The sequence below is a fragment of the Vanellus vanellus genome, assembly GCF_965231255.1.
Source record: "Vanellus vanellus genome assembly, chromosome: 6".
Taxonomy (NCBI): domain Eukaryota; kingdom Metazoa; phylum Chordata; class Aves; order Charadriiformes; family Charadriidae; genus Vanellus; species Vanellus vanellus.
Genome location: NC_138911.1, coordinates 18,960,126 through 19,032,214, shown reverse-complemented (window position 1 = coordinate 19,032,214; position 72,089 = coordinate 18,960,126). Strand labels below are relative to the sequence as shown.

The following is a 72,089-nucleotide window of genomic DNA, read 5'->3' as shown; positions in this document are numbered from 1 at the left end:
TGGTGCAACCATCACCTTTAGTGGGCTGATTTTCTCCGTGAAACTCCCATACAGCAAATTTGGCAACAACACCGAAGGACAGTGTGGTAAGACAGACGCACTAATTGGAGGTGGGACTCTTTCCCCACCCTACCATGGTTATTCTCACCCACTCTTGCTATGCAGTCTCATGATTGAGAGTAATTTTTAAACAGCAGTGAAATGGAAATGAAAACAGTACTTCTCTTCAACTTCTGCAGGATCAATATTCCTTCAGGATCTGCTCAATATTTCAGCAACCTGTCTTTTTTTTTTTCCTTTGGGGCTGGGGTTTTAGGTTTGTGTGATTTTCCCTAACCTAAATTAAATTTCATGTAACTGTAAAGAAAGCACTCCCTATGAAGCAAGGCATCTTATATATTTCATGAGCACATCATATTTAAATGTGATATCAGCACAATCATGTACTGTGCATCTCTGATGGGGTTTATGAGACTTACACAGCTTGTCTCTTCCAGGAACATGTACCAATAACGTATTAGATGAATGCCGCTTACCAAGTGGTAAGATCATTTCTTCATGTCCCCAAATGGCTCATCACTGGATTGTTGATAACAATGAGTCATGCCATGGAGTACCAGTAAAACCAGTTGTAACAACACCTCCACCAAAGCCTCACTGTGAAACGCCTCAACTCTGCAAGCTTATCTGGAGCGAGTAAGAAAAAAGCCTGAATGAATTAACTCTTTCTAGATAAAACTGTCTTAGTATCTTACAAGAAGAGTAAAAACTACAACCCTAGTGTGTGATAATAGCTAAAAATGTCAGCTTAATGGCAGAATACATACAGTAAAAGGCCTTTGCAAAAGAAATCGGTCTTATTTAATGACTTGCATGCCAAAGATAACTGAGCAAGGAGATGTTAAGTCAGAAAATCAGGGACACAACAAGCACTAAAATCCATACTCGCTGGGTTGCAACCACACAGATTTATGTTATATTTCTCCCTCCTTACCTTCCAGAGTATTCTCACCTACTTTTAATTACACTATTAAGTAAAGACTGAACTCTAAATTCGAAGCGGGCCTTCGGTACATACCATAAGAACCTTCATTCTTTGTACATTTTGTGTAAAACATGGAGCTCCAAAAGCACAAAGGCTTGTTTTCTGCAGTAATTCCTATACTTATGTGAGCTCTGACAAAATCTTTTTTCAGCTGGGTCACTTACAAAGGCCCTCTTACACGTGCTTGCTGTAGTGTCTAATAAGTTATTAGCTATTGCATGTGCAGTTTTTCTATGTCTCAGCTACTTTTATCATCCCTTTTTCCTCAATCTGATGCAGTTGCCTTTTTCATGAAATTTCTGGTGTCAGACTGATGAAAAGTTGTGTACACGTACAGAAACAACTCTTCAGAGGGAAAAAAAAAAGGAGCTTCAAATTTCCCAACCGTTTCTTTCCTGAATCTATCTACCAGATTATTATTATCTTAGGGTTTTGTTTCTCATAATACATTCCTTTCTGAAGCAGAGTCACGTGCCATTAACTGGGAAGTGCTGTATTTTATATAATGACTTGTTAACACAAAAGGGCTTTGTTTTTTTTCTGTCTGCAGGATTTTTGCAGAATGCCATGCCGTGATACCACCAGAACCATTTTTCAAAGGCTGTGTTTTTGATGGATGTCGCATAGCTGATGAATCCATGCAGTGCTCCAGTTTGGAGATATATGCTACAGAGTGTGCTTCTAGAGGTGTCTGCATTGACTGGAGAGGAAACACCAACAATACATGCTGTAAGTACTGCAGAACTCAACAAATGTGTGTGAGAAATTGCAGTAATTAGTGCTTTATCCCGTAAACACATCTTACATCTAACACTCGACTACTGTCTAAAAAAACACAGCAACATTACAGAAGCTGCAGATGAAGAAGGCAAAGCTGTAGTCACTTTTGCTGCAAAAATGCATCTGCTGTCATTTTTTGATCTTTTTTCTTCTTTTTCCCTACAGCATACAACTGTGCAGCAAACATGGTATACAAGCCATGTGGGCCCATTAATCCTGCTACCTGTGACCCAAGGTATGGAAAGATAAAAAACCCCACCCCAAAACAACTGTTTATAGGTTTCTTTTTTTTCTATTTTTACCTGTCTACTTTCCTTAGAAAACGGAGTAACTTTGTAATGGAGTATCTTGAGAATTTGAATAATTTATTCAAGATTTATAAATATCAATCAGCTCTATGAATACGCATTTCCTGTTGCACTTCAGAAAACAGAAATTCTTTTGTCTCCCTTGTACCTGACATGACAACCTTCTACATATGCTGCTCTTTCTCCTGCTTCACTGCAAAAACGTTATACTCAAATACATACATTCTTCCCGCTCTAGCTTTGTTGAGCTTCCTGGCTACGGAGTAACTGAAGGATGTTTCTGTCCTGAAGGAAAGACGCTCATGCGTGAAGACAGCAACATCTGTGTCTCTGAATGCTGTAAGTAACCTGTAGCTAGTTTGGGGAGTAAATAGGTATCAGGATTGAGAGTCATAGAATCATAGAATGGTTTAGGTTGCAAAGGACCTTGAAGATCATTGAGTTCCAACCCCCCTGCCATAGGCAGGGACACCTCCCACTAGACCATGTTGCCCAAGGCCACGTCCAGCCTGGCCTTGAACACCTCCAGGGATGGGGCCTCAGCAACTTCTCTGGGCAACCTGTTCCAGTGCCTTACCACCCTTAAAGTGAAAAACTTCTTCCTAATGTTTAATCTGAACCTGCCCTCTTCCATATTAAAGCCATTCCCCCTCGTCCTATCACTACATGCCCTAGTAAAAAGTCCTTCCCCAGCTCTCCTGGAGGCCCCCTTTAGGTACTGGAAAGCCACAATAAGGTGTCCCTGGAGCCTTCTCTTCTCCAGGCTGAACAGCCCCAACTCTCTCAGCCTGTTCTCATAGGAGAGGTGCTCTAGCCCTCGGATCATCCTCATGGCCCTCCTCTGGACATGCTCCAGCAGGTCCACGTCCTTCTTATGTTGGGGGCTCCAGAGCTGGATGCAGTACTCTGGGTGGGGTCTCACGAGAGTGGAGTAGAGGGGCAGAATCACCTCTCTTGACCTGCTGGCCACACTTCTGATGCAGCCAAGGATATGGCTGGCCTTCTGGGCTGTGATCGCACATATCTTATCTTTGTTTCAAGCCAGGTTAACTCTCTCAGCCTCTCCTTATAGGAGAGGAGCTCCAGCCCTCAGATCATCCTCGTGGCTGTAAGGGGGCCAGGGGGCACATGTCAGTCACGGGGGCCCCCCTGACGTGCCAGTCAGGGGGCACGTGTTCTGCTGCCATCTTCTGCACAGTCACGTCACAGGCAAATCAGCCTCTTTAAGTTCCCCATCTAAAAATCAAATAATAATCAGTATTACCTTTTTTCCATCTTCCTTATATGAGACTTACCAAGATGGCAGAATTCTACATTTCTGAAGAACTGGACTGCATATTCATTTTCTTGGTAGTTTTATCTTCACCGTATTTCTATTTGAAACTGAACAAATTTGCTCCTTTATGTCAATTTTCAGCCGTGTAAATCCTAAATCTCCATTCTGCTTTTTTTTTTTTTCCTTTCCAGCTTGTAGGGAACCAAATGGAGTACCCAGATTGGTGAGTATCACAATGTGGTTTATTAAGCACAGACAAGTGAAGCTAGAGGATATTTAGTGTTTCATAAAAGCAAAGTTTTGCTGAGATTGAAGGAGACTTGTTTTTTTCAAATGTTCATTCCCCTTTAGTTTTAAAAATAATTATGAGTGCCAGAGCAGAAACCACATCACTCCCAAGAAATTTAACAGTAAATAGTGGGATATTCTTTCAATAGTCATCACCTCACATACTGGGGGGGGGGGAGAAAAAAAAAAGAGACAAAGAGAAAAAAAGAGATAAAAAGAGATAGATGTAGTAGTGGAACTTTGAGTGGAACTTTAGCATATGTTCTTAATTTCCACAAATTTGGCTTGCTAAAGTTATTAGAGATGGGTAACAGAATTTACCTATTGCTGATAAAGTTGATAGTCTGCATTCTTAGTTCCTCAGCTGCATACAAATTATAGAAATTTCTCTCTGTAACCCAATGTGCAAATGAGTATGGTATATTTCCTATTCAAAAATGCATGCAATGCTCAATCACTTCTCCTTTAGACCTCTTGTATCCCTCATACTAACATTACTAATAAATAGAAATTGATAGCTGTGTGAACATGCTCAGACCCTTCGGTGGCCTCCAGTATCTTCCCCTAATTAGCTTCAGTTCGAGAGTTTCTTATAAAATCTAGAAATACTAGAAATAGAAAAAGACTAATGTAATCAGGTATCACTGTATCCATGTCAGCTAGAATGATTTTGGTTTGAGTAGAGAGAATAATTTTAGTTTGAATTTATATATAATTTTTTCTTACTTTATTTTCTTTTTCTTTTTTATATAGCCAGGAGAAAAATGGACAAGAGATTGCCAGGAATGTGTCTGTGACAAAAATACTCTTAAAGTGCACTGTAAAAAACACGAATGTTCTCTGACACAGCAAGTATTTTGTGATGAACCAGGTTACATGCCTGTTCAGATACAGATACCAGAAGATCCATGCTGTACCAGGACTGAGTGCTGTAAGTACTGCCTTGGTTCTTTATCATGGGTAATAGACAGTATTTTTTAGGGGAACTACAGGAATAATTACACATTTTTTAATACTTTGCATTGATTTCATAATGCTTTTCTCCCTCATCCCACTTCTTTAGACCTTCTTGCAGAGCATTTACTAGATACCTGAAGAGGAAAAAGTTAGATTAAAATATTTTACATAGTCAGACACAGAAAAGTAAATGGAAGTCTCCTATAATTTAACATTGAAAAATTTTAATGCTTCCAACACCTGAAACAATATTTAAAAACTATTCAAAGCATTTTCTGTTTCAAAGACCAGTATAAAAAATTAACTTAAAAAATAAAAAAGTCTTGAACATTTAAAAATTGCTCAAGAAAGTTCCTGAACCTCTGGAGTCATCAGATTTCCCAGTTGGTACAAATTTCTCTTTGGAAGTATCTCTTTCCATCACTCACCACTCTATTCTTCTCAGACAATGCTTTGTTTTACAAAGGTTATGGAAAAGCCCATGCACTTTAAACACAGTTGGGCAAATATACTGAATTAGTCATTAAACTAGCTTGTGTAAACAGCACCATATTTGCCCCACGGGAAAACTTCTGAAGTTCACACAAAACAAAATTACTTTCATTTAAAAATTCTGAGTTCATTATTTTCTGCATTCTCTTACATTAAACAGACTGCAATACTAGCCTCTGCCCTAAGGTCACACCCCAGTGCTTAGAAGGACAGGAAGTAGTCACAATAATACAGCCTGGAAAATGCTGTCCTACCTTTGAATGCAGTAAGTACTATGCACCTTCTTCATATGTTATTCACAGCTATATTTTTCTAAGTTTATGAATAGAAAAACCTTAAAAGAGAAAGATGCAAATTATCTGTGTTATCATATTGCGCCAACAAAGCAGCAGTTTTTTCACATACTTCTGCTTCTTAAAACTTACACCTCTACGATGTAATTTTTCTTCCTTCTTTATAGGACATGGCTGTGTAGTCAATGAAACCTACTATGCAGTAAGTACACAGAGTAACTCACTATAAAAATAGACCTTCACATAAGTTCACAATGCAATGTTTTTGAGACTCCTATCATGGACCATATTTAGCAGAAAGGCCTGAGATAAAACATTATTGATTATTTAATTGAGGTCAGCATATCAACACCTTCCCTCCAAGCAAAAGCATTTTCTGCTCTTCTTTCTGCGTTAGTAGAATTTAATTCCAAAATGGATATTACCAGCAACAGAAACTCTGCTTAAATAAGACAACCAAAATTGTATTTAATAGTTTAGCCCATACATAGTTGGGCTTTGTATTGTCTGTGATGTACATACACAAAGTAACTTGGTTTTACTGACTAATAACTACTTTTCTCCTGACTTCCCCCAGCCTGGCGCTGTCATTCCATCAGGCCCTTGTGAAGAATGCACCTGCTCTGAATCCTCTTACTCAAGCCCTCGCCACGCTACTGTCAAGTGCAAGCCTGTTATCTGTGACACATATTGCCCAGTGGTGAGTGCTATTTTGCTGTCAGTAATTCCTACCCCACTCAGCTCAAATATCCACCAGTTAAGGTCAGTGTTCTGACTCAACATCATTTCCTCTTTTTTTCTTTCAAAACAGGGTTACAAGTATACAAAGAAACCTGGACAGTGCTGCGGCACATGCAAGGCAGTGGCTTGTATCATGACTATGGGAGACAACATTACACACCCGCTCCAAGTAACTATGCCTGGTTTAGTTCATTTTTGGTGAACTCTGCTAGTCTTTTCGCTCTTTCCTCTCCTTGTCTTTGTCACATTTATTTGCTGCGCCTTTTCTCATATTAGACAAATGCTTATTTAGACAGGGAATGGACTGTCTCACACAGCTTGAACAGTACCTTGAGCCATGAAACTCCAGTTCTAACTAAGACTTCTGGAAGCAACTGTGATACTGAACAATGGCTTTCAGAATTCAACATAGAAAAATACATAGGTGAAACCAGTGGGCCCTTATTTGCCTTCAGCTCTGAAAACATAGCGCCCATTTTGCTCGAAGGACAATTTTATCTGTGGAGGCAGTTTTCTGCTCCAAACAGCCCATCTCAAGTTAGCTGAGAGCTTCAGGACAAGATGAGCCAGTGAAGCTAGCAGAAATTCTGCCATGTATGTGAATGGACCCACCCATAAATTCTGATGACAAAACCATTGAAACACACATTAGTCTTTCCAAATGAGTCCACATACTTATCCTATTCACACAAAAAGCATATCCATATCCAGATAAGAATACAGCCTCTTCACTTGGTTAATGAAAAAGACTTAGAGCAGTATGATAATACGACAAGTAACTATCAGCCGAAATTCAAGGAAATTGTTCGGAGTAATCAAACTGCAGTAGGCATTAATGATAGGACACTGGGGGGTGGAGTTTCTTTTTTATGTAAGAAGATTTTTACTTACTTTAATTTTAACTGCTTTCAGGTTGGAGAATTCTGGAACCCGCCTGGTGATAACTGCACAACTTACACATGTGAAAAACATGATGACCAGTTCATTCAAGTCATCTTACAGAAAAGCTGTCCTCCCTTTAATCCTGATGACTGTGAGCCAGTAAGTAGTCTCCTATCAGTTCTCATGTTTGAAAGGGTTGCAGAGGCTAACACCACTAACAGAAGGATCATGGTGTCCAAGGAAAATACCTAGCAGGAGCATCACAGAGGGCGTAGCTCTCATTTCACCCTCTCTGAATCTGGTCTACATCAAATTTCATTTCAGAAAAGCAATTCAAAGTTAAAATGGGTGATATATCAATCCTCACTGAGAACTGGGCACTAGAGAAAAGGGGACAGCATAATGTTTTGTACTCTTAAAAGTGTCAGGTGACCTAGAAGCAAGAATCTTATTGAAAAATAATAAGATTTTTATTCCTAAATTATTTAAGATTATAAATTCTTTTTTAGAATTCACTTATTGAGAGCAAAGCTGAAGGAAAATAAGCTATTTCAGTTCACAACATCATTCAACTTAATACAGCTCAGGGTAGATTAGAACCCGCCCCACACATCCGGGAAGTTATTTATTTCATTAATTGTGTAACCCTGTCTGACATAATCCTTCACCACTACTGACTTTGGTCACTTAAAATATCCCACGTGTGCTACAAGCTTTACTTCTGAAATTTTACTGCTGAACTCTGATGACAGTAAGGCAGTTCCAGTCCCCCTCAATGTCAGCTTTCAAAGAACTCTTATTAGTATTGAAATGAAGTAGTTATGTGCCCTTGCTTGAAACTAAATTCAATACAAAGAACTTTCTGGTGCCAGAGAAACTTAGGAAGCAGGGACACTCTTTGCTTTAGTATGCAGATATGAAACCTGAGTTATCTTTTTCTGTTTTCCCACACAAGGGTGACATCAAGCTGTCTGATGATGGCTGCTGTAAAGAGTGCCAAAGAAAGAGTAAGTAATGATAATTTTGTTAAGAGAAAGTAATGATAATATGTGCCTTATTAGGTATATTAGTTCATCTTGCACTGTAGATGCATAGACAGAAGAGGTGAACAAATGAAGTTTGGGACCACTACCTCACATTGGGGTGAGAAAGGAAACAGGTGGAAAAAGAAAGCAACAGAACATTTACAGCATGCACTTTAGGGCCTTGGAAAACATGGATATGGTGAACCTTCCCATCCCCTACTGTTAAATGTTATCTTTTTTGTGGGAGGGAGAGGACTATGACTATTCTCCAACTTCCATAGATACATTCCTCTTTAAGGAAGAAAGTGAAGCTAACCCTGGGAGGTGGGTGTGCACTGAGCCACAGTACTGCTCTTTATTTCTGCATCCTGCACCAAAGTTGCATAAGCAAAAGGGAATTTTTCATTTATTGATAACACAAGCAGCAAGAGTCAGCATTTGGCCTTTAACAATTAAAAGAGAAATGTACTGCGACCTAATTTCCTGAAATCAACTCCGTCCGTCTCAGTTTTCCACTACAAGCTGTCTATGACACACAAATATCTATTTATATGCATGTGTATTTTAACCTATTTTCCCTTGGTTTGTGACAACCTCAGGAATGTGCATGAAGCACAATACTACTGCTGTCATCAAATATCATGGATGTGTATCTCCTGCACCTGTTGAGATGACATACTGTGAAGGCAGCTGTGATGCATACTCACGGTAAGTGGTACAAAAGAAAATTTATGTAACACTAGTTACATAAAGCAAATCACAAGTGATTTTCTAACACGTCCAACACCTACCCAGTCATCACCTGTTTCCATTCTGACAACCGGAATTTTTAACAGACATGGTGTTGTACTAGCTTAATTACAAGACTTATAATGTTTTAACAGCCTGTTCAGTGTCATAGTGAATAGACTCAAGTTTTAACTTCGCCCATGTAAAAGTGAGGTTATTTGTTTCTCACTATTCTCCCATTTTGGACTGGCTGTGATATGTGATCTGGATTAATTAATTAACTACTTCTTCTGTGCCTTAAAGAAGAGCTAGATCCATCCATTTTTACAATGAGGAGCAACTTAAATTCCACCACAATACTGTAAGAATGGTAATATGGAGCAATAGTCCTACATACAATCACACAGCTTCTGGTTGTATTTAGTAATGGGTGGGAGGGGCAGTGGTATTTCTCACATAATTTCTTCATCTTTCTCTTCTGTTTGTTTTGCAATCAGATATTCTCCAGAGGCAAACACGATGGAACATAAATGCTCATGTTGTCAGGAAATCAAGACCAGCCAAAGAAAGGTGACTCTGACGTGCAGTGATGGAACCTACCTTGATCACTCATACACCTACGTGGAGAAATGCAGCTGTGTGACAGCTGAGTGCATTCCCCAAGTTAGCACTCAACAGGCAACAAAAACCTCTCAGGAACAAGCGAATGTCAAAAATTAGAACTAGAGAGAAGTTGTCAAACAAGGGTTGAACATAAGACTAAAAAAAAAAACTTTGAAAAAATACAGAAGTGTCAAAAGCAGCTAAAATTTTTGATAAACAGATGATATTTTCTGCAAACAAACTCAATATGTCTGTCTACATTATTTCAATCTTCATTACCAATATATCTCCCATTGTTTTTCATGTCTTTTCTTTTACACCTTGAGAGGTACAGCATAAGGTCATTTTGACATCCCTGTTTGTTTGTCTTCTCAGAAGTATTCTACCATAAGACTGAGAGCTGGATTTACACTTGCACAAAATCTATTATGAGAACAACATTCTTTTCTGGTTTGAAGATTGCCTGTAGCGGCATAATATAGACGCTTGGCAATATCTAATATTTCCATTGATGTAGACTGACCTTTTTTATAACATTTTTATTCCAATTCATTGAGAGTAATCAAAAGCTAAAGTCCAGAAAACAAACAAGCAAAACCCAAGGGAAACTGTACCTCTCTGTTTCTTTATATTTCTTTTTGCATTAAGGAAAACTTAGACTCCAGAAAGCCATACCTTCTCAAAACTATAAACTTCAATATTTTGAACAATTTATGATGGGCATATTTCCCTATATATTCTTGTGTAAAGAAACCCTATCATGAGAAGCTGCTGCACACTACTCTTTGTTTACATAACACCATCAGCATAGTAACTGTATGAATATATGGATTTTTTGTTGTTTGTGGTTAACTGTTTACAGAAGAAGTATATATATATATATATATATTTTGCCAATAGGGGCATATGAAGGATTTTTGTAAACAAAATATAATAATAATAATAATAAATAATAATAATATATGTAAATTCTTTCCTAGAAAGCTTTTAAAAGTTGAACCATTGCTATTTATTTTGTTTTTGGAAAACTGATTTATTGGGTCATTTCTTTCAGAATTAATGTTATCCCATTTCTCAGTCTTAGTCATGTTATCTGGGTGTGGTATATTTCCTCCTTCTATTTTGTTTTGGAATATTGTTTTATTTTTGTTCCTTATGAAAAGAAGTAATGATGATTAATAAATCTTAAGCATTTTACAGAGTGTCTCCTTTGACTTTTCACTGAATCCCTCACATGAGAGTTGCTGGCCCTGTAAAATATTTGCTTCTCATCCTACTACAATAATTTTTCAATAGCTCCAGGTCAAATGTCAATCTAGACTGTGGTACCTAACCCCCTATAGAGCTTTGATACTGCTTTGAATGAAAGGCACTCACAAGCAAATACTGAAATTGTTCCAAGCACATCACTTCAGACCTTCCAGTAAGCAAGCACTTCTTTGACTCTACATTTTATAGCTCTGAAAGTTCTTTACCTGACAGACAGAAACTACCCAAAGTATTCCAGACCAGTTTAACACATATTTTAGAGCCCACTGCAACGTACATAAATATCAAACCTGAAATTGCACTGTTGCAAATCTACAAGTTTTGACAGGTTACTATGCAGTTTTAGTTTACGCTATACTTTGAACCAGCCACCACAGATCTGACTGTAGAATGTATAACACCAAGCAACGTGTTTTACACAATTTACAAATGACCGCTCTAGGATCAGTAGGGGAACAGTAAAAAATTAAAGGTGATGACCTTTCTCCTAGCCTACAGTTTGGACAGCTCAGCAGAGGGAATAACAGGGTGTCATGGTCTGAGGTAAAACAGAACTGATTTTCTGTTCAGTAATGTTACTTTTCAGCTAAGCTTCTTCTAACTAATTGAACTCTCTGAAATTAACAGCATATTTTTAAGACTGTAGTCCACTCCCAGAGTGATAAAACCTGATTGTTTATAATCTATGCAAAGGAATGGTATGCAGAGAGGCTCTTGCTTATATTTATTGCTGTAACAACCAAGGTCAGCTAATTCTGTTATTTGCCCTGTTGGAGGGTTGGAAGCAGAAAAGTATAGAGGGTTTGCACCTGCAGAGAGGAACAGACAGGACAGGTGACCCAAAACTGACCAACAGAGTATTCCACCCCATCTGCATCACGCTCAGTGTAGAAGCTGAGGGATCAAAGGGTCAGCTCTTTTTCTTCAATGGCCAGCATCCAAGGAGGACTCTGTTCGTCTGCCTTTGATCCCAATCCATGCATTCCGGAATCCAGACCTCGAATCCAGTTCCCATCCATCACTGAGTCCAGTCTAGGACTTTCCCCATGCCTGCCGGTGATGTGACCGTCATCCTGGGAGTTCAATGCAGTTTTGTATTTATTGTATATATTTCAATATTTTTTTTATTATTTTATTTATATTTTCATTAAATTAGTTTAGTTTCTTTTTTAAACTCATAAGTCTCTTTCTCTCTCTCCCTCCTCTCCTTGGAGACAGAGGTGGGGGAGAGCATCTGTCGTTCGTTTCAGTGGCCAGTCCAGCACAAACCACTCTGAAACAACATAAGCTTTCTGCAGGTGCTCTGCAGCAGCTTAGGCTGCTTTCTCACCCAGTCTTTAGGCTCTTCTTCTTCTCCATGAGACCCCAGGTGGCATACTGCTCTGTTCCCTCCTTTCCACCTAACCCACTAGGCTTCCCAGTGCAGAACTACTACTGAATGCATGACCAGTCCAGTGAGTGACAGATTCTCCGGCCTTCCCAGGCAAGCTAGGAAATTATTATTCTCCCACTCATTCTGCAGAAGGGAAAAGAGATTGTCTACAATATAAAATCAATTATTATGCACTCCTTTGGTCCGCAACAGCTCGTCTTCCACAGTTAACCCACTGAAATAACAGATTCCCTGCATGTTGCTTCAAGATGATTAGCTGTTTTTCCATGCAAAGCCTGTATCTCACCATCCCAGCAGCTACCCTCTTCCCTGGAAAACTCTGTGTGTATTAAGTCTATGCCACCAGCCACTTCATACAACTCACCGAAAGAGGAAAAACTAATATGATGAGGAATACGGGAAAGAGAGACACGTACTATGTGGCACATGGGAAGACTGAGAGGTGATAATGACAGGGACAGCAGAGACCAAAACAAACCTAGAGTTTGGTGGCATAAGAAGAAAAAAAAAAACAAGAAAGAGAAACAAAGGAATGGACAGACTTTGGTCCTGGCATGGGGAGACAAGGAGGCAAGGAAACAAGGAAGGGAAACATAAGCCAAGGCAAACCATGGAGGTGTACAGAACCTGTGGCTGAGGATGTACCTTAGAGAAGTAAGGTTCCGTATCACAGATACAGTCCTAGTGCTGGGAAAGAGCAAATGGAAACTCTCAGTTCAAGAGAAGAACAGGGGACAACATACTTCGGGCATGAAAGAGCAAGTGGAAGGACTTTCAGGGACTCCCTGACATGTGACAGGGTAAGTAAAAAACAGAGAGCTGCAGTGGATGTAGTAGACCAGCCTTACACGCTTCCTAAATTTTCCTTTACATAGGACTATCTTTGCTCTGATTTATTGCTGACACAGACTGGGCAATAGCTCCACAGTAAACCTTTCTGAAAACTGGGATGAATGAGATCAGTTATACCTCTCAAAAATAAATGCCCAATTTTTTAAACCATAGATTGTCCTGGTTCCAGCAGGGATAGGGTTAATTTTCCCAAGGATCTGGCCTGGGACACAGGTCTTCCATACCACGGGAGCCATGCCCAGTCTATAGAGGGGAGCTGGCCGGGGGAGGGAGCAGGAAGTCATGGCTTGGAGCAGGCTGGGTCTTCCCTGGTCTGGTCGGTCAGTGGTGGTACTGGAATCGCATTTGTACATTCTTTTACCGGTGTTATTGTTGTTGGTTTTGGCTTTCCTTTGCTGTTCTGTTAAACTGTCTTTATCTCAACCCATGAGTTTTGCCTTTTTCCTTTCTCCTGCACTGCTGGGGGGGGTTGAGCGAGCGGCCATGTGGTTCTTTGTTGCCGGCTGAGGCCAAAACCACGACATAGATAAATAATAAAGTCAATAAACAATCAGGTGGAAGAAGGCGATTGGCTTGGTAGCTCTTTATTGACACAGGTCAGAATACTGTGCAGGTCACTGAACTATACTAGCCTAGGTAATTAATGTCTATTATACCAGCGCTAACGCTAGAGGGCTCTAGGGTCACAGTTTACAAGCCCGTATGAAAAAGTTTTCTGTCAAAAGAGTGTCTTTTCGAGGCGCTGCGAAGTGAGCCACATAACTGTTGCCTTACATTTAAATCATTAAGATGAAGTTTGCTCTTAACTTACTCTTGAATCTACAGGCATTCCATTCCACATAACATAGCAGGACTTGTTTATACATCACAATTTTTTTCCCTCTTTCTTACCGGACCATCTTCGGAACACAAGTAAATTGCAGCAGAGAAATCATTCACTTAGGACAGAACCTACTCCAGCTGTACAAAAAACATTCAAAGGTTTGAGGTCTAATTTCAATATTGCCTGTCAGCAGTTCTTCCTTGGGCATTCATACGCTTGCTCCCCACTCAGGACTCCTGTTACATAGCCTAACTACTGCATTACCAGCTTATTTTTTCTCCCTTTCCACACAGCATTTTAAAACTCTGCAGTGTCAATAACAAATCACTAATAATAAGTTTTCAACTATGTTTTGTAATTATCAATAAAATATAAAATAGAACCTGAAATTATATGCCTATTCAGAATTACTGCCTAGGAGTCCACTTCAAGTATTTAGTTTGATTGTTAAATCACGACAGCCAGCTTTTAAGCCACATCTTGTTCTGAAAACAGCTATGGGAAGACAGGATTTTTTATGGCACAACCCAGGAGCAGTGCTGATAAAAGACAACTCAATAATGGAAACCACACTTGATAATAGCAAACCCCAACTCAAAGAAGGGAACTTTCTTCCTCTTCAATAGGTTTTGTTCTATCATTGTAAAAAAGCAGCTCTGTTACAACCAGCCAAATTAAAGCAGAGTTTCATAACAGAACAGGAGACTAGTTCTATTTGAGCATTATTAATGTAATAATAAAACAATTAAAAATGCACAGAAAGTACATTTTTGCAAATGATGCAGTGCTCATGACTGTCACATTTTCTTTTGGTCCTTACTGTTTCAAAAATTGTCTCCCTTCTTGAGTCTCACATTTCTTTCAGAATTCATTATAACGCTTATTTATAACTACAATTTGGTTATAAGGAACCAGCAAATGTTTGCACTGTTACAATAATTGTTCTTACTAACAATTATTCATGTAGCTAAAATCTTTTAAATAGACAGAAACTTACTCTGTCTGCTAACTACTCTCCTGCTGTTACAGCCACACATGCAAACAAAATCCCACTTTGCCTCCCTCTGTTTTAAGGAAACAAAGGCTGTCCAGGCAGTCAAAAATAAGTTAGATATGAGCAATTATAGACATCTTACGCACTGAGTCTCACAAAATGCTGTAGAGAACTGCATGAGTCTAGAAGCCAATCCTGAATCTAAATCATTGCTTCTGCACTTGCACCAGTCTAACCGCAAGGATATTCCCATGGCTATTACTGGTTTTCACTGACTTCAAAACAATAAATGCTAGAAATATTTGAGGGGAGCCTGATTCCAAGGCAAATTTGTAACTGGCCTACATTTTGGAGAATATCAGATGTGGACTCTGCATCTGTTCCCTCGCTTAGCAAGGAGCCAGTCAAAACCTCTCATTCCAATTAGCTGATCTCTAGGGAGGTTTGGGGCCGAAACTGAGCTTTATTGTATTGCTCAATGTCACTCCTACTGAGGCACATGACTGCCAACTGCAGCACAGGCACAATACAAGAATTGGCAGACAAAATACGACAGCAGGTGATATATAATCTGCAGAAAAGGCATAATAAACACCATCATGGAATGACCTCCTGCGACAGCAGAACTAACTTTGTTATTCACATTCGTTGGTGTATCTCTGTATTCTGGAGAATAAGATTATTCTACCTGATGGAATTGTATCACTTGATCTGCTATTAATGCTTTCATACTTTAAGACCTCATTCTAATGGAAATTCAGGTCCATTATTCAGATAATCTCCTATTTTACAGGAAATAAGCATTATAATTGCACTAAATTTGTGTTGGCTGAAGATAATGCAAAACAATACTGAATCACATACCTCATGGCAAGGTGCAGTTGCATAGCATTCATAATAAAGAAGTTGTCACATTTTGTCTAATAGAGACATGAAAAAAAACTTCACCTTTAGCCAGAAAGCTATGGGATCAATATAATCCATCCCTCAGTAATCCTAGACTGGATTTGAATGACCGGTATTTCAACAAACAGTCTTTCAATATCAATTCAGATTCCATCAGAAGTAATTTTTCAACCTAAACCATTCTCAGATTTCCAATATACTCTGGGCTTTTATAAAAGAAAAGAAAAACATGTTTGTTAATCACTGTGAATGTATATTACATTGTTATAGATTCTATATTTATGTGTGTGTGTGTGTGTGTAAAGACCAGCAAAGGTATATAAAGGACAAATTCATCAACAATCCTACCTACTAGTTACCTTTCATCTTTAGTCTGAAATGGTTAACACCAGACACTTCACACACACAACCTGTTAATTCAGAACAATTCCAACCAGAAATAACAGAGTAGCCTGTTTCAACCTAGCAAACTGAAGGTCCTGAAGAAAAGGCATCTCTGAAGCAAACTTTCCAGCAGAATACAAACATTTAGCAGAAAAAGTCACAAAATCTAGCTTTCTACATAAACAAAGAACATCCCCTTACTATGTTAGCTTATCATTGATTGATTAGATCTGCTCCTAAATTCTTTCCTGAAGAATTCCTCTATGTTACTGGCTTTGTGAGAGGAACAGTGGGCTTGAGGAAAAAGGAGAAATGCCACCAAAAAGCATATGAAATTCAGTCAGCCACCAGACTACACAGATTCACATGTGCCTTTCCACCAGTGCAAGAACTCACCCATGAAAGGAGGTCCTTCCATAGCAGTGGATGACCAAGGCCTCAGTTGTATCTGTGTAAAACCAGCACAGTCACTGCTGAATCACACCCTGGAAAAGAGAGGAGACTTCTGTGGGATCACCAAAAACGCCAGGTAGCAGATGGAACACAATAAAAAAGCGCACCTCATGGGAATGTTTGATTTACAGGTTGCCTTTATATGTCAAATGCAGACATTTATTTGTGCAAAATTCTGGGTCAAACCTATGTTTATACTTAAACTCCTGCAAGTGCTCCTGTGACACAACTGCAATATAAAATTCATTTAAATCATCAGCCTCTTATTTGGCACAAGGAAGACTTCAGCTAATTAAAAGACTATACAACCTACTCTGATCCACCTTCTCAGCTCTCCAGGTTCAGTGTACATTGCAGGGACAGGCCGAAGAATAGCTCAAGTCTGCTCAACTCATATGAACCTCAAAAAGATCATGAGGTCTTCTGCCTCAGTATCAAAGAAGCCTTTTTGGGCTCCCAAAGCAGAAACTCACACAAAATAGCAATCCTAAGCCACAAGGCCATCAAAGCTAGCCCGCGCTCCAAGAGACGCAGAAAAACCTGTCAGCATTACACTGATGTAACTACAGTGGACATGATATTAGCAAGATCTCAGTTTTCCTCACAGGAAAATACAAATACGTGCTGTGACTAATCTCTGAATCTTTCAGGAAACTACTAAAATGGCTTGGAGAGTCTTTTTTACAGTTCATTCACTCCAACTGAGTAAATTACTGAATGTCCCAAATGCCTCAGTAAGCACACCTCACTTACCCAATTGAAGAAGCACATTTGAGCAACGCATGAGGGTTAGAAAGAAATAAATAGACAAAAGTTACCAGAGAGAGACAGAGACCGTCTCCTACCTTGGTTCATTCATTCTGGTGTGGTCACACTGGTGTTATTCCATGATTTTTCTAGCACACATGACAAGAGCATCAGGCTTTCATATGCTGGGAATCAAACACAAAGCAGAGCACAACGATTACAACCTTTCTTGCATTTATCAAAGCAAGGATAAAGAAGGGGCCATCTTTCTGAAGGCAGGGGAAACGAGGGGGCGGTGTTGCTCTATATGTCAATGACCAGCTGGAGTGCATGGAGCTTGGCCTACAGATGGATAAAGAGCTGACTGAGAGATTATGGGTCAGGATTAAAGGGAAATCATGAACAAGGGACATTACAGTGGAGGTCTGCTACAGACCACCTGGCCAGGAAGACTGAGCGGATGAGGCCCTATATAGATAGATAGGGCTGGCATCGCATTCGCAGGCCCTGGTCCTCATGGGCGACTTCAACCACCCTGACATCTGTTGGAGGGATAACACAGCAGGGCATAGGCAGTCCAGGAGTTCTTGGATTGTATTGATGACAACTTCCTTCTCCAAGTGATAGAGGAGCCAGTGAGTAGAGGAGATATGCTAGACCTTGTCCTTACCAACAAGGAGGGGCTGGTAGACAGTGTCAAACTCAAGGGTACCTGGGCTGCAGTGACCATCAAATGGTCGAGTTTGAGATCCTCAAGGCAGCAAGGAAGGTACGCAGCAGGCTGACCACCCTTGACTTTGGGAGAGTTGACTTTGGCCTCTTGAAGAATCTGCTTGGTGTGGTGTCATGGTACGAAGTGCTGGAGGTAAGAGGGGTCCAAGAAAGTTGGTTAATATTCAAGGACCACCTCCTCCAAGCTCAGGAGCAATGCAACCCTACAAAGAGGAAGGCAGGCAGAAAAGCCAGGAGGCCTGCATGGATGAACAAGGAGCTCCTGGACATGACCAAAAGGAAAAAGGAGGCCTATAGGGGGTGGAAATAGGGGCGGGTAGCCTGGGATAAATACAGAGAATTTGTTCAAGCAGCCAGGGATCAGGTTAGGCAAGCTAAAGCCCAGATTGAATTAAATCTGGCCAGGAACATTAAGACAAACAAAAAATCCAGCAAGAAAAGAAAGACTAGAGAAGATGTGGGCCCTCTCCTGGAGGAAACGCAAGAACTGGTCACCTGGGATAGAGACAAAGCTGAAGTACTCAATGACTTTTTTGCCTCAGTCTTCACTGGCAAAGACTGCAGCCATACTACCCATGATGCAGAAGACAAAGGCAAGGACTGGAAAAATGAAGAACCGCCCACTGTAGTTGAAGATCAAGTACGAGACCACCTGAGGAATCTGAAGGTGCACAAGTCCATGGGACCTGATGAGATACATCTGCGGGTCCTGAGGGAACTAGCAGACGAAGTTGCTAAGCCACTATCCATCATATTTGAGAAGTCGTGGTAGTCTGGTGAGGTTCCTGACAACTGGAAAAGGGGAAACATAACCCCTATTTTCAAAAAGCGAAAAAAGGAAGAAACACGGAACTACAGGCCAGTGAGTCTCACATCTGTGCCCAGCAAGATCGTGGAGCAGATCCTCCTGGAAAGTCTTCTAAGGCACAAGGAAAAAGAGGAGGTCATTGGCAGCAGCCAACATGGCTTCACCAAGGGCAAGTCATGCCTGACAAATTTGGTGGCCTTCTACAAGGGGGTTACAGCAGTAGTGGATGAGGGAAGAGCAACTGTTGTCATCTACCTGGACTTTGTGCAAAGCGTTTAACACTGTCCCACATGATATCCTGGTCTCTAAATTGGAGAGACATGGATTTGACAGATGGACCACTCGGTGGATAAGGAACTGGCTGGACGGTCACACTCAAAGACTTGCAGTCTACAGCTCAATGTCCAAGTGGAGAGCAGTTAGGAGTGGTGTTCCTCAGGGCTTGGTACTGGGACCCGTGCTGTTCAACATCTTTGTTGATGACATGGACAGTGTGATCAAACACACCCTCAGCAAGTTTGCCGATGATACCAAGCTGTGTGCAAGGTAGACACACTGGAGGGGAGGGATGCCATCCAGAGGGACCTTGACAGGCTGGAGAGCTGGGCCCAAGCCAACCTCATGAAGTTCAGCAAGGCCAAGTGCAAGGTCTTACAACCGGGTCGGGGCAATCCCAAGCACAAATACAGGCTGGGCAGAGAATGGAATGGAGAGCAGCCCTGTCAAGGACCTGGGGGTGCTGATTGACGAGAAGCTCAACATGAGGCAGCAATGTGTGATCACAGCCCAGAAAGCCAACCGCATCCTGGACTGCATCAGAAGTGTGGCCAGCAGGTCAAGGGAGGTGATTCTGCTCCTGTGCTCTGCTCTGGTGAGACCCCACCTGGAGTACTGCATCCAGCTCTGGAGTCCCCAACATAGGAAAGACATGGACCTGTTGGAGAAAGTCCATAGGAGGGCCACAAAGATGATCAGAGAGATGCTCCATCCTCTGATCATCTACTATGATGATCCTATAGTCTTTCCCATGAGGACAGACTGAGAGAGTTGGGGCTGTTCAGCCTGGAGAAGAGAAGGCTCTGGGGAGACCTTATTGCAGCCTTCCAGTACATAAAGGGGGCCTACAGGAGGGACTACAGCTGGGGAGGGACTTTTTACAAGGGTGTATAGTGATAGGATGAGGGGGAATGGCTTTAAACTGGAAGAGGATAGATTTAGATTAGATATTAGGAAGAAATTTTTCACAATGAGAGTGATGAGGCACTGGAACAGGTTGCCCAGAAAAGTTGTGGAAGCTCCATCCCTGGAGGTGTTTACTCCAGGCTGGATGGGGCTTTGAGCAACCTGGTCTGGTGGGAGGTGTCCCTGCCTATGGCAGAGGGGTTGGAACTCGATGATCTTCAAGGTCCTTTCCAACCTAAACCATTCTATGATTCTATGAATCTATGATTTTTTGAAGTTGTCAATTCTCTTCAAGTGATTTGAGATTAATCTGATCTGGTGACATGGCCAAGATAAGCATTCAGAAACTGCCCATAATAAAGCCACCCAGCAGCAAATTGCTTCAATCCTGATGATAGAATTAATACAATGCATTACAAATAATTTCTCACACATAATTTAATGACAAATGTCATTAAATAATAAAGAATCAAACCACACTGTGCCCCCAACAGCTCTTTGAAAACTCCTTTTACAAGGGCTCAGAGTAAACAGTATGGCAGGGAACAAATTTGCCTGAATGTGCCAGGAGTTATTCACCCATGCTGTAAGAGCATTTCAGGAGGGAGGAAAGAGAACAACCACCTGCTGCCTTCAGAGAACTTTTCCCACTCAAAACACCACCACAGCTGTCACAAACTGTTGACGATAATACTGCAAAAATGTGGCAGCACAGGAGCTGCGAGGGGTGGGGCAAAAGGAGGTCGTGTCTTTGCCAGGCCCTAACCCAAAACTCACCGAGCTCCAGGAGAAATATTGAGAAATACAACAGGGAGAGGACCCCCTCCCCCAGGCAGCCTTCAGGTACGCCATCTTAAGCCTACAGGGCCGCCACAGGAAGTGGGGCACCAACAGCAGGAAACTGCTTGCTTCTGGGTAGCTGGCAGCTGAGCAGCTGAGGTGGTCAGCCTGAGTCATGCCATGCTCTCTGGCTGGCATCAAGGCTGGATAAAGTCCCCAGGGATAATGTCCGCCTGGATGTGAGGTGTCACCCACCTTCCAGAGAAAGCAAAGGCCTTTGCCATGGCTGCTGGACATGGGTTACATCAGTGCAGCCCCTGGGATGGAAGGGTGACTGGCACCACCCTGTACCACAGGCGCAGGGCACCTGCAGCTCCAGGGATGGCAATTCACCATCATCACCACTTCTTCAGGAGAAAGGCAGCGAGGTATGTACCTGCAGCACAGTGCAGTACTCCTGCCTCTTTAGGAAACCTATTCTGAGAGGACGTGGCAAGTTTGCTGCATTTCTGCTGCAGAGACAGCAACCAAAACTGTGCCTGAAAAGCCTGGGACTTTTTTTTCCCCTTCCTTTTAATTGTTCTACCTTTTTTTTTTTTCCTGACAGAAATTTGGGGTGGAACAACCCCACCCTCTCATGCAAGCAGGCACCACAAACAAAATCACAGGCTTTACACCCTGAAATGACTTAAGGGAGCACAAGCTAATCCGTCTCAGCAAGGTAACCTGTTAACTCATACCCAAGACTGCATGTAAAGGGTGGAAAAACTGTCCCCCAACAGCCCCCAGGCCCCTGTAGGGCTTCCCTGCCCCAGGACCAGCCTCCCTCGTCCCCTGCAGCCAGGGCACGGCAATGCCTTGGCTCCCTCCTTATATCCACTGTGGCAAAGCACACACCACACAGTATTTATACAGGTGGTATAAATACACAGTATTTATATACAGGTGAACAAAGCAAGCTATCCCACCATTCTCCATAAAGTCCAGTCTCTAACGTCACTGGGATTTGGTATGGTTTTAGCTTCTTTAAAGGTCAAAAGAGAAGAGAAAGAAAAATGTCTCCAGCTGATTTTTGAAAGTATGTTCTTTTTCCAACCTCTTTGTTTTTATCAGCAGGTTTTGCTGGTAGATCCTGGTTGCCTGGCACAGCAAAGCTGCACAGGTACTGCATTTTACAGCCATTTGTGTGCCTTAGAAGATGCTCCCCTGTCTCTGCCTGGTGCACATCTCTGTTCACAGGGTCTTCAGGCAAGGCTGAGGATACTGTTAGCTTAGACAATGGACTGAATTGGGACAACATAGGAAAAGCTCAAAGCCGTACATATTCCTCTCCACAAGGTATGCCAAACTGTGTTCTGGCACTGCTGAGAATCTGATGTGTCCTACCAATGAACTCAGGTATCCTGACTGCAAAAGTAATGACTGTCAAGATCAAACAGGTCTCCTAACAAGGAAACTGCAGAATGTATGCAAGGACAGACTGTTTGCCACCTTACTAAAAGAGCAATTCTATCCTTGCTTATATTTCTTGAGGCTACGTCTGTCTTGTTATTTATTCTTCGTTTCATTCTTAGTATCCATTGTATCATGCAGCTTAATGAGTATTTGTACTGAAGATTATATTGCATTTCTTCTGTTACATGATATAGGCTACTGACTTTCATTCTGTTTACTGACATGTATGTTTTCTTAAAGTCTTGAAATTTGAATTTATTTTTTAAATCATAATGTGTATATATATTTTAAATTAAATCCACAAGCTCTCACTTTTCTGAAGAAACTATGTTATTAGTCTCCAGGAAATATAGCTGGCTACTTTCAGAATCACACTGTAAAGGTCACAGCTGTGCATTTGATTTATTCACCTATCAGCAGTTTCATAGAAGATCATTGGTCTGTCTTGTTGAACTTTAACTTTTGTACAATACAACAGCACAACAGCAGAGTGTTTTGCTTGAGGCAACAGGTTATTTTGTTCCTTTCTCCCAAAAAGTTGTGTGTCATCTAGGATGTGCCTCAGATATTTCAGCTGAGTTGATATATATACGAACTCTCATGTTAAGAGTACTTTCTGTGGTTAGTGCACAAGGATCCCAAAGGGGAAAGGACCTACATGGGAAGTGCAGATTTGTTGTCTATTGCTGTTTCCTATTTCAAGCAATTTTTTTCCTCTTATTTTCAGTAATAAATGTGAAGCTACTTGTATCATTACTTCTCTGAAGTCTATCCAGCCTTCTCTCTCTCAAATGAAGGTCATAGGTAATACAAGGTTTGTAGGTAGAGATAATGTTTTATTGGCTCAGCTGGCATAATTAGAAAAATTAGGCAAGCTTTTTGGCACAGAAGACCTCCAGTCAGCTTCAAAAGAAGGTGACTAAATATTTTGCCATCAGAGAGTTATTTCTTAGATAAGTCTACCTAAGGCAGTGGTGAAATCCAGCCAAATTGTACTCTCCTAGCCCATTCAGCTGAAGCCAGGAGGACTGGATTTGCAGAGTCAGGACAGAATTTGGCCCACAGTCAGCTTCAGGAAAACATTTGCATCATTGACACTTGAAGAAAAATGCTGCATTATTTTAGCGATATGTTTAAAGGCTTGCTTTCTCCATGTACTTCTCTTTCACTATAGACACTCTGAACAATTAGTACTACTACTGTAATACATACATGTTGCTAGATGTAAAAGGGACTTGTAGGACTCGCTTCCACTAGCTGTAGTGGTGCAACATTGTTTTTTTACTTCAAGTAGAGCATACTGTAGTGCATATTTATGTGTCTCTGCACTGCATATAAGACATATGTATCCAACAACCACGTAGACAAATTCTGAACGAGCAGTCAGTATTTTACCTGTAAACATCTCCCAGCAAGGCTCCTGGGTCTTGAGGGATTGTTTCCAGCAGAAAAGATTGGTCTCTCTGGTATCAACATTGGTAGTGGTTGCTTGTTTTACTGAATCTGGTTTCATGGTAGGTTGTTTCAGGGTCCTCCACTTCTATCCACACATGTGACACCAGTAGTTGCTGGTAGCGGACAGAGTCCTTCTAACTGGAAAAACTGCTTTGCCCTTGAACTCTGCAAAGGTTGAGAGTAGTTGTCATTTTATCCCTGGTAATAAATCTCCTATTCATTTTGACAAAGGCATGGATATTTAACAGGCGTCACACAAACTGAATCCATACAGAGCAAACAGTCAGACAGACTGCTATTGTGGATGAGTTGTATTACCTTCAGCCTTGTGCCTAAAAATGTCCTTGAGGCGTGGTCTTGGCTCTACCCCAACACAATGCACATGCTGACAGATCAGAGCCTTGTAAAATAATTGCTGGTAGATAAAGTAAATCCTCATCAAAATGTACTCTCTGATGAAAAGATCAATATAAGTAATCAAGAAATTCTGTTTAGAAGCCACGTGAAGGCTACAGGAACACAGAAGAAGGACTGGGAGTTTTAGTTGAAATAATTCTGTAAAAATCATGCAATAGCATGATTAACATTCCTTTATAGGAGGGAATAAGTAGCAAGGAAATGGCAATCCTACTCTATCTACTCTCCTGTTTTTTTCTCCCCCCCCTCTCCCCACCATTGTCTGTTGGGTTTTTTTCTAGCTTTCTGGTTGAATTTCATTAAGTACATTTCTACTTTGGTGCTGTAGGGTACTTGCTGTCAACTCAGCAACATTCTTAAGAATTTATGAAATTCTGAACTCATTGATAGCTGTGTTGAAACAACTGGGATTACTGTCTGTAAAGTCAGATTCCACTTAATACCCAATTCCATTCCACACACTTATTCAGAAAGGTAGTTTAAGAACATATGCATTTCAGAATCAACTAAATGCTTGCTTTGACATTAGTGTTACCCTAACCGCTAAGAACCCCGCTCACATGGACCAGGATTTTCCTGTGCTAGGCACTATAATATACCATGGTCTGAATCAATTCTTTGAAATATTCACATACACGCTTTGCCAAACTAGATCAGAGTTTCATTTTGCTTACTTCTCTCTGCATTGTCCTATTATTATTTATCTAGATGTTTATTAAGCCAGTGTTGTGCTTGTAGTAGAGTGGCATAGAATTACTTTCTGCTGTGCTGTACAAACATGAAACGTGAGAATTCTTAGAGATAAAAGGTAATATAAAGACACGGAAGAGAGTAGAGGGAGAACAGTAATAGGCGTCTAAGGTTACCTATGCTATTTGTGAAGCTTAAAGGAAACAGACAACTGCTTGAAACTGGGATTTTGCTAGTTATTTCTGTAGTAGTGTGACCCCTGCTTTGCTAGTTTTAGGACAGTAGTCACAGTGTTCATGGAGTGAACAGTAGTCATCAGTGGGGAGGGATCAAAGCTGACTAGGGGCAGAAACTTTTCTTAAACTCCAGCAAGCAAGGTCATTTAAAGGAGACTCTGAGATACAAGGATGTCCGCGCACCACCTCCAAGACAAATAAAATTCAGAAGCATGACGTCCTTCCTATGGCTTGCCCAGAACAGTACAGAAAGGAATTCTTAATACCATGTTGTTTAACTTTTTCAGTCCCAAAGGCCAGCCAGTATCTTTAGTTGTGTTTAATTCAGTCTAACTCCAGGACATGGAGGTATAAATAGCTATGTTATCCTATTCATTTTTTCACTTGCTGCCTCACACACATTCTCAGCTCCTCACTCATCCATACGTAGCCACTTCCCTCTGATACCTCTCTGCATTCTGTCTCCTCACTCATTCTTTCTAGCTATTCTCCCTTTACAATCCCAAAGTACCACTTTCTTCCTCTTCCCTCTCTCCCAGTCAGTGCTCCACTTTCCATCTCCCTTTGGCTTCTATAAGAGGAAGCTGTCACACTAGTAGTCCAGTAGCAGCAACAGCAAAGGGCAAAAAGAAAAGGGTCAGTGAAGAGGAAACTCATTTGCTGGCAACTGTTGAGCTGCAACCGAAAGTCATGAAGAGCATGAAATTGGTCAGTCTTCAAGGTCTTTTAACTTCCATTTTAAGTTTGCTTCTTCTCCATACTGACTGCAACCATGATCCATATGCCCTTTTAAATGAATAACAGCAACAAAACCAACAATAACAACAACAAGAACAACAAAGCCATAGAGATAGTGAACCCAAGGGGATCACATCAGGATCCCTTGAGCCATGTATTTGTGGAGTGTAGGAGGGTATTCTTCAGAATTATCAGTTTGTGCTTTCTCAGCTCTTTCCTTGACATGCTATATTGGCCACTGCCACAGATAAGGTATTGGGTTGGATGGACGTTTCCTGTCACCTACTATGGTCATTCGTATACTAAATGAACAGTGTGGAAGTAGTTCTCATCTGGGTAAAACCAACATCAACTTACATAGTGTTCTTGTTTTACGTTAGGGTTGGGGAAAAAAAACCTCCAATGTGTTAGCAAAGCAAACATGTATTTATCGGAAAGGTTTGATTCTGTTTCCTAGTATCTAGTTTACTTTTCTGCTGAGTTAAAGAAAAGTTAAGAGTTTGATTTGGCATCCATTAAATGTTTTACCACACAACAGAAATACCGGGATCTCTCTCAGCTAAACGTATCACCCTAGGATGGCAACAGCAGTTGTATGAACAGTCTGAATTCCGATAAATTCTAATGAATGGTGTTTTGCTTTTCAAGTGCAGTTGTCAAGACATGCTTTTTAAACAGAAGCAAGATCCCCCCAAATTCCCTTATGCTGCAATACACTGATTTGTTAAATGATATATCAAGCAATTTATTCTCACCACCTTCTGAACATCTGGATCATGCTGACTGAAATATTTCCACCTCCTTCTTCCAAAAATGCTTGGGACAAGTAGATCAAAAATCTGTAAAATGTCAACTAAATGATTAAAAGTTTGAAAAAGTCATAGCAATTGGAAAGAGGGTCTTAGCATGGAAAATGTTGTACAATCACATCTGGCAGTGCTATAAGGTAAAGATATAAAAAAGATTTAGGAACAAATCAAAACTGGAGTCGGTCATGTTCTACCTAATATATAACTGATAGTTCAAGATAACAATTCATGTCAGTAGATATGCAGTCATTCAGTTTCCATGATGCTGTGTCATACATTGCCTTGGAATAGGAAGCATTTTGCCCACTTAGTAAGCCAGCATCTGAAAGGATACAATCATTATCAAAGTACACATTATTAAAGGATTAATAAAATTTGTATGACTCTCCCTAGAAGTCTCTTCATTGATTTCAGTGGGAGGTGAATAATATTCTACATATATTTAATTCTTACCCAACTGTGAAGAATAGAGGATATCTAAGGTTAATCACTAAAACACAAGTGCAAATTCTTATGCTTTAACAAATTAGCATAATTTAAGAAAAATATGAATTTGCATAGATCTTTGTCATTACTTTCATTATCTGTATCTCTGGGCCACAGAAAAGATATCTGAAGCCAGTTCTTTTCCCAAGGTGGTGTTCACTAAATCAATTCAGATAATCTTCCTATCTATAAGTGCACTTGAACAACTTCCCCACATTAACATTCAAAGGCCATTGGATAAAAATGGTCTGACGAAAAATGGTATTTTAAAATAAATTTTGGTGTAGAACTGACCAAGTTACATTAATAAATATACTTACATTCCTTTCTCTTTATGAGCAAATATTAGCTAGAATAGTGACTAATTAGCAGGTACGCCCAAAAGAACAAGCATGAGAGTTTCCTGACATTCTATTCTCTTCTCCTTGGTTTCAAAATATAACATACCAAATGTTTTGCTCCATTCAGAACTTTTATAGGGTTTTGATCCACAAATATCCTAGCAAATAATTCTAGAGCCAGATGTCTTCGTGGGTACAGCTAATGTCTCTGACGTACAGAATGAGCTCATTCAGTTCTTTTATGAGTGGTCAAACTGGAAATTCTTTCCCAAAGTCCTATTTGTCTTTGATCTTGATATAAACAGGATGTTGCTTCTGTTAGGAGCAAAGTAGCACAAAATGGAAAAACCCACTGGTTTGTCCAGGGTGCATATACAGCATGCGCTCTGGTTGAGACCACCTTAGCCTTCACAGTTAAGGTGTGACAGATGTTAATCCAACAATATATTTTATTAGATACAAGAGTCCCAAAAGGTTCCCTCACAATTGACATGATCATGTTCAAACTGAATACAATGGAGCAGCTCCTTATCAACTTGAAAGGGAGCAGAAAAGAAATCAATTTATCTCTCAAATGTAAAAAATATGCCTAGAAAGTCCTTGAGTTGGCCAAGTTTATGGCTTGAAACTTTAAGTGTTACTTTGAAATTATCATTTGAAATGTCATGGAACCACTGCACCAAACTGTGATACTGACCTGTGAACCACAAAGGATAGACATAAGACATTGCATATGCCTCCATGTACGGAAGGGCATGGCAGAGCAGATGTTTGGCTTCATCTGAGCATTACTCAATACAGTCAAAGTGGAAGGTGAAACACTGCTTCCATGAGTGAAGCAAAAGAGGACTAGTTGCTTTGCTCAGATTAGGACAACCTGAAAGATGCTTTAATTTGCTCCTACTGCCAAGATATAACAAAGTCATTGCAGGTGGAAGAGCCCCCTTCTACTGTCTGCACACCAAAATCTGGAAAAAAGGGCTAGCATTTTTAATTAGCAATTTTCAATAATTGGGATTTTTTACTTCAGTAGCAACTAGTATCAAGTTCCTGTCATACTAGCATGTAAATGTAGAATTTGTTATTTCCTTCTTGAGACATCTATAATAAAATTATTTTGAAAAAGAGAAAGATAGAAGGGAAATCAGGCACACAGAGGAATTTTGTACACTGGCATTCTGCAAGGAAATCACAAAATTGAAAATAAATCCAAGGACTCCTGACTCTCAGCAGACTGCCATAGTCACTTCTGGAAGAGACCATAGCCCCACCAGGTTCCTGTTAATGATCACACCACTGCTTTGGTTCTGAATTAGAGTAAATTTATTTTGATATCCTTCCTAATAACATTTCTTGCAATATACATCAAGATTCTTACTGTGAACTGTGTCCTATCCACGTTCAAACTCAGACATAAGCAGAAATACCCAGCTTTTGTTTCCTAAGTACTTTGAATGAGTCGCAAGTGGTTTGAAACTCAGTTCAACTGCTTTACCTACCCCATCAACAGATGGGTTGGGAGAGCTTGGCAGGTTGTTTAAAATACTTCATCTTAGTCCTAAGCACTGGGTATATGAACTTAAATATTTTGCTCTACATAGACAATGAGCTAAACTGTCTCAGGATCGTATGGGTATGGGATGTCCTAAGAAACATGTGATGAAAAGATCTGTATCTTCCTTATTTCATTATGATGGGAAATTTCAAGCACTTCTATATGCAATGCTATTTAATAAGCTACTTTGATATTTACTCATGACTTAGATGCTATCAAAAGAGGAGAGTTAACAGGTTTCCACAGTTATTTGAGCTACAATAAGCTGCAACTGGGAATTGTTATCAGAGCTGGGAGACACGTCTTTGTGGAACACAACTGTACTTCTGCTTCTCCAAATCCTTTCCTGGTATTTCCTTTTATATCCCTATTATACCCCTCTCCAATTCCATTTTCAGAAGGGCAAAATATGCTTCTGCAGCCAGAAACAGTGATTGAGAAGAGGCTCTTTCAGGAGTACGTGGCAAGCATATGTCCAAGGATCTTACTTCCACGAAGGGTCAGAAAGCATGAGATGCTTTTGTGTGGAGGGGTTTATGAAGCAATAGGCAAGGTGAGTAATGGAGTACAAGTAGTGCAGTTGCAGACAGCACAGGTTTGTTTTAAAGGGAAGTTGGAAGGCCATTTGGTAGTACATTTAAGTGAGTACAAACAGCTTGGAGTTGCAGAAGAGGCTGTTTGCTGTCTGTGGGTAACAGTAGGATTGAAGAGTTAGGAACACGAGTGTGGGCTGCTGTAGAGTATGCAGCTGAGGTGCATGGAAATGCATCAGGAAAGGAAAAAAGAGTGGTGGAGAAAATTCACAGCAGTGTGTAGCCCTTCACACCATTGCCTGCTGTCCTGACAGAGAACCAACAAGCTCAGCAATGATTTTTTTTCCCAGGGACTGGTTTCATATTAAAGTCTACCCTTCCTACATAGGGTCCAGACAATTCATACCTTAACACGCAAATTTGAAAAGAACCTATGATTCATAAAGAGCCTGTGGTGGGCAGGTAGTTGGATGACGTCCTTCAGGATCTCAGACCACCTCGTTAGCATTGTATAACCTCCTGTCTTCACTAAGCCACTTTAATACCATGCTATCTGCATTTAATCTGATTCTCAAGCTTCTTATCTTTAATTAGGATACCTGAGTACCTTTGGCTATGACAAACAAGAATGTAAAGGGGATCAGAATCTTGCTCATTACATCCAGAAAGCTGCAAGAATAGTTTTTGCTGTTCTTTGCAATGTTTCTAGAGATCAGTCAGCACCATTATTGAAAGTGGTCCTAAAATACAGTTGAGTTTGGGTGAAATAAAATTGCTGAAGTTGTGCACATTCCCTTCTTCCTTACAGATGTATGCCACAGAAAGGAGAAGAAATGAAACCTGATTAATTTCAAATTCTCTTTGGGAATTTGAAACTGGAAGTGAAAAAACAAACCCCCTTACAGCTATCAGGATCTTCTCCTTCAGCAGTTGCGGTATTTTCATTATGGTAAACTAACAGAGCAGCATGCATGTATGTGCATACAGGAAAAGGTTATGATGTGCAAATAATAAATAGAATGGGTGACTTGCAGCCTCTCCCAGAGGAAAACCTGATTGCATGAGATCCATCAACATTCTGCTTTGACTGGCCCTTAAATACCATATGCAGAATGGCAATTAATTTAAACCAAGTGTGAGTTGCTTTGCATGTTCAGTTTGTAAGGAACAAAACTTAAAATTAAAACTCACCTTAGTAGTAAAAGAATAGCAGTAATTAATGCAGCTCTATTACTCTGAAACATTTTGCTGCAACTAGAAGTAGTCAAACAGTGCAGTTGGAGGAAGATCAAGATTCTTACCATGATTTGTGTCCTATCCACATTCATACTCGGACATAAATAGAAATACCCAGCTTTTGTTTCCTAAGTACTTTGAATAAGTTGTACGTGCTTTGAAACTCAGTCCAACTGCTTCACCTAACCCAGCAGTGGCAGGCAGCACCTTGCTGTCCCATAATTCTTGCTATATAGAACAGATGCAGAAATGATTCATCAAGTATCACTGAGAAAGTCTCACAATACAAGGAAAAATACACCAAAATGTGTCCAGCAGCAGATTCTGAAGTAGGCAAAGAATGCAAATGGAAACTTGAGAGTGCCTTGGAAAAAAGAATCATTAAAATAAGGGGCTATGTGCAATTACTGAGGCAGGAAAAATAATTATGCCAAGCTTCTGGAGAAGAAAACCAAAGAAAAAAAGGAACTATATCTAAGTCTCCCACCAAGGATTCAAAAGGCCAGATTTGGCTTATGTATGTTATTAGTATCCCACAGAAAAAGCAATTTATGAAATGAAGAAAATACAGGCAAGGCAAAAGCACAATAACATATAGGACAGTGAATGCTGAACAGATAACAAAGCATCAGTGATGATATTAGTCCAGAAAGGCATACTCAGCACTTTGCAGAAGAGGAAAACAAAACTGAGATCCAGCCAGACAAACCAAATGAGAGCTATAAACACCATCCTAACCCTGTGAGAACCAAGCAAATACTGAAGGTGAAAAATCTACCAGCTGAGTTGTCAGATAGCATGCACAATGGAAAAGTTATGTTTTGAGCTGAATTAAGTGCACCTTGGCCTAAGAACATTAAACCTTGTATAAACAATTCACCACATACATATACACATTTTCCCAACTTAAAAACATAACACCCAACAATCAAAACTACTGAGATAAGACAAGGCATGGCAGCTTTCCAGCAGCAAAGCTATTAAAAGGTTTTCCGGATATTTTTAAAGGTTGTCCATTAGATTAAAAAATTATTCAGCCAGTACAGCTGAGTACTCACATAGTTAAACTCCAGGAGCAAGAATCACAATGAGAAAGAGCGTGTTGAACTCACCTGGGTTATATACTGACCATGTAGAAGTCAACCAAGCTATGTGCTTAAGAAGAGCTATTACATTTGAAAACCTCAACACGAATGACCACATTTCATTAATTCAATTTGAAATGCACATAAGCGTTTGTTGCCATGGTATTATACAGGAGTTTCATTTATTTTTCTTGCATCTTTCATTCCCCCTGGTTAAGGTGAGCAGAGCAAGAGCTCTTCCTTGACTGCCAAGAGCTCAAGATACCAGTTACAGGCTCCTCTTCCAAATCCTTTAAAACAGAGTCAAGAAAAGGGACAACAGCACAACTGCACTTAAGGTGTCACTCTGTAATTACAGAACTATGACTAATGTTACTGACAAATGAGGCAAGTTACTTCATTTCTTCTAACCTTCACTACTCTTAGCTTTCACTTGTTTTCCATTTAGATGATCTAATCTCCACAGCCAGAGTTTTCTTCCACATTCCATAGTACCTTGCATTACCAGTTCTAAAGTTACTGTAACAAACTAAAAAGCAATATCAACCATATACAACACAGACCTCATCTGCCATTCACTGTAAGACTTTAACATCCTCTCCATACGTTTTTCACCGTGAGGCTGTGTACAGATTTGTTTTCCATGGAGAAACCTCACAGAGATTTCTGAAGTGGTGTGACGCTACTCTAAACAGAAAACAGACTGCATCATCTGTTCCAAGAACCAGGGAAATGAGCCTATGGCCACAGTGTGTCCACCATTTTCTTCCACAGTGGCAGTGTACATCTTTACAGGGGCAAGTTAACAAACCATTGAATAAAGGGTGGAGAGTGAGTGTGAATCCCTGGGTAGGGCTGGAAGACAAAACCCTGGTGAGTCACCTGTAGACTGATGGAAGGAAAGAACAGCTGAGGCTATCAGAGAAAGGTGAGACAAGCATGATCAGGACAAGCCCAGGAGAGCAACTAAACTTCTGCAGAGCTAGGTGGACAGGGTGTTCCGGATCCTCTGCTTAAGTTAATGCCAACCTGGTTTATGTTAATTGCAGACCGTTGTTACTTTACGTTAGTTTCCACACCACAATAAATATTCTCTTCTCTGACCAATCCAACTATTCATTCATTTTCCCAGTTCACATGGCAAGCAAGGACTTCACAGATCTGAGGCAGCTTTACCTGAGTCCCAACTACCTCTGATTTATCACGCTTGTGAGGAGGTAGAAGCACTCAACACTAGTGGAGTTGTAATTTGAACACAGAAGTCGGATGAATTTTGGTTTCATTAATAGCCTTAATACCACCACTTCCTAACTTCTGAATGCTTGCCTTTGCCACCCTCATATTACATGATCTGCTTTCAGGTTGGAATTATAGTATTCGTAGTATATGATATCCACCTTTTACCTGGCATTTGAAATTTTACATTAAATTGGTATAATCAATGTCTCAAATTTTGTCCCTATTTCTATGCAAAAAGCTAAAATTGAAGAGACTAGATCCATTGTCACAATTATGGGCCAAACCCCACATATATTGGATTTACTGTTACAAGAGGTACTTTTAAGTGACCAATCCATTGGTATAGATTTTTAATACAAGATCAACATAAGAGTCAGCAGAATATTTGTCAGCCAGATCCTTGGCCATTGTAATTAATTTCCAATAACCTCCTATAAAATGAGCTGGTCTATATTAACTCTAAAGATCTAGCCTAAATTAATTTCCATGTTATTTGACACTGAGATGTCAAGATGAGCTTCTGGGTTTCACACAGCATTATAACTGAGAAAAACAGACAAAAATGCAGGAAAGAAACAAAGATGCTTTCAACACCTCCCTGAACATTCCCTCCTGTAAACAAAAGTTCTTCGGTTTAGTGCCAGGCAATACCAAAACTGTGGGCCTTTAGTGGATTCTTTTATTAACAATAAAGACAACTTCTTACGATTCTGTTATTAAAATTCGTCAAAACTCACTTCCGGGTTTCTTTCCCCTCATACAACTGAAGAGGAGAGCTTGCTCCTTCCTACCTAAGAGTAGGTAAACTCTTTCCACTATACCATTTGGGAAGCTCAAAAGTCCTACAACTACTTATTTTTAATCTACAAGAACTACTTGGAGCAACCACCCACATGACCAATGCACATGTTTACTTAAACGCTTCTGCTTTTCATGATGGTCTCACCTACAGATATGATTCCCACAGCAATCAGTAAAAACTCGTAGCCTGATAACTTTCAAAAATTCATAAGCCACCTAGCAGTGACCTGAATTTCTTCTGTGCCTGTTTTGTTATCACCATTTTCACCCACTCCTTGTGGTGAACAGAGGAAGAGAAAGAGCCTGTTTGGTTGGATAAGCTGAACACTGGAACATTGTTTGAATGTCACTACTCCCTGGAGATCAAAAATTTCATTTTGAGCAGTAGCAATCATAGCAACTCCAGAATATGTAAAGTTCTAAGAAAAATATCTGATCAGCATCTTTTGAAGAACACCTTCAAATATGACTGGGACAACCCCATCCCTTGAATTGCTGAAGGCCAGGTTGGGTGGGGCTTTGAGCAACCTAGTCTAGTGGAAGGTGCCCCTGCCAATGGCAGGGGGGTTGGAACTAGGTGATCTTTAAAGTCCCTTCCAACCCAAATCATTCTATGATTCTGTGATTCACAACAGCTAGATAATACTGTGCACTGGTAAATGTTTAGTGAAGTAACGTATTCAAGTTTGACATGCATTATTCTAATCACAAAGTGTTATAATGAGTGAAAACTATAAACTGTCTTAGAAGAAGAAAGAAGCATTTGATATTAGCACTCTGCTTCGCAACAACTCCAGTAAAAGAGACAGGGCAAAGGAAAAAACAGCCTTGACCCCACTGACACACCTATTCATCCTAGGCACAGACACCTTCCTCACCTTCACCAGACGAGTATTAAAAACACTAACGCCCCCTCAGAAAAAACCTCCCTCTATCAGTAGTCCCTTGCTCTAGTATACGCAATGGGAAACAAGAAACTTGCTCCAAATATTTTAAAGTAACACAAGAAGATCCTGCTACTCTGGTGTTCCCCTCTTGCAGAGGTGGGTGTAACCGAGAAGGGTAGTAGCAAGCTCTTCTACTTCTGACCATCGCGTGTAGTCCGTTGCTAAAAGTATACGCACATTAGTTGCTGAAAGCCTAGTTTGTTGGGTGGCTTGTTTAATTGCTTAAGTGAGACTATATTTATTTAACACAGTTAACTGGTCACGTAAACAAGATATCATTTACCTTCTTTATGTGCAGATGAATTTATATTCATTATGAACACTGGCACAGAATAAAACAACGTTCTATGGGCAGGAAATCCAGGCTTTTCTTTTCTCCTAGTCTGCTGAAGCGTGAAGGTAGAGATCTAGGGTGTGTAAACAGTTTACTACTGATTATGAAGATGTAACTTCATTAAACATCCTGGATATTTTGACAGGGAACATGTTTCATACTATAGCAGGTCAATGTGGTGACTTAAGTACCCCAACCTTGCCATAGTAACCTACCACTGATTTCAGACCAAAAATCAAATCCAGATAACACTTTATAAAGGAACGGTTCTTTTGTTTATTTTATAATACTAAATGAGTGAGGGCCTAATATATTTAGTGCTAAACAAAAGTGGAAATAAAGGCCGAACTGGAATAAATTGAAAGAAAACGACACAATTCAGTTCAGTAACACCTGAATGGAATATTGTATTATGCTCGCCTATTCTTTTATGGAAATATTTTTATATTTATATCTGTGGGGTAGGATTTTGACAAGAACCGAAGGGAATTAGGCATCCAGCTGTGATCACATTTTACAATTAGGACACCTTCCTGATTTCGGCTCCTTCCCCTGCTTCAGCAGAAACAACAAACATTAGTATAGACTCTTGAACTGAATCTTACCAGACATGCAGAAGATAATAGTGTCCCATTTTACGCAAAGAAAGTCCTTTCTGCATGTCTACACATCCTAGTATACATATTTTTTTTTTTTTTTTTTCTCCTTCTCCTGTGGCTCCCCCACCCCAATTATATCTCCCAGGTGCCTCTTGCTAAATCCCCCACTGAGCAGCAGCTCTCATTCCATTTCTCACGATGAAGGTTTTTGGATCCATCAGCTACCTTGGTTCTTGTAAACTGGCAGAAGGCTGAAAATTAAGATGAACTGAGGGCAAATGTTATGTGTATACCAAGTGCTGGACTGTGCATCATTTTTGCCAAACCTAGCAGTTTTAAAACAATTGTTTCACTGACTTTGAACATTTTTGTCGATCTTTTACCATATTAAAGTACAGACTATTGACTCTGGAAAGAGACAGAAATCTGCCCAGAGCAACTCATCCTACCTATCTCTGATGCCAAGCTAAAAAAGAAGGATAAAGTGACACGAAGTAGCAATACTGTCTGTGTTTATTGACATATATATTCATTCCTGCTTTTAAAATGATAATCCATTAGAACTGTGAAAAGCCGATGTTCAGAAAAAAAGTACATTAAACATTTACTGGCAAGCCTTATGGGCCTGATTCATTGCCTGTTTCTGTAGTCCTTATAACTCCATGGATGTGATTGGAATTACACAAGAATGACACTGAAACAATATGATCACGATCGCAGGCCATAATGAATCTAACATTTTTTGCTCCTACAAAGTTGGTGTAAGGTTGTCTGACTGTCTGAAATTGCTCCTGATATTTTCTATGAGAAGGTAAAATGAGATTATACAGAGAATTAAGAAGTAGATTTCAAGGTTTAAGCCCTTCTCTAATAAATGTAGGATACAGTCTAGGTGAAGCTGGCTTAATGTTCCTCAGATGGGTGCCTAATGCTTGTCAGTGCCAAACAAAAGTGTTTCCATGGCATACACTCTGTGACTGTGCAATAGTACAGGACCCTTCAATGTTATTAGTCTGTTCTTTTAAAAAGATTGGCTGCCCCAAGAGGCACCGAGGGACTTCCTAATGCTGGATCCCCACATATGAAATACCCCACACCTCCTCAGACTTCAGAAATTAGTGGGGTTTTTTGTCAAGGAGCTGCGTGGCATCAGTTACAGTACTGAAAACCTTAGAATAGTTACTTGCGTGCCATCCGCGTAACTGTAAAGCAACACCAAATTAGATTTGTTCCAGGACCTGTTATTTGCGGAGGAGGAGTTGTATTTTATTCACAATCATGTTATATTTCTTTATTAGACTGAACCTTAACAAAACATACGTATGTATATGTATATACTCCTCCCAAAATGCAAATAGCATTGGCCACTTGCTGAGGAAGGAAGAGCATCCTCTGTTTACCTGTTCATTTGCTAAAATCCCCCAAACCGCACCTTTCTAGGCTCTCTGAACCAATCTGGGACTGAAGCCAAAGTTACCTACTATATAAGACTGACAGAGCACAGGTGAACTACTACTCCTGACCAACTTTAGAACCGACATCCTTGTGCCAGACTCCACTCAAGATGGGGTTTGGCAGGGGGATATCGGTACCAGAATGGGCTTTCCTGTTAGCAGTTTGCTATATCCATCAGATAGGTAAGACGTTCTCTTTTTTTATTGGGAAAGAAGTAATACTCTATTTAGATCTAGTAATATATTTTAAACAACTATACCCATTTTATTGTTTCACTTAACAGATGGTTGCATTTAAACAAGATTTCTTGGTGGTTTTTTTTTTCCATTTTCATTAAATATTTAGTATCTGTGTATTAACTGAACTGATTTAATTTAATATTGCCTCAAACTACTGCTTATAACTACATTTGGAAGGTAGCCTTGAAGATCAAATCAAAAAGAACCATTATTTGTGTCTTAAAATGTCAGGTTTTCAGTATTGCTTATGCCTTACAAAAGAATTTTATTCCTGTTGCATTTTGTATTAGGATTGATTATGAACATTATGTTTTTTATGAAATTTAAAACACTACATTTTCCAGTTACCAGATCAGCTGGTCAATCTTTTTTAGTATTTTGTCATCTACCAGGAACTAATACCAGATTCCTCAACTCCTTTTGCAAAAGAGACTAGAAGGGAATATTCATGTGGCAACGATTTTCAGTAACAAATTGTGCATTAATAATACCCTCTGAAAAATATTTATATAAATTACTGATACCGAGTGCGAGCAGGACTGTGAGATTTATCTGACGCATGCAGTCCATCATTTTGTATGTTTTTTTTTTCTCCTGTTAATATTATATCCATCAGGACTGGTCTTGGCAGCTTTTATTAATATGAGTAACCCTATTAAGTCAATGGAACCACTTAAATTGAAATTACTTGTATGCATACAAGCTTGCTAAGTCAGTCCCATTCATGCACAGTAATTACTGCCCTGTCTGCTGATTTTTAAATCTTCAGATTGTCTATGTAAATTTATCTTGCATATCACTTTCAAAACATTGAAAAGTGCAAATATAATTTTAGGCTACTTTATAGTTTGTGAAATAAACACTAAAATAGTAGTTGATTTAAGCACAAAAGACAACACTCACTTAGAGTATAGGCTTACGTTTAGAGTTGCACAATGTCAATCAAAAGCATCTTCAGCCATTCATTGAACAAGAAAGTTATTTGTACTGTGCATCGCTTTGAAAAATGAGTAGTAGTTAGACAGTGTCCAGTGAACTTCTCTTTATTCAAATCAAACTCTGTGGAAAATATTTTCAGATGTCCTGAGCGACTAAAGAACATTGGCCCAATGCCATGCCATCTCCACAAACATTCTGTGTCTAAGTTTATATTTTGGGTCAAATACTACTTTTGTAATGATAATTGCATATGTGGATTGGCAGTTGGATATAGACTTAGCAATGTGCCTCCAGAAATATTATTAATAATTAGGTCAGTTCCCAAATTATCAAATAGTAAATGATCTTGACTATTCTTACAACTGAGAGACACTTATTTTTATAATGGTCAACATTATAAGACATTGTGCAATTGCTAAATAAACCTATGCAGCTAGAGTTTCCTTGGGAATGATGTATTTGCAAAGTAAACAAAGCCCCTGCTGTTTCCTTGAGAAAAATTAACAAACCAAAATACACGTATATACTATTTTGCTCTGTTACAAAGGTTCTCATGCTAGAATAAACAAACCTTCTATGATTCTATGCCTGCTGAGATTCCTATAGATGTGTTGGGTGAGAGCAAATTCTGGCCTATTATTAAGACTTAGAGAGGCCTTTGTCTCACCTGATTAGTATCAGTTTTTCTTACCTGATCAGTATCAATTATAATGATGAGAATGCATTTACCTAATGATTTTATCTGTGATACTGCAAGACTAACAGGAAATGGAAAATGGTTAAACTCTGCCCTAAGTTACTTCTTTGTACACCCTTAGTGGTCACGCATAAAGTTAAATGATAAAAGAATTAAAAGCTGCAGACACTGCAGCAACTTCAAGATATGGTGAGGCTGCCCAGAACCTTCTCCTCCAAAGCCAGGAGTCTCTTGGGGACCTCTTTGGGAGTGGGGGCATGAATCCCTTCAGGCAGTCATCCTTCAGCTCTGGGATCAAGTACTCAATGGGTTTACATGGTGGGCACAGCCAGAAGGTAAATTAGAAAAACAATAAAATAAAATGGTGCTCCTGATCTGGTTATTTTTAAGGCACAGGTAGCTGTCCAGCTCTCACGGAGGTATCTGGGCTGAGGTTCTTAAGTGAGGGACATGCTCAGCAAGGAATGTAAGCATCGAAGGGGGCTGGGGTTTGTGGCACATCCCTGACTTCAGCATTTCCCCCTCTTCCATCACTGTGGCTCCCTCTTCAGTGAGATGGGTGTTATGGATCCAGTTCTAAGTCAGTGAACTCTTCCCACCTAATGTATAAGGAAAAAAGGGTCTCAACTTAGGACTAAATTACATAGGCAGTTCCTCTTTGACTGAGAAATTCTCCAGACACCTAGAATGCTCATACATGTCATCCTGATCAGGAGTCAGACAGTAGTAATTTCACTACTTAAATCCTTTCAGGATTTAGACTTGGCAGGTTATTGGTAGATGTTAGTCAGCATGTGCTGAGCATGGTTACCACAGGCCAACAGGATTCAGACCTTCACAAAATATATTTGTAGCCATTTTTCTATAACAGGAAATGCCTGCCATATTTACTTATAAAAGACAAGAGCTTAGAACACCAACCTGTGGGCTCAGGATCAGTCTTTTTCTAGGCATGAAAGTGTTCAGGTCAATATTTGTCATCTCTCAAAAGTCTTTACCAATACTTCCTCTAGTATTGCTGGGTCACGCATGGAAAGGAATTAAAAAATTTTGGAGTCATGATAGAGAGAGGAAGAACCCATCTGGAAGACAGTTTATATAGTTGATCCTGTAGCTATTTAACTAGAGGTACAAAAATAATCCTTGAAGTAAGGCAGAAGAATAGGACAGTTTTGATGAGCTGAGTGCCCCAACCGTGTGATCACATGATGATGGCCTATTTTTTCCTCCTTTGTCGCTGTACCACTGATTTCTGCACCATGTCTCAGCTTCAGATGAGGTAGCAAGAACCGTTGGTCAAATATACTTACAGTACGATGCAGAAGGTTTTCTGCAGAGAAGATGTGAGTTTGAACCATCTCAGAGTGAGAAGAGAGGTAGAACAAGAAACCTGGTTCTTTCTGTTACTTTTCTTGGGTTGCTGCTCAGGCTGTGGGCCCTTGTACTCGGAGGTACCTTCTTGCATCCAGCTATAAAACAAATCTAAGTTCCTGATTGAGGCTTTAGATTTGCTCCAGAAGAAAAGGCCCTATGCTTAGGCACTAAAGAAACTGGCATTATTGGATCAAGCCCCAAGTCTCTTGTTTCTTTTAACCAGTTCTTTGCCTTTTCTTGTTATTACCTAGCTACTACACAGCAATTTTAATAAATGACTGCCTTACATGTTGTGAATTCTTCCTGTAATTATTTCACATATTAGTGATACTTTGTGCAGCAGTGAAATAAGGGCTGTGATCCAGTCATTAGAACCCCTTGTAGTGAGTTTTAAGGGGACCAATGAAAGCAGATATACATGAAATGTTATTTGGATTTCAAACTCTGTGTATTTGTAATAGAAAGTCTCTTTCTATAATTACTTTTTACATTTTTGAGGGCCCTGTTTCATTCTTTCTGATGTGATAAAGCACTCTCCCCTTTGTCTTACAGAGATGTATCTGGGTCCTTTGATTCTATATAAATGCTTTGCTTTAGAAGTTCAGATACAGGACATTGTACTTAACATGTTTTTTACAATTTCTTCACAGGAGCCCAAATTGAAATCCAACAGGAAACAGGAATTATATACACCAAGGTTGTTCAGCAGGAACAAAACAGTACGTTCGTTTGTACAGTGTATTTGTATTTATTTGCTACAGCTCTACTAAATAATAAAAATGCCTAAAAAACATCTTTAGCATATTGCCAGTAATGTCAAATAAAGATAAATATGTAATAACAAGCCTCTCTATATATAAGAATAGTAATATCTTTATTAGATACCAATAACCAAACACACACAGTATGGTTATATTTGTATAATAATAGGTAACTAAGAAAAAAGATGTGTGTTTGTAGAGGCTGTATGTGTATGTGCATGAATAGGCATATATAAAATCAAAGTGGAATATACTTGCAGGATGTTTGGTTCTTCATAAACAAGGAAATGAGACCACTTTGTAAAGCTGTAAAGTCAGTGGCTGATGTTAGGCAATCAAGATGGCAATCCAACCTCATTGATTTTTACCATGTAATGATTCGTGATCATCCTGTACCAACGCACTTGTGGTCATTTCTAAGAGTTTTCAGCCCCTTAACAGAAAAATATTAAACAGAGAACAAAGGGGATTATTAAAGTTTTTATTCTCTCCTTGGACAGAGGAGGTGTAATGAGAAGGCAACTATGCTTTTGTACCAGTAAGAGGCTAAATAAGTACAGTTTAACCCTTTGTATTGTTCAGCGTGCCTGAAGCACTCCAATATGTAGAGCTGTGAATTTTTCCCTCTCCTAACACAATACAGAGTTTCATTAAAGGGTCAAAATTAAAAGGTAGAAAATGCAGCTCATCACAGTTGAAAGCAATTTCTTATGATTTAACTACCCTGATTTTGAATTTTGGTATGCACTTTTAGCCTGATCTGTGGCCTGTGTAAAACAAAACAGGTTTAACATTGTTTCATTGACTTGGCATATTTACTTTCTAGTCCTTTCTAGGTGAATTTTGGGTGCAAAATTTGGTGTTGTTATACTAGTTTTTATTTCCTTTCTTACTTTTTTCTAGCTTCTGCTACAGTTTCAGCTAAGATCAACATCATCCAGCCAATGCTGACAAATCTAGTAATAACACGTAAGTAAAGGAAATTAAATGTATTCAATGTTTTCTATTTTAGGGGAGGTAGACAGAGGAATTTATCAAAAATAGGGAAAGACATTGGTAAAGGAAGTCATGGATTATTAAGACGAGAAAGAGAGTGGTTAAGAAATATAACATTGAACTGTTATCTTAGCTGAAAAGTGGACAACTAATAAAACTCTAGCTAACCATAACTATAACCATTTATAGGGTTATATAGGATGAGTAACAGATATGAGTGACAAATGAATACACAGTTTTATAATGGATAGATGGACAGAAAATAACAAATGAAGGTAGGCAGGTGAAAACTATTCAATGACAAAATGAAGCCTTGGACAAGTTGATTTTTGCCATGTTAAGGCTGGGAATTTTAAGTCATCTTTTTACAGCTAGTTTTAATTCACAGCTTCCAATCCTCCTCACAATGGCCGCGTGTGCAGCACGTGGGGCAACTTCCACTTCAAGACCTTTGACGGAGACATATTCTCCTTCCCTGGACTCTGTAATTATGTTTTTGCATCCCATTGCAACGCCCCCTATGAGGATTTCAACATCCAGATTAGGCGCATAGTGGTGGAAAATGCTCCCACAATCAACCGGATCACCATGAAACTTGAAGGCATAGCTGCTGAACTAACAAAGGATGTTGTCATGATCAACAGCAACAGGTAAGTTTATTCATAATATTTGTTTGGTAACCACAGACCTTTTTTTTTTTTTCAAACTTGCCAAGTACTTTTGTGTATTTGGGGGGAAAAATTATGTGTTCTTCAATAAACCTGACAATTTTACCAACATAATTAGTAAGTTGCTATTAATTCCTTTCACAGTAAATAAATTCTTCCCTTAAAGATTACCACAAAAATAAAATTTGGATGAAAAATCCTGAGAGGCTGGATCCAAATTCAGATCCATATTTGATGATGTTGGACCATCTTATTTTTTAATCAGTCCTCTTTCCACATGACTGTATTATTTTAGAATGCCTACAGATGCTGGATACCACAAGCCATTTTTTTCTGCTTATCAAATATCTGGATCAGAAAATACCCAACATTCTTTTTGCCTTTTCCCAGAGTTCAACTGCCATACAGCCAATCTGGAATTACGATAGACAAGAGTAGCATTTACGTGAAAGTTGCCAGCAAAATGGGTATTGTGTTAATGTGGAATGAAGATGACAGTATTCTGGTAAGAACTGCTCCTGGACTTGTATACACCTTCAGAGACCAGAGCTAATCTTTGATTAGGCCAGGCCCTATCTGTTTAGAGGGTTACTATTGCCTTCCCATCTCGTATTGTTGAGCAATTCTTTCTTAATAGAGATGGGTTTGCATCCAGGTAGTCCTAAAGAAAATTACATGGATTTACTACTAGTGGATAGCAGACGTCTGCTTAAAATAGGGTGAAAAAACACTTTCATTATGTTGTTAACATATTGGTATTGTTATATAGGGTCTACTTACTCCTTCAAATATCATTTTCTATCAGAATTTAACACTCTTAGGAGTTCATTTTTGCTGTGGATTTGATTTTCTTTCTGAAGAATGGGTAAAGAGGCAGAGAGCAATATAGATATTGCAGTGAAAACTTAAGTCTGCATCAATAGCTTGGATTCTGTGTTGTAAATCAACTCCGAGCCAACTCTTCCTTCTATGACCCAGGTTTGAGTTAGATTGCTAAATAAAATTACACAGATCTGATGAAAAATACTTACAGGCAGCAGGTGCAGATCCTTTCAGTGTTCTTGAATAGATTTTAGAATGTTTATGCTAACTTCCATCAACTTACTGTCCATCATTTTAGCTGGAATTGAATGAGAAATATGCCAATCAGACCTGTGGACTTTGTGGGGACTTCAATGGCTTTCCAGTTTACAACGAGTTCTATTCAAACAGTAAGTTTTTTAAATAAAAGAATTTGTTTCTGGAGTCCTTAGTGTGCTAACATCATCAGCGTCCCTCTTTCCTATACTGTTAAATGATTACCCAGAAGAAATGATTCAATCTCTGCTGTAAAAATCTGCATTACAGAGATCAGATAATGTGATTTAATACTTTAAGTGTAAATACAGTACTGGTGCTAACAACTGATTGCATATTTCTTGTATGCCATGGTTTTATTTACCTAATCAGCTAACCCCATAAAAATGAGCCAGATTTTTATTAATAACATAGATATAGAAATATATTGAATAAAATAAAAGGTAATCCTATTGTCTAAACAGTACATTTATTGTTTCAGTTTTGTCTTGAAAATCGGTATATCCACATTTGCCTGCTGAATTGCATAGTCTTTATAAGATCTTATCTTCATCATTCTTCTTTCTTAAACCTTGTCTCACAGCACTCTCCATTGTCCAAATCCCCGTTTAGATTCTTTTCTCTTTTCCCTGCGTGGGCTCAATATAATCCGAAAAAAGTTTCTTATTTTTCTGGTAAAAATCTTAGTTTGCATCTAGATGTAATAGGCTAAGAATTGTTTTCTAATGTTTACTTTTTCCAGGGTGCTGTGCAAAGTTATTTGAGACAGTGAGACAGTGCTTCCCATGGAAGGGACAATCATCAAATTTAAAAACTTAAGGGAACTAGCTGATTTAGCCAGTCTTGAGCAGAATTCATAAAAGGAGAAAAAAAATATCAGGCTGATGCACTGAACAAAAATGCCCAACCTTCATTATTAAAATTCTTTTGTACAGATATTAAGATGACAGCCTTGCAGTTTGGGAATATGCAGAAAATGGATGGCCCAACAGAACACTGTGAAGACTACACTTCTACCCTGACAGATAATTGCACTGATAATTTTGTAAGCACCTTTTGACTATTCTTTTATCTGTACCCTTCTACACCTTCAGAGGGGTAAATAGGAAAAGCCCCTGGGCAACAGCAACTTAAAGAGGGACATAAGATTCTATCAAAGAATAATTATACAAAGTAACAATACCAACAAATTGCTACTTGCTTTTTGCTGGAAGTTGTTTAATTTTTTTTTCTCCCAAGGATGACATATGCCAGAAAACATTGACCAGCTCTGCGTTTGCAGAGTGTAATGACCTAGTTGATGTCACAGAGTACATTATGGCTTGCCAAGATGACTTGTGCCGCTCTGAAGAGTCCAAAAACGCCTCATGTATCTGTGACACCTTTGCTGAATACTCCCGGCAGTGTGCTCATGCTGGTGGGCATCCTCTGAACTGGAGAACCTCAAAACTGTGCCGTAAGTATCACTGAAGATAGCCTTACTTTATGCTCAGTAACTAACAAACAACAAGCTCTCAAATGATGTTGAGGACACATGAGAAATTACAGGCCATTCAAGATTCTCTTCTCCAGAGGGTTCTGAAGTACAAGTTCCAGCATGAAGACTTCAGCAAAAGAGCGAAGGGTTTTAAAGCAAACTGGATTAAACACTATCAAATACTTGGCTAGATGGATACTCTAATTGAGAGTCAAATTGTTATTTAATTAACTGGGGCAGTAAAGGAAGCAAATAAAGGAGAAAGAGGGAGAAAGAACGAGGCACACTTGCATGCTTGTATTACTGTTTCCTTTTCTCATGGGGGCTACAGCTCGTTTTATTCTCAATTATTAATTGATTGGGTGTTCACAGGTGTTTGGCTTATTAAGCACTTCTTTGTCTCCTCTTGCTTGGTAGTGAGGAGATTTCACCACTGTAAACTTCGTAGATATTTGCACCAAATTAAACACATACTAGGTTATGGGGTGTGGGTGTGAATACTGTCACCAGCATTTGCTCCAAAACAAAACCCCGTGAGGTACTATTTGACCTTCCAATCGTATCTGAAAAATGCAAATATACTAAAGCTTTAGAATTTAAGTCTCACATTTCACTAACAATACTGGAGTTCATGAGAAGGGTGCCTTCAGTAGAAACACAGGCCTTGCTGACTTTGTGGGGTCATTACCTTGCTGTCCCCAGAAACCCAGTCATTGAGCCAGTTCATCACCAGAGAGTCACGGGAAGAACATCTCAACTGTAAAATATGGATCTAGGTAACTAAATTGGCAAATTTTGAGAGCTGGCAGTGGATCTGCAGTTTAGTGTGGCTTTACATCTAGCTGAAAAATGAATATAAATATTTTAATCTACAGTGAACTAGAAATACTTTTGACTGAAAAAAATTTCTCCTCCTTTAAAATTTCAGCCAAGAAGTGTCCTTACAACATGCAGTACCAGGAGTGCAGCTCCCCCTGCGCTGACACATGCACCAATCCTGAACGATCTCAGTTCTGTGAAGAGCACTGTATGGACGGTTGTTTCTGCCCCCCAGGCAAGTCCTTACGTCTCTGAGCTCAAAGAACAATAGCAGCTTACCTGTAGGATTCGGGCAGGTTCCATGGGGTATAAGCCTCCTGTATTTGCGTTTTTCACAGCTGCAAGTGACGAGCATTTGTCATGTCTCAGGTGAGAAAAGAAATCTGAATTAGTTGCCAATGCATGTGCAATATTCAGAAAGCAGGAAAGCAGAACAGCAAACAGGTTAAGACCAGTCTCTCAACAAGCCACCTGTGCTACAATAAGCCCCTCTTTCAAAGCAGGTGGAATTTAAGAATACAAAGATTGAATCCTTCACTGTGCAAATTGGCATAGTCCTACTGTCCTCAGCATAGGTGTGTCTATTCGCGACAGTTGCAGATATGTCTCTATTTAGGATTTGTAACAAGCAAAAATGGTGTATAGGAAATGCCTCTTTAATGGATCATGGTTTTGTCTTTTTTTTAATCTAGGGACTGTATTTGATGACATCAACAACTCTGGCTGCATTCCCCAAGAGCGGTGCTCCTGTGTTTACAATGGCAACACCTACGCTACGGGAACTTCTTTTTCAGAGCAGTGCCATTCCTGGTAACCTTTGTTACTTTTCTAACTTATGATTTCCTCTCATATATTTAATGAGCTTAATGGTTTGTTATAGGCAATTGCATCATTGGTAATTGGTATGTGTGTTTAACTGACCACTACAGTTCCAAAATATCCCTAAGGAACATTCTTTGTTTTATTTAGCAACAGCCTTAACTAGCTTGGCACTCTAACTCAAGGTGATCAAAGCAGGGTTTTACAATGTTTAGATTTCTCACCAGTCAATTAAAATGCTTCCTCTTTGTTTATTTTGTTCAAACATTTGGACTTCTCTAAGGCGAATGAAGTTGCAGTCATTTATGTATTTGCAAATATTTATTTTCTCTGGAGAAAGCAAGGGATGACACAATACAACCTCGATTTCACAATTATTAATCCTGTACTTGTACACTACCACATCACCTTAGAAAACAGATCTGCTCCAGGAGTAGATGTGGAGTTACATTTCTGTTAGTTGCTGATACCTTTGTATAAAAAAAAATAGAAGAGATTTTAATTTGTCATTGTGGCTTTCTGTTAGCTGCAAAAAAAAGTAACTACTCATCAAATACTTATTGCTGGAGGGTTCACCTCTTCAAAGAAGGAAAACAATTAAATAAGCAAAGTGACTGCATACCAGAGTCATTCTTTTTACATATGTTTACAATGTTTTGGAAAGTCTTAAACCGAGATTTACCATGTGTTAAACTACAGCTTGAAGCAAAAAACAGTAGCAAAACAGCTGAACCTAATGTCACTGTAATTCCTTTTACTCTGGACCACTGTCACTGATTTCAGCTAATTTTATTCTCTTTTTTCCAGTACCTGTAATGGAGGCCAGTGGAGCTGCCAAGACATATCATGCCCAGGAGTATGTTCGGTAGAAGGAGGTTCACATATTTCCACATATGATAAAAAGCATTACAATCACCATGGAGACTGCACTTATGTCCTTTCTAAGGTGGGAATCAGATATTAATAGGTCATAAAGCCTTATACATCTATAGAAGAAAAGGTGATCTCAATCAACACTTCTGAAATTTACCTCTTTTGGTATACAGATGTTAATTGCCTCTGACTTAGCCAGATGTTTACTAGAACATATACTGCTGTTCAAATGACAATCATCAGTTAACTATTAGGATGTCATGCAATAGTATATGGTGTTTACTGGGGAATTTCCAGTTCTGTGATGTAGTGATTACTGAAGAGCATTGATTTTTTTAAGAACTTGCTTAGTCTACATTCTTCAGTGTGATTAATCCAGCTTTCTTACTGAGTTACACCATTTTTGCCATGTTATTGTATTATAAAGTATTGGACCACATGGTACAAGTCTGAAAAATTACACTAACAGTTCTAAAAAAATATATTTTAATTTATAGGACTAATATTTTTATTTCATTTCTGGGAACTTCAGATATAGAAAATCCGTTTAAGTCAACTGATACATTAAATTTAGGTTTTGAACATTTTAAAACAGATTTAAAATTGAGTCAAAAGGAATAGAAAAATTAAAAGTTCATTATAATAAAAATATTTAATTACAGCCATGTGCAAGTGAAATGTTTTGATCTTTTAGGGGCTTCTTCTGTTTGTTCTTTGCTTTGCTTTTTCCCCATCTGTATAATTCAGTAAAACAAAAAAAAAGCTCTATGATACTGTTTTCCGAAAAATTTGAAATTTTTGTCTAGCATTGATACCAGCTGCAGAAAGATGAGAGATACAGTAGAATCTAATCAAACAGAAGTGGACGTGAATAAAAACTCCAAATATGGTTATCATCAATAAAATGCAAAACCAGATTCTAATTCTCTCATCATTCCTAATCATGGAAAAGCCAAAAATGAATCAGGCCAAAGAACGTCTGGGATTTGGGACAGTCTGTATCTTCTCAAGAAACAGAAATATGTTTTTCAGAGTTGAGAGAAAATTTTACAGGGAAAGCTTCTGTAATTAGCCTCTCATGAAATAACTGTTGGCATTTTTTTTTCAGCACTGTAATGATGAAATCTTCACCATCCTGGTAGAACTGCGCAAATGTGGCCTAACAGACACAGAGACATGTTTAAAGACAGTGACTCTCAACATGAATAAAGGACAAACTGTAAGAATGTAAAATAAGCATGGGAAATAACTATTAAAAATATGGGGAGCAAAGAAACTAGGCCTTCAGTCAGGGAACTGCATTTCTCTCTCAAATGGTCAGCGTATGTGAAAGTACATGTTACTTTTAATCAAGTGAAAAGAAATTGATTGTGTTATGAAAATCAGATCAGCCCTAAATTTGGCTTTGTGAAAGTTCATTGAGAAAAACATTGTACTCACAAAGCAGAAAAAAGCTATTTTATCTGCTAATTAGATGGAAAAAACATGAGCTTTTAGGTTAGAAACTACAAATACAACAGTAAGGGATATAATGCATCACAAAGATGTGTTCAAAGAAACCAAGATGATGTAATTTCCTAATGAGTTGAGATACTCTCTTTTAAAATAATTCTTTCATGGTGGGGAAAATTAGTAAAGTGTACAAAGTGTAACGAAGGAGGTGGTGAAATCACAAAAAAACCACCTTCCCCTTTTTATTTAATACCTTTTAAATTAATATCACTGGAGTCATCACTATTATTGTTCCTTGGACTGTAGTTTTCCTTCACACAGTTGCCTCTTGTTTCTCTTCCTTATCAGCTCATTGAGGTCAAAACTGATGGTGGTGTGTTTGTGAACTCAATCTACACCCAGCTACCCTTCTCAGCAGGTATTTATTTCTTTAACAGTCCATGAGCAATAAGCTCAGAACTTCAACTCCACACGTGTTTATTTTCTTAAACTATGGAAGATAGTGACTGTGATTTGTTCAGAACCTGCATGTTCACAGCTTGGTTCTCTTTGGGATATTTCTGGAGTCACACAAGTGCTTTTGAAGTAGAAGTGGGAAGTTGGGTGTCATAAAGACATGGGAGACAGTACAAGCATAGGCAAGAGTTCAAACAGAAACAAACAGCATTTGCACTCTCCTGATTTGATCACTGTAAGGTTTCCTTCCTTCTCGCTGTCCAAAGTTGAACACAGAAGATATCTTTTTATCTCTTTTACCTCTTTTTTCTTTTTTTGTAACTTACCACCCCTGTTGTCACACTTCCTCAGACAGAAATTTGATTTCTGCTCTCTGTCTCAATAACTAATGATTCTATCCAATATCTCTGACCTTCAGACCTGCTTCGTGTCCCTCTCCAGTGGAGTGAGGGCTCCAATGTATGCTGTACAAGCTTAGAAACAAAACTAGAAATACTCTTTTTAACACTCAGTGCCATACAGTTTTTTCTTCTTGTTCTCTTGGAAGGAGTAATCTCTGACTGCTTAATGTTGACACTTCAAATAAAGTTAGCAACTTGGTAGCTAAAAGCAAATTCCAAACTGTAAATTTTAATTTATATTTCTGATCCATTTTTAAAAAGATTGGCTTTATTTCACCTCAGAATTTGCAACAATTGCAATAGAAAGTCAAGAAGAATAGTATAATGATGCACTGTTTCCAGCATTCAACCTCATTCAGAAAATGATCATTCTGCTTTTCATCTGTAGCTAATGCCACCGTGTTCAGACCTTCATCATTCTTTGTCATCATGCAAACAAAGTTTGGTGTCCACCTTGAAGTCCAGATCACACCCATCATGCAAGTGTTTGTGCGACTGGATCCTATTTTCAAAGACCAGACCTGCGGTAAGTGAACAGAATATAAGAACATTTTGCTTAATGTCTTTTGTTTAGTATGAGCAGTCTAAACTTTTCACTGCTTTTCAACAGGTCTCTGTGGAAATTTCAATAATATCCAGACTGATGACTTCAAGTCCTTAAGTGGAATAATTGAAGGAACAGCAACAGCATTTGCTAATACGTGGAGAACTCAGGCTTCATGCCCTACTATCCAGCACAGTTTTGAGAACCCTTGTGCACTCAGCATTGATAATGGTGCGTGCTTCTTAGAATACTTTTTTTTGCTCATCCCTAAGGAAAACACATGTGTTGGAAAGTAAAGGTATAAGAATAAACACTTATATACTTGATAAAAACATACATCTGAAATCAGAAACAAATATTCAAAATGAAAGCACTAGGGATAAGTAACAAAGTAAAGGCACAGTCATAGAAACATAACTGAAGGAAACTGTAACATCACTGAAAACAGAGAGGATGCCTAAGCTGACAACTTGGTGTCAGAGGAGTGGATGGCAGGAGTTATCTTTGGAAATCTTTTATTCATCCCCTTCAGCAAGTCGTCTTTGGTTTTAGGAACCTTAGCCCACAAGCTGAGTGAACGAAAGACAGGAGAAGGAGAGATTTGATGTAATTTCAGAACTGGCTTCATAGACCAGGGCAGTGTGGTTTTGTGACTAATGAAATACAGGATAATGTGCATTTGTATTGTTTGTTCTCTTCACAGAAAAATACGCTCAGCACTGGTGTGGACTACTTACTGACAGCAAAGGACCTTTTGCTGATTGTCACTATGCAGTGAACCCCTCTGTTTACCACACGGTACTTTGTTAGACTGTTTTTCCCTTTAGAAACAATAGAAATAGTACTACAACTAGCTGCCAGAAAAGGACTGTTCTAGACATGTCTTCTCTTGTCTTACACAATGCCTGTATTTTCATTTCGGTACTGCAGCACTTCCTTCTTTCAACATGCATTTCTGTTTGTGTTGTAACATTACCTTATTTCCATTGTCACTCTTGGCTTCAAGATCCTGACTTGCTTCCAAATGAGAAGGCAGCTCTTTACTCCTGGATGGATATGTGCATAGAGTAGAAAGTGTATGTAAAGGCATGTCAAATGTTTGTTTGAATATCAATGAATTGTTGTCCCATCAGCCTCATATCTCATCAATAACTACTTGGCACGGAAAGCCCATTAGCTAATTATCATCATTCTGCTATCAGTGTGTTGCCTATCTTTCTTCTCACTAGGAATCATCCAGGAACGGACACTGGCGAAATGATGTGTCTACACTGCGTACTGTGAATAGAGAGCTTTCTGTGCTATTGTTCGGAGGAACTTGAAGCTATTGAATGTATAAGAGACTTTAAAACCACTATTTCCCAATAACTGCAGACATCGACCAAATTTCCATTACCTTCATTCTCCCCTGCCAGGAAACTTAGACAAAGACTGGAAACTGATAAAGCTATGTTAGTCTTGTCTATGAGTGAGCATATCTGAAGAAGGATTAGTGCATAAGATCAGAAAGATAACATTCTTTTGTTTAAAATTGACAATATTACCAGTACTGAGACTTTCTTTTTCTTTGCATTCTTAGAACTGCATGTTTGACACATGTAACTGTGAAAATAGTGAGGACTGTCTGTGTGCAGCCCTGTCTTCCTATGTGAGAGCTTGTGCTGCAAAAGGAATCCAGCTGCATGGATGGAGGACTGATGTCTGCTGTAAGTACTCTTAACTATGCCCTTTCCTAAGAACATATATCAATAAAAACTGCTGATCAGCAGTTATTTTATACTGATTTCTAGACAAATATAGTAAGTGTTGAGGAAGGGATTTTGTTAAGTGCAGTTCTGGAAGTACTTCTCTGCTGTTCCCATAGAATCAGTCTATCGCTAGCAAGAGCAAATACGAATAGATGGGAGACACAGCTTGCTTATGAAAGAGACTGCTATTATGGAAGTGCCTCCACCTATTTCTGTGCAACTTTGAATTTCACTACAGCTTTATGTATCACAAGTTATTGTAGAGAAAATGTGACAAATCAGAATAACAGTAGTAGTAATACTAACCAGAACACTTGCAAATGAAAGGTCTCTGAAGCTGCATGCTGGGTTCCACTGATCCAGTAGGTCTGTTTTCAGCGTACCAGGAGACATTCAGGGAAACATCTTGTCTTCTACTTCAAAATGTTTAGAAGTCTTGGCAATGAATGGCAGCATCAAAAGGAGGTTTCTTTCTGAAATGTCATTTAAAAAAATATTTTCTTCTTTGCAAATATCACTCATTTCACACGTATAGTAGCTTTTCAGGTCTAACTCTGGAAGTATTCAGAAATAGATTTACATGAAAGATGCAACATAGACAGAGGTGTACAATATTGTTCACATGTTATTTCTACTGCATATGGTTTCTTTTTTCCCACCAGAAATTACCATCTGGAATTAACAAACCTATTCTGTTTTCCTCTCTTAAGCAAAATACACCACCTCGTGTCCCAAATCCCTAAGCTACAGCTATACCATCTCTTCCTGTCAACCCACTTGTCGGTCTCTGAGTGAGCCTGATGTCACATGCAACATTAAGTTTGTCCCAGTTGATGGCTGCACCTGTGTAAATGGAACCTACATGGATGAGAGTGGCAAATGTGTGCCTGCCAATGAATGCCCCTGCTACTACAGAGGATCTCCCATACCATTTGGAGAAGTTGTCAATGAAAATGGGCTTGTATGGTAAGTGGATCTTTTGCAAAACACTCAAGCAATAGTAGATATATATTTTCTCATTGACATATGCTGCATTTAAACTGGTCTCACCCTGCTTTGCCTGAGTTTCAAAACAACGCTCTTCATTTTTTTCAACTTTATTTTCAACTTTTAAGAATGGTATATGTTCCCGTGAGCTGGAAGACAGGGATGGGGAGCAGAATGAAACCCCTATAATACAAGAGGAAATGGTTAGTGACCTGCTACACCTCTTAGACACACACAAGTCTATGGGGTCAGATGGGAGCCACCCAGGGGTACTGAGGGAGCTGGCAGAAGTGCTCATCGAGACACTTCCCATCATTTATCAGCAGTCCTGGCTAACCAAAGAAGTCCCAGTTGACTGTTGGCTAGCAAATGTGACACCCATATACAAGAAGGGCTGGAAGGAGGATCCAAGGAGATACAGGCTTGCCAGCCTGACCATGGTGCTGGGGAAGGTTATGAAGGAGATCATCTTGAGTGCCCTGATGTAGCACGTACAGGACAACAAGGTGATCAGGCCCCGTCAGCATGGATTTAGGAAGGGCAGGTCTTGCTCGACTAACCTGATCTCCTTCTGTATGACAAAGTGACCTGCATAGTGAATGAGGGAAAGGCTGTGGATGTTGTCTACCTGGACTTTATTAAGGCTTTTGACACCATTTCCCACAGCATTCTCCTGGAGAAACTGGCTGCTCATGGCCTGGATGGGCATACTCATCACTGGGTAAAAAACCAGCTGGATGGCCAGGCCCCAATAGTTGTAGTGAATGGAGGTAAATCCAGGTGGTGGCCGGTCACAAGTGGTGTTCCCCAGGGCTCAATATCAGGGCCAGTTCTGTTTAATATCTTTATCAATGATCTGGACAAGGGCATCAAGTGCACCCTCAGTAAGTTTGCAGACAACACCAAGTTAGGCAGGAGTGTTGATCTGCTCGAGCATAGGAAGGCTCTACGGTGTCGGTCTCTTCTGCCAAGGAACAAGCAATAGGACAAGAGGAAGCCGCCTCAAGTTGCACCAGGGGAGGTTTGGATTGGGTATTATGAAAAATTTCTTTACTGAAAGTGTTGTCAAACATTGGAACAGGGTGCCCAGGGAAGTGATGTAGTCACCATCCCTGGAGGTATTTAAAAGCTGTGTACATGTGGTGCTTAGGGAGATGGTTTAGTGGTGGACTTGGCAGTGTTCAGTTTACAGTTGGACTTGGTAATCTTAAGGGCCTTTGCCAACCTACATGATTCTACGATTCTATGATATTTCCAGATTGCTTTAGCAATTGTATTTAAGTGCATTTTCTATTTACTTCCATGATTTTCCAAGCATAAAATTATGACAACGCCAGCAAGGAAAGATCTTAAGTAAGTAACAAGGAGAGATATATACTCATTTCAACCTATGATTTTTCCCGTTAAGCAATAATGGATATCATATGAAAGCCACATTGGTAGTGGTATTGAGGGAAATTCTTTCCTGAGACTGCAAAACAGCATTCTGGAATTCCTTCAAAAATTCTGAAACTTGACAAGAGAGAAGTAGCTCTCTGTTGCAATACATGGTCTGAGAAGGAAAAAAATACGTTTTTCTCTCTCATACAGCACTTGCATCCAGGGAAGACTGAATTGCATTGGAGCACCCAATCCAACTCCAGGTAAAAAAAAACTTTTGCTTATCTTTTTCTCTGTGCCAGGTTTTGGACAGAAATAGTTGACAGAATTGATTTTTCTTAATGGATTTTTAAATCATAGAAACATTTCTCATTTAGTTATAGTGCAACAGTTATCATAAAAGGCAGGCGTGAAACTAGATTAATTATAAGACCTTTTTCATAAAGATTTCTTTCTGAAATACAGTGGAGTTTTTTTTTCTGGGAATTCGGTGCTATGAAGTGAATCTATTTAGCAGGTTGAATAGGGACAGCAATCCCTACTAACTGAAATACGCAATTTCCAAGGAATTTGTAGATGCTTTTAATGGCTACAGCTGTGGGATAAACCATGTGCCATTTCTTACTGCTCTCGCTTCTTTCCTTCCTCTAGTCTGTCAATCTCCTATGGTCTACTTTGATTGTAAAAACATCACTGCAGGAACAACTGGAGCAGAATGTCAAAAAAGTTGCCAAACTCTGGATATGCAGTGTGTAAGTATGTCATGGCTAGATGAGATGGTGCTTCCAGGTTTTGTCTGTGCTCTTGGTGCTAAAGTAATTGATCTATCTGATCTACTCCAAATCTACAACATAGTACTTTTTTCTTGTAGCAAAAGCCTAAAACCATGTTGTGAAGCATTAACAATGGGACCTTTAGACCAAAATATAATACACTAACATCCAGTTTAATTCATGATTAGTGTCTACCTTTTTTCAGCTTCTGCAAGTAACATTAATTAGCAGTAAAAATATCTAGGGCTCTGCCACACATTTTACTTCTTTAGGAGAAAATTACTGGCTACAAATTGGCTAGGAGAAATAATTTTTTCTCATACCATGATGCAATTGTGAATTTCTTGCACATCCAATTATATTACTCCACCCAGGTGCATGGTAGCCACATGCCATTTCGTGAATAAGTACAATATGAGATAAACAGATTTTAGTGTAACTAAACAAAACTGAAAAAAAAAAATAATTCTTTTCTCTTTAAAGCTCCATTCAACCACAAATCACCCATTACAAAGTGCAAGGCTTCTTCAACTAACACAGAGAAAGACTTAAGATTAATGTATTTCAAATTTCACAGTCTCCAACAGAGCAATCGGGATTGACATATATAAAACATTTAACAGATATATTCTATTAAATCAATGGCTAATAACTTCCTTTTTGTTCAATTGTCCTCTAAGTACTTTGTAGTCCTCTCCCATGTAAGCTGGGCAGCACCAAGACCATATAAAGATATTTTATGATAATTTAATCTTCCTTTTTCTATTGTGATTATTTCATTCTGAAATTATATCTTCCTCTTGACTTTTCCAGTATAGCACACAATGTATATCTGGTTGCATGTGCCCAGCTGGGCTTGTGTTAGATGGGAATGGTGGGTGTATTCCTGAAGAGGAATGTCCATGTATTCACAATGAAGCCACTTATCAGCCTGGGGAAAAGATCAACGTTGACTGTAACACCTGGTAAATATTTCCTTGGAAGTAGCATTCCTGGTTCTATCATTTGCCTTTCCAAAGATCTTAAACAGTACAGCAGTGAGGAAAGATTTGGATTGCACATTTCATCAATTGATGGATATTTTAGTTTTGGATTAAACAGTATAAGCAGGTTTCCTTCTGATGTAGGCAGATGGCCAAAGCACAGAATGAGAGGAAATCTACGGCACCACAGTGTTCATTAAGTATTATCCTGTTTTGCAGTTAATGCATTCAGAGTAGCAGAAGAGAATTTTGGTTTAATTCTTTACATGAAAAATTGAAAAGACTATTTTCGCTCCAGAATCTGTATAGCATTTACCAAGAATGATTTGCCAAACAAATACTGAGTTGTTGGGATATTGTCTACATGAAAGAGTGAGTCGTTTTACTACTGAGATGTTTTATTCTCGTTCCTAGTGTATGCAAGAATAGGAAGTGGGATTGCACCAAAGATCAATGTCTGGGCACCTGTGCTGTTTATGGAGATGGTCATTATAATACCTTTGATGACAAAAGGTTCAGCTTCAATGGAAACTGTGAATATACACTAGTCCAGGTACTGGTAATCAGCAATAGTAAATGAGACATAACCTGGATCATGTCTACAAAAATGAAATCTATTTCTAAATGTTATTCTCTATCCAGGACCACTGTGGCACAGCCAATGGGACCTTCAGGGTTATCACTGAAAATATTCCCTGTGGCAACACTGGGACAACTTGCTCAAAATCTATCAAAGTTTTCTTAGAGGTAAGAAGGTTTTGCATCAAGTTTTTTCTATATCTGTTTAGGGCTTAGGAGATGACGAGAGATCCATTGCTTCAAGGAAGTTGGAAAAATACTTTAACAAGCAAATCAGCTTGTAAATTAAGCTTAAATTAGATTCAGGTGAAATAATTGGTGGAGCTTCCCAGTTTCTGTCTTTTCAATTTCCCACCCTATCTTATACCACTCTTGGGCAAACCACAGAACTACAGGGAAATTGTCTTTAGCAGAAATTTAGCCTATCAAGTCAGAAGATTATTTTGTCCTGTGCAATGTAGTTCCTCCATGACTACCAAAACACCCTTTTTTGACCTACGTGCTTTTAAAATACCTTTTTATCACAGTTTCAGGAACTGAGATTTGAACTATATAGTTTTGATTTATTGCATTTAGATTATTTGTTTTCGTTATATAAACTATTCGTAGTACTCTTAAAAGCAGAAAAAGATCTTTAAGAGCACAGCTGCAGCTATTGAGTTCCTTTCTAATCACGTTTTCCTCCTGCTTCAGAGCTATGAACTGATACTTGGTGAGGAGCATGTCAGTGTCATAATGAGAGGACAAAATGATGAGGTGCCATACAGAGTCCGCTATATGGGTATGTACTTGGTAATTGAGACTACAAGTGGACTGATCCTCATGTGGGACAAGAAAACCAGCATCTTCATCAAGCTCAGCCCTGATTTTAAGGTGCGAAACTAGCAGTTAAATGGCAATTTATAGTCCAGATTTAGACTGGGTGTGAATTTTGTTGAGACCCTGCCAAGATCCCAAACAGATGATGTCTCTAGCATTCCTGCTATGTTCCATCCCATGTTGTTTCTCATTCCTCTGGTGCCCCAGGAAGCCATGTCATCATCCTGCTGCTGCTCTGAGCTCTGAAGGAAGCTTTCAATGCCTCTTTGGCCTCACAGAACTTGAGTTGGCCAGCTGCTTTTTTGGACTTAACTTTGTTAAAATTACACACTGAACCTTGGTAAAGGTTATCAGATCTGATTAAAATTACATAGCTACCTATGTAGAAATCAATTGAGTAGTCTTGATCTTGAAAGTAATCCCTTATTTCTGGTTCTCATTGACACGCAAATCAAATTATCATCCTTCAAGAACAAGGAAGTGAAATATTATGAGTAAAAGCCTCTTGTAAAATGCTAACATGTATTTTTCAAGCGTATATCTATACAGGTGATAAGGAAAATGTATTCCTCTTGTCATACTCCTTCTCCTATTTTATGATATATAAATACTAAGAACTGTACTAAATGAGGAATTTGCTACCTTATTGTGTACTGCAGTGACATTTCAATTAGGTATATAAATTAAGTGTAATTTAGAACTAAATATACAGATTTATTTTGGTATCATACATTCTTTTGCTTCCTCACCCACTGGCACTTTATCAAAATAGCAGTAATGGGGAAAGTATGTACCTTAGATTGACAGAGAAAGCATAGGGTCTATTGTAGCCTATCAGTTTTACAGATCCACAAATTTAGAATTAGGGATATTTCTGCATGTGCAAGGAAAATTACATTTCTTTTTATACCTGTGAGCAGTCATAACAGTGAACGTTCAATGAGTAGACTGTGTGGCTGTACTGGTGGTATTTATGATAGCTTTGGAAGGCTGGTTTTCATATGTACATCTATTGTATAAAACAAGGCTTAAATGAATAGCTTAGTTGGCTAACTGTGAGTCCTCGTTTCTTGTTAAAGACATACCTCAAAGACAGGAGGTTACAGTGACAAAGACGGTTTTATTGTTCAGATTTAACAGAAGAAAAGTCAACAGCAGTATCCTTCTAGCCTTAGTGGTCATGTGCTGTTCCTGAGGAAACAAGGGATGAAGATGTTCAGGAATGTTTGAATGGAAGGGCACTATTCTAAGAGCTGAATTTCAAGTATTCTTTCAGTCTCAGATGTTGTTTCAGGTGTTCTCATATCCATTATTATTCTATTTACTTCTTTTTGCAGGGCCAGATCTGTGGCCTCTGTGGAAATTATGATGGCAACGGCATCAATGACTTTACTACAAGGAGTCAGTCTGTGGTAGAGAATGTCCTAGAGTTTGGCAACAGCTGGAAAGTATCCTCTACCTGTCCTGATGCTTATAGCGTAAAGGACCCATGTTCTACCAACCCTTATCGAAAATCCTGGTCAGAGAAGCAGTGTAGCATCATCAACAGCAACGTCTTTGCTGCCTGTCACTCTCAGGTATTACCAGGGCAGAAGTTTACTGTGTGAAGACTAGGTCTATGTATTATTAAAGCTGATATCCTCATACATTTTAACATGCATGCCCAATTCATTAGCATGCTTCACTTTGAGTTGTGTCAGGAATCAAGCTGAATCCCGCTCAATGGGACAGATTTATAGTCCTACCTGTAAGAAAAAAAAGGACATGTAGCTCATAGGAAAGATTGACTGATCGCAAAAGAATACTAATTTCAAAATTACTATGTATTTTCTTGAAGTGTGACTTAAATGAAAATTCTCAAATACCATGTACAGAACACAAGTTCCCTGCTTTAGCAGAGGAGTTGGACTAGATGATCTCTAGAGGTCCCTTCCAACTCTGAAAATTCCGTGATTCAATGAAAAAATAACATAGTAATGAAGTATCAGCATAGTCTTTATCTGACACTAAGTACATACCAAAAAATGCAGGGTAACTCTGTTCTCTTCCTATTACCTTAGTTCTCTCCACTGGCAGAGGCCTTCATTTTCAAGTGCAGTTGCCTAATATCGCTTGGGAACAGGAATCTAATTTTCCACTAGGACACAAGTCTGGGTGTCTAATAATCTGTCAATATGTGATTTGGATGTATCATTTGGCATCATCTCTGGTTTTTAACAGTGTATATAAACAAAAGAAAAAGAAATTACTGGTGTAGGCCTTTCTTCTGAGATATTACAATTCTAAGAAAATTACCCTAGCAAAGCTAAGAAAAAAATTAGAAGGCAGGATGTATAGTATTACATTTCTTTTTAATAACAGGTTGAACCAACAAAATATTACCAAGCATGTGTGACAGATGCTTGTGCATGTGACACAGGAGGAGACTGTGATTGCTTTTGTACAGCAGTAGCTGCCTATGCTCAAGCATGTAGTGAAGTTGGTGTCTGCATAGCCTGGAGAACCCCATCAATCTGTCGTGAGTTTTATGTCATAAACACTTCTTGTGAGATTGTAGTTAAATGTACAATGCCTTGCTGATGTCCTTGAACACACACTCCAATATCTTATGTATGTGCATTATCATCTCACTGTGTAGACTTTTTACTCTAAGTAGTTTTGATGGTCACACACTTTCACCTATTCATTCAATGTTTTCAAGATCGTGCAAGCAGCATTGCAGGGATGTGATGAACAGACATAAGTCAAAAAAGCTCCTTTTTTTTTTCCTGAACATGTCCAAATTTCTGTCTCTCCTTAGCACTGTTCTGTGATTACTACAATCAACAAGGGGAATGTGAATGGCACTATAAGCCTTGTGGAGCCTCCTGTATGAAGACCTGTAGGAACCCAAGTGGAAAATGCCTCCATAACTTGCCAGGTTTAGAAGGTAAAAAGAGCTGCAAGTACCTTTAAGTGGGCACATTTTATTATATTTTTAATGGTCTAAATGGAGAATATTTCCCCCATCAGGTGCATTTGCACCGTTCAATTTTCTTTAACATCATTACATCCACATGACTGGAGGCAGAGTAGGGAAATTAAAAACATCTAGAGTTAAAAACATCTATAGGACTAAGTCCTTGCGGGTGGGCTCTGCTGATGCTAGTACTCTGCATTACTTTCTAGAATTACTGGAAAAAAATAAGTAGTAAAAGTGATGACTATTAAAAACAAGACCTGCAAAAACATTCTGCACAAATAAAACTTTTACTGACTGTATCTCATTCTCACCTTGTCTACCTTTTATATGCCTTTTTCCTCCCTTCAGGCTGCTACCCTAACTGCCCACCAGACAAGCCATATTTTCATGAGGATCAGATGAAGTGTGTCAGTCTCTGTGACTGTTATGATAATGAAGATGGAAAAATATACAGACGAGATGAATGCAATTTATGGTAAGACTTAACATAATTATGTACAAGGAGAAATGATCAAAACGGCAGTGGGAAATTGCATGTTCCTGTTACATGATAGGGCTCGTTTCTGCTGCCCGTGTAAGAATAATGCCTTACTATCTACTGCCAGTTTTCTTACTACATTAGTAGTAAGAAGTTCTTACGTGATTTTATTTTCTGTTGAATTTGTTCCTGATTATGTTGTAAATCCTCAGCATAAAGATATAACAGGAACAGTAAGTCCTTTACGACCGGCTTTCTCTATTTCCCATTCCTGTGGCAGAAAAAATATTGTTCCAGGAGTATAGATATCTAATCGGAGTCTACTTCCAACGATTTTATTACATTCTTATACTGCTTGTAGTATTTAAACTCTTGCCCTTTGAAGCCTGCTTTTTAGTACAAAACCATTGCAAGTGCAAGGAAAGTGATAACAAGAAAGGAGGAAAGTCTTCCTTAAGGCTTTTACCTGTAAGTTTGCATAATATTTAGCTTCACTTCAATTTATAAATTCGGGGTTAATATAAAGAAAGAGTTTGGAAAACAATAATAAAAAAGAAGCCAACATGAACTGGACACTCAAGGAATAAACACAAATAAAGTGTCTTGTCTTTTGAAGCTAGTATCTGGCAGAAAGATGACTAATAAAATTACTTCGTAATCAAAAAAATGTGTTTTTTAATGTTTTTTATTTCAGTGAATGCACATCAGAAGGTTTACAGTGCAAGTTTGATGATAAAGGTAAGACGGCTACGAAGAATAATTAAGAAAATGAAATACTGGATATTATCTTTTCATACGTGCCTGACAATAAACTTCTGAATTACAGCATGCCACTGCATTTATGAAGGCAACAGCTATAAATATGGTGAACTCATCTACAACACCACAGATGGAACTGGATGGTGTTTCAGTGCAACATGCGATGTCAATGGAACAATTAACAGAAATATCTTTAAATGTGGCATCTTTACAACAACCCCATTTACATTTTCTACAAGTCAGCCCACAACTACTGCTTCAGGTAAGCATTAATACTCTTGAAAATAACTCTGGAAGGCACTGAAAATTGCCTGAAGGGGAGGGCCTTTTCATCAGTTAATGGCATATAATTTTACTTCAAACTGTGGATTTCTGCTAGAGCCACCTATTCATCTGGCAGCTTCATCTGCTAAAGACGACCATAATCAAGGATGTAGAAATGAGTACAGCATTTCTTACAAACTCAGTCTCCACTCTTTCACTATGTTTTTTCCAGGGGAAAAAAATAATAGAGCTTATTAATCGTTGCACCCTGGAGAATCTCCTCATTTCCTTGCAAACAAAACCCAGCAGTTCTAGACCAACTTCCGAAGACACAAAAGACTATTACTGCCATTTTCAAAATTACTGACCACATAAGCCCAAACTGAAGATAAGAAATCGAGTTTGAGGGAATGCTCACATTATTTCAAAACAGTCTTTGGAACCTTTCCTAATTGTATTTAGTAACCAAATCAACAGTTTCCTTCTACTCCTGCAGTACACTTCTACATTCTTCCTGCAGTAACTCATTGTAGTGACTATGAAATTGTGAGAAATATTTCCACAAAATTATACAATACTACATCAAGAACTGAACATTCAACTTTAAGTCTTCTATTAAGTAACATTCATATGAAGAAAGTGGTATATATTCCACAGGGTTATCTCCAAAATGCTAAGAATATGAAAAGAAATCTTATTAAAATAAGTAGAAAATACTTATTAGATTATATATTTCATATATATTTCATATGTGTATTCTGTATTATAATGTATTATATAAAAATACATGTTAAATATATATTTTCTATCTTATATTTATAAATATATTACATGTTACAAAATTAAAATAAGTAGAAAAGTCATTAATCTGTAAAAATATTTTAAAGTCTTTGTGATTAAGTGTAAATATGTACAGACATAATACCAAGGAGAATAAAACCTCCTCTTACTTATACCATAGCAATTGTGAGAGCATATTAACCTATGTATTGGCATTGCACATGAAGGATATCATATTAGCTATATTTAACTACAATTTTTTAATAAATGTCACATAAAACACCACTAGAAAAATAGTACAGACATTAGATAAAAACCAACCTTAGGCATGAAATTCAAGACTGTCAAACTGAGGTCATTAAAATTAAAATAATACTTTAACATATATAATATTACATACAACATTAAAATGGTTGGAAGATTAATATTTTTTTCCTGGCACTTTCTTTAATAAGAACAGGAAAGACTTATATTTCCTCCTTTTAATTACAGAAATGACAACTGTGACACCAGCCACAACTGTATGTGTGAAGAATGTCTGTGCCTGGTCAGAATGGTATGATTCCACGCAGCCTGAAAACAAAGAGGACAGTGGAGATTATGAAACATTTGAAAGACTCAGAGAAAAAGGATACAGTGTGTGTAAAAACCCAAATGGAGTTCAATGCAGAGCCAAAGAACAGCCAGATACAGAAATAAACCGTCTTAACCAAACAGTAGAATGCAGTGAAAGCAGAGGATTAATATGCAATAACAAAGACCAACAATCTAAGCACTGCTATAATTATGAAATCAGAATATCATGCTGCAGCTATATACCATGTTCAGAAATAAAAACTACAACACCAAGAACCACAGAAGAATTCATAACAACTACTGCTGTAAAATCAACACCAATTACATTACAGACGAAGATAAAACCAACAACACAAAAACAAGAAACTAAAGCACAAAAAACTGAAGTACCTACAGAGCCACCAAAAGACAGAGAAAGGACGACACCTCAGACTGAAACTTCAGTTACGGCAAAGACAACACAGGTCTCAACAACAGGTTACCATGCCATGTCAACTCCAGCAGAAACCTCCACGGTGACAACCCAACCTCCAACATCACCCACTACCGCCTCCACTGTCCCTCAACCAAAAGTAGAAACCACCCCTGCCACCACCGTTGTCCCTGGTACCACTGCCCCGTCAACACAAGGCACAAGCACCATCAGTACCACCAGCATGGCCAGCACTACCAAGACCTCTCCACCTCCCACACAGGGAACAACCACCATCACAACAACAACACCTGTGCCCACCTCAGCCAGTAGTACTGCCAGCACCTCCAGCACCACCACAGAAAGCACCACAACATCTTCTGCCACATCTGTTCCAGCAGAAACCTCCACTGTGACAACCCAACCTCCAACATCACCCACTACCGCCTCCACTGTCCCTCAACCAAAAATAGAAACCACCACTGGCACCACCATTGTCCCCAGTACCACTGCCCCGCCAACACAAGGCACAAGCACCATCAGTACCACCAGCATGGCCAGCACTACCAAGACCTCTCCACCTCCCACACAGGGAACAACCACCATCACAACAACACCTGTGCCCACCTCAGCCAGTAGCACTGCCAGCACCTCCAGCACCACCACAGAAAGCACCACAACGTCCACAGCCACGTCTGTTCCAGCAGAAACCTCCACTGTGACAACCCAACCTCCAACATCACCCACTACCGCCTCCACTGTCCCTCAACCAAAAATAGAAACCACCACTGGCACCACCATTGTCCCCAGTACCACTGCCCCGTCAACACAAGGCACAACCACCATCAGTACCACCAGCATGGCCAGCACTACCAAGACCTCTCCACCTCCCACACAAGGAACAACCACCATCGCAACAACAACACCTGTGCCCACCTCAGCCAGTAGCACTGCCAGCATCTCCAGCACCACCACAGAAAGCACCACAACGTCCACAGCCACATCTGTTCCAGCAGAAACCTCCACTGTGACAACCCAACCTCCAACAACATCACCCACTACCGCCTCCACTGTCCCTCAACCAAAAATAGAAACCACCCCTGGCACCACCATTGTCCCCAGTACAACTGCCCCGTCAACAAAAGGCACAAGCACCATCAGTACCACCAGCATGGCCTTCACTACCAAGACCTCTCCACCTCCCACACAAGGAACAACCACCATCACAACAACAACACCTGTGCCCACCTCAGCCAGTAGTACTGCCAGCACCTCCAGCACCACCACAGAAAGCACCACAACATCCACAGCCACGTCTGTTCCAGCAGAAACCTCCACGGTCACATCCCAAACTCCAACAACATCACCCACTACCGCCTCCACTGTCCCTCAACCAAAAATAGAAACCACCCCTGGCACCACCATTGTCCCTGGTACCACTGCCCCGCCAACACAAGGCACAACCACCATCATTACCACCAGCACAGCCAGCACTACCAAGACCTCTCCACCTCCGACAACCACCATCACATCCACACCAACGTTGCCTACCTCAGCAAGAACCATCACTGTCAGCACCACCAAGACCACAAACAGCTGCCAACAGAACTGTGCCTGGACACAGTGGTTTAACTTGGATTCCCCTAGGCCTGGTAGGGAAAACGGAGACATAGAGTCGTTTGCAAAAATAAGAGCCGCTGGCTATGCACTGTGCAACAAGCCACAACGCATTGAGTGTCGTGCAAAAGATTACCCTAATAGGAGTCTGGACAAATTGGGACAGAAATTTGAGTGCAGCCTTGACACTGGGCTTGTGTGCAAAAATAAGGATCAGATCAAGAAGTACCCCATGTGCTTTGACTATGAAGTCAAGGTGCTGTGCTGTGACTGTCAGACAACATCAGCATCCACAGTCACCACTGCAGGCCACACCACCACATCCTCTCCAGCAGAAACGTCCACTGTGACAACTCAACCTCCAACATCACCCACTACCGCCTCCACTGTCCCTCAACCAAAAGTAGAAACCACCCCTGCCACCACCGTTGTCCCTGGTACCACCGCTCCGCCAGCACGAGGCACAAGCACCATCAGTACCACCAGCATGGCTAGCACTACCAAGACCTCTCCACCTCCCACACAGGGAACAACCACCATCGCAACAACTCCACCTGTGCCCACCTCAGCCAGTAGCACTGCCAGCACCTCCAGCACCACCACAGAAAGCACCACAACGTCCACAGCCACGTCTGTTCCAGCAGAAACCTCCACTGTGACAACCCAACCTCCAACATCACCCACTACCGCCTCCACTGTCCCTCAACCAAAAATAGAAACCACCACTGGCACCACCATTGTCCCCAGTACCACTGCCCCGTCAACACAAGGCACAACCACCATCAGTACCACCAGCATGGCCAGCACTACCAAGACCTCTCCACCTCCCACACAGGGAACAACAACCATCACAACAACTCCACCTGTGCCCACCTCAGCCAGTAGCACTGCCAGCACCTCCAGCACCACCACAGAAAGCACCACAACGTCCACAGCCACGTCTGTTCCAGCAGAAACCTCCACTGTGACATCCCAACCTCCAACAACATCACCCACTACCGCCTCCACTGTCCCTCAACCAAAAATAGAAACCACCCCTGCCACCACCATTGTCCCCAGTACTACTGCCTCACCAAAACAAGGCACAACCACCATCAGTACCACCAGCATGGCCAGCACTACCAAAACCTCTCCACCTCCCACACAGGGAAAAACCATCACAACAACAACACCTGTGCCCACCTCAGCCAGTAGCACTGCCAGCACCTCCAGCACCACCACAGAAAGCACCACAACGTCCACAGCCACGTCTGTTCCAGCAGAGACCTCCACTGTGACAACCCAACCTCCGACATCACCCACTACCACCTCCACTGTCCCTCAACCGAAAATAGAAACCACCACTGGCACCACCATTGTCCCCAGTACAACTACCCCGTCAACACAAGGCACAAGCACCATCAGTACCACCAGCATGGCCTTCACTACCAAGACCTCTCCACCTCCCACACAGGGAACAACCACCATCACAACAACAACACCTGTGCCCACCTCAGCCAGTAGTACTGCCAGCACCTCCAGCACCACCACAGAAAGCACCACAACATCTTCTGCCACATCTGTTCCAGCAGAAACCTCCACTGTGACAACCCAACCTCCAATAACATCACCCACTACCGCCTCCACTGTCCCTCAACCAAAAATAGAAACCACACCTGGCACCACCATTGTCCCCAGTACAACTGCCCCGTCAACACAAGGCACAAGCACCATCAGTACCACCAGCATGGCCTTCACTACCAAGACCTCTCCACCTCCCACACAGGGAACAACCACCATCGCAACAACAACACCTGTGCCCACCTCAGCTGGTAGCACTGCCAGCACCTCCAGCACCACCACAGAAAGCACCACAACGTCCACAGCCACATCTGTTCCAGCAGAAACCTCCACTGTGACAACCCAACCTCCAACAACATCACCCACTACCGCCTCCACTGTCCCTCAACCAAAAATAGAAACCACCCCTGGCACCACCATTGTCCCCAGTACAACTGCCCCGTCAACAAAAGGCACAAGCACCATCAGTACCACCAGCATGGCCTTCACTACCAAGACCTCTCCACCTCCCACACAAGGAACAACCACCATCGCAACAACAACACCTGTGCCCACCTCAGCCAGTAGTACTGCCAGCACCTCCAGCACCACCACAGAAAGCACCACAACATCTTCTGTCACATCTGTTCCAGCAGAAACCTCCACTGTGACAACCCAACCTCCAACATCACCCACTACCGCCTCCACTGTCCCTCAACCAAAAGTAGAAACCACCACTGGCACCACCATTGTCCCCAGTACAACTGCCCCGTCAACACAAGGCACAAGCACCATCAGTACCACCAGCATGGCCAGCACTACCAAAACCTCTCCACCTCCCACACAGGGAACAACAACCATCACAACAACTCCACCTGTGCCCACCTCAGCCAGTAGCACTGCCAGCACCTCCAGCACCACCACAGAAAGCACCACAACATCCACAGCCACGTCTGTTCCAGCAGAAACCTCCACTGTGACAACCCAACCTCCAACATCACCCACTACCGCCTCCACTGTCCCTCAACCAAAAATAGAAACCACCCCTGCCACCACCATTGTCCCCAGCACAACTGCTCCGTCAACACAAGGCACAACCACCATCAGTACCACCAGCATGGCCAGCACTACCAAGACCTCTCCACCACCCACACAGGGAACAACCACCATCGCAACAACAACACCTGTGCCCACCTCAGCCAGTAGCACTGCCAGCACCTCCAGCACCACCACAGAAAGCACCACAACGTCCACAGCCACGTCTGTTCCAGCAGAAACCTCCACTGTGACAACCCAACCTCCAACAACATCACCCACTACCGCCTCCACTGTCCCTCAACCAAAAATAGAAACCACCCCTGGCACCACCATTGTCCCCAGTACTACTGCCTCACCAAAACAAGGCACAACCACCATCAGTACCACCAGCATGGCCAGCACTACCAAGACCTCTCCACCTCCCACACAAGGAACAACCACCATCGCAACAACAACACCTGTGCCCACCTCAGCCAGTAGCACTGCCAGCACCTCCAGCACCACCACAGAAAGCACCACAACGTCCACAGCCACGTCTGTTCCAGCAGAGACCTCCACTGTGACAACCCAACCTCCGACATCACCCACTACCGCCTCCACTGTCCCTCAACCGAAAATAGAAACCACCACTGGCACCACCATTGTCCCCAGTACAACTGCTCCGTCAACACAAGGCACAACCACCATCAGTACCACCAGCATGGCCAGCACTACCAAGACCTCTCCACCTCCCACACAGGGAACAACCACCATCGCAACAACAACACCTGTGCCCACCTCAGCCAGTAGCACTGCCAGCACCTCCAGCACCACCACAGAAAGCACCACAACGTCCACAGCCACGTCTGTTCCAGCAGAAACCTCCACTGTGACAACCCAACCTCCAACATCACCCACTACCGCCTCCACTGTCCCTCAGCCAAAAATAGAAACAACACCTGTGCCCACCTCAGCCAGTAGCACTGCCACTACCTCCAGCACCACTGTAGTAAGCACCGCAACTTCCACAGCCACATCTACTCCAGCAGAAACCTCTACTGTGGCAACACAGTCTCCAGCATCACCCACCGTCCCTCAATCAACAACCACCTCTACTTCTGGCATCACGTCTTTCTTCAGTTCTTCCCCTAGCACACCTGTCAGAACAGAATCAAGTACATATATTACATCAAGCAGAACAAGTCCATGTTTTTGTCACGTGAATGGTAGTTTTTTTTCTCCTGGTAAGTGTCTCATTTTATGGTCATAAAAATTTTCATAAGCAATAAAAATCCTTAATACTCTACTCAACTAAAGATAACCACTCAAAATCATCTAAACATAAAACTTTTTATACATAAGTACACTTTAGATTATTGCAATATTTTCTTGTTTTCTTTCCTAAATATTTTTATTGGTCTTTTAATTTCTCCTGCAATTTTCTCTACAGGGGAAGTGGTATACAACAGAACAGATAGTGCTGGCTGTAATTTTTATGCGCTTTGCAGCAAGGACTGTGAAATTGACCCATTCCAGGGACCTTGTCCTTCGACAACTCCTTTCACTTTAGTCACCTCAAAAACTACAACACAAGCCGCCTCATCCACAGAACGAGTATCTTCTTCCGTCTCACCAACCACAGCAACATCCCTCACAACTTCAGTAGAAAGAAACTGTACTGATGTCAATCCTCCACGAAAGGTGGTTCTCCTCGTTATTTTCTAATATTTCTCCATTGCAAAACCAGCCTTATTTGTGTCCTCTAATGGCACATTCAAATCAACTTGTATGTATTTCAATGACAAAATTGGTCATGTTACAAATCACCTGAGTGCACTCAATTCACCCTGGCATTACCAGGCTTTTAAGTAATCTGGGGATGGAAGAGCTCAGTAATACCATGGGAGAGGCTTTTTTCAATAAGAAACATGTAAATGTCAGAGAAATAGTAGACTAGCTATGAAGGTGTTAAAATCTCCTTCTTTCTACACAGAAGAAAATGCCATGATTGTTCTCAGCTTGCCTGCTCTTAAGGCCTGAATTCATATGCTAAGAAAACTCTGATCGGAACTCCCTACCGATTTTGAGAGTCTATCTCAAGTTGAAATAGAACAACTAGGGTGAGAGAGCACTTGAAAATAAATCATTTACTTATTTGCAGCCTGGAGAGAACTGGATAAGTGAGTGCCAGAAGTGTGTCTGTGACCCGCTCACTGCTACCATACAATGCCAGCCGCTCCTATGCCAAACAGTTCAGACACCAGTTTGTGACCTAGGATTTGTTTCCATGCCTGTACTACCACCAAAAGACCCATGTTGTCCTGAATTTGTATGCCGTAAGTCTTAAAAACACATATATACACTCTGGCAAACTACATTTGTACTTCTGTTAATATCTAAGCAAGTTCTTCACGTATCACAGTAACACCAAAACCTTCTTTGTTCTGGCTCAGTGAACATGCATCAATTTTTGGCTAAATATGCATTAGAAGTTTATTTAAAAACAAAATGTTATTTTTAATGAAGTTTGCGGAGAGAATTGGAATGGGCAGGAGAGCAGCATACTACTTTGAACCTTCAAGTGGTCTATGTAGCTCAACTATCTCCGTATCTGTAATCATAAAGGTTATTAATGCATTTTATTTAGTGTTATTAATGCAACATTGGAGCACATTAACATTAGCCTAACTGTAGCTAAACTAAGATGCAAAAACATAAGAGTAAGCCAGCAGAAACATTAACAGTCAACTACAAAAGCAAGTAACATGAAGCAATAATACAAAGTGAATTGTAATCGGTATCTGAATTCTCAATATATGAAAAATAATAATTATACTTACACTGTTGCTGAATGCTCATGAAAATTTGAAAATCCAAGTTACATATGTTTATTTATATAGATAAATTTTTATATACATATATTTTTATACACATATATTTATACAAAACGGTAAAAAGAAAAAGGTTGCCATAAAACAAAGGAACAGCAAAGTTTGAAGTAGTTCTGTGAGAGACATGAATGGGATCTGCCATGTTGTCAAGTTATTTATATTACCGCAGTAAGAATACCTTTCTCCATTCAGAGTCCATCTTCCATCCAAGCCATGTTCTGAGAGTTCTTAAAGAATCAATGACAAAGGTATCTTTGAAGGTTACTTGAATTCTAGGGTTCAAAGAGGGAACAACTGATTTAATTTGAAGTGAACCTGATATCAGAAGGGAAAAAAGGGATTTTTCATGCATAGCTCAAGTTCGAAGCCATTCCTCCTCAACTCTCCTACATAATTTCAAAGGTGAAACTACTTAAACATCCAACTATAGTAAATATGAGGTTAAGGCATGTAGGGGGAATTGAATTGGGGGAATGAAGTTTTCCATAATATCTGCATTACTAACAAACCTTGATAACATCTTGTCTTCTTGTGAAGTCTCACAATTTGAGGTTACTCCAGAACTATTTTTTTTTTTTTTTTTTTTTCAGAACCAATACCTGGCATCTGTGTGATTGATGGTACAATGTATACGGTGAGAACGCTATACTTATGGTGGTATATTGTTGGAAGTGAAATGTACACCCTTTCCAACAAACTAGGCCTTTGAGAAAGTTCTTTTCCCAGTACATGTCTTTTTGTCTCTAGCCCTTAACTGGAAGTTTTTGTGTTTGGTTGTTT

The 72,089-nt window shown here is 39.9% G+C and overlaps 2 protein-coding genes across 2 annotated transcripts in view; both read left to right on the top strand.

Annotated features, from left to right (window-relative positions):
- Nucleotides 1-9,536, top strand: part of LOC309673319 (mucin-2-like) — a gene marked incomplete at both ends in the record, with an annotated part of 52,627 nt that extends 43,091 nt beyond the window's left edge. The window contains 13 exons of the mRNA XM_082485062.1: nucleotides 1-86; nucleotides 498-696; nucleotides 1,596-1,774; nucleotides 1,991-2,060; nucleotides 2,372-2,472; nucleotides 3,601-3,632; nucleotides 4,451-4,549; nucleotides 6,017-6,139; nucleotides 6,251-6,349; nucleotides 7,093-7,221; nucleotides 8,018-8,069; nucleotides 8,687-8,795; nucleotides 9,314-9,536. The exon at nucleotides 1-86 is cut by the window's left edge and continues 98 nt beyond it. Of these exons, the coding sequence (XP_082341188.1) occupies nucleotides 1-86; nucleotides 498-696; nucleotides 1,596-1,774; nucleotides 1,991-2,060; nucleotides 2,372-2,472; nucleotides 3,601-3,632; nucleotides 4,451-4,549; nucleotides 6,017-6,139; nucleotides 6,251-6,349; nucleotides 7,093-7,221; nucleotides 8,018-8,069; nucleotides 8,687-8,795; nucleotides 9,314-9,536 (1,501 nt within the window). The remainder of the gene's footprint in view (nucleotides 87-497; nucleotides 697-1,595; nucleotides 1,775-1,990; nucleotides 2,061-2,371; nucleotides 2,473-3,600; nucleotides 3,633-4,450; nucleotides 4,550-6,016; nucleotides 6,140-6,250; nucleotides 6,350-7,092; nucleotides 7,222-8,017; nucleotides 8,070-8,686; nucleotides 8,796-9,313) is intronic.
- A 29,749-nt stretch (nucleotides 9,537-39,285) lies between these two features.
- On the top strand, nucleotides 39,286-62,503 carry LOC309673318 (mucin-5AC-like; the record flags this gene model as incomplete). The annotated part of the gene is made up of 30 exons (XM_082485061.1): nucleotides 39,286-39,346; nucleotides 41,053-41,121; nucleotides 42,067-42,132; nucleotides 42,548-42,809; nucleotides 43,218-43,332; nucleotides 43,948-44,038; nucleotides 44,840-44,949; nucleotides 45,144-45,360; nucleotides 46,310-46,435; nucleotides 46,893-47,010; nucleotides 47,827-47,965; nucleotides 49,001-49,111; nucleotides 49,693-49,762; nucleotides 50,590-50,727; nucleotides 50,812-50,976; nucleotides 51,449-51,543; nucleotides 52,325-52,451; nucleotides 53,204-53,459; nucleotides 55,071-55,123; nucleotides 55,512-55,612; nucleotides 56,447-56,598; nucleotides 57,031-57,169; nucleotides 57,259-57,363; nucleotides 57,889-58,068; nucleotides 59,352-59,591; nucleotides 60,376-60,532; nucleotides 60,815-60,943; nucleotides 61,325-61,451; nucleotides 62,149-62,192; nucleotides 62,281-62,503. The coding sequence occupies 30 exons, from the start codon at nucleotides 39,286-39,288 to the stop codon at nucleotides 62,484-62,486; spliced, it is 3,969 nt and encodes a 1,322-aa protein (XP_082341187.1). The 3' UTR covers nucleotides 62,487-62,503.
- Nucleotides 62,504-72,089: the final 9,586 nt, after the last annotated feature.